Source organism: Carassius gibelio, chromosome B2, assembly GCF_023724105.1.
Source record: "Carassius gibelio isolate Cgi1373 ecotype wild population from Czech Republic chromosome B2, carGib1.2-hapl.c, whole genome shotgun sequence".
Taxonomy (NCBI): domain Eukaryota; kingdom Metazoa; phylum Chordata; class Actinopteri; order Cypriniformes; family Cyprinidae; genus Carassius; species Carassius gibelio.
In genome coordinates, this window is record NC_068397.1 from 3,378,410 (window position 1) to 3,431,602 (window position 53,193).

The 53,193-nt window shown below is 36.6% G+C and overlaps 4 protein-coding genes across 5 annotated transcripts; 3 read left to right on the forward strand and 1 right to left on the reverse strand.

Annotated features, from left to right (window-relative positions):
* The first annotated feature begins 6,727 nt into the window (after positions 1–6,727).
* Positions 6,728–15,415, forward strand: LOC127951072 (aquaporin-1-like). 2 transcript variants are annotated; one of them, XM_052548705.1, is made up of 5 exons: positions 6,728–7,139; positions 7,824–7,988; positions 8,121–8,201; positions 9,320–9,525; positions 15,236–15,415. In XM_052548705.1, exons 1-4 carry the CDS (start codon positions 6,774–6,776, stop codon positions 9,515–9,517), a joined length of 810 nt encoding a protein of 269 aa, XP_052404665.1. In that variant the 5' UTR covers positions 6,728–6,773; the 3' UTR covers positions 9,518–9,525; positions 15,236–15,415. The 2 variants fall into 2 exon arrangements, with proteins under 2 accessions (XP_052404665.1, XP_052404666.1); XM_052548706.1 differs by having other exon boundaries at positions 6,729–7,139; positions 9,320–9,497.
* Positions 15,416–18,836: 3,421 nt separating this feature from the next.
* Positions 18,837–24,911, forward strand: LOC127951070 (gastrula zinc finger protein XlCGF57.1). Its single transcript, XM_052548703.1, has 3 exons — positions 18,837–18,963; positions 19,968–20,187; positions 22,161–24,911. Exons 2-3 carry the CDS (start codon positions 20,130–20,132, stop codon positions 23,486–23,488), a joined length of 1,386 nt encoding a protein of 461 aa, XP_052404663.1. The 5' UTR covers positions 18,837–18,963; positions 19,968–20,129; the 3' UTR covers positions 23,489–24,911.
* Positions 24,912–31,093: 6,182 nt separating this feature from the next.
* On the forward strand, positions 31,094–41,156 carry LOC127951067 (THO complex subunit 1). Its single transcript, XM_052548700.1, has 21 exons — positions 31,094–31,236; positions 31,627–31,700; positions 31,791–31,851; positions 31,951–32,020; positions 32,110–32,228; positions 32,398–32,446; positions 32,585–32,680; positions 32,781–32,863; positions 32,974–33,047; positions 33,152–33,260; positions 34,562–34,696; positions 34,798–34,898; positions 35,020–35,086; positions 35,182–35,232; positions 35,364–35,434; positions 37,640–37,735; positions 37,834–37,899; positions 37,972–38,055; positions 38,147–38,294; positions 39,482–39,566; positions 40,776–41,156. The coding sequence occupies exons 1-21, from the start codon at positions 31,186–31,188 to the stop codon at positions 41,051–41,053; spliced, it is 1,968 nt and encodes a 655-aa protein (XP_052404660.1). The 5' UTR covers positions 31,094–31,185; the 3' UTR covers positions 41,054–41,156.
* Positions 41,157–41,189: 33 nt separating this feature from the next.
* LOC127951069 (ubiquitin carboxyl-terminal hydrolase 14-like) lies at positions 41,190–49,328 on the reverse strand. The gene is made up of 16 exons (XM_052548702.1): positions 48,784–49,328; positions 47,412–47,557; positions 47,299–47,331; positions 45,824–45,928; positions 45,624–45,727; positions 45,485–45,543; positions 45,170–45,300; positions 44,981–45,061; positions 44,122–44,204; positions 43,863–43,977; positions 43,709–43,774; positions 43,512–43,604; positions 43,288–43,419; positions 43,134–43,194; positions 42,944–43,051; positions 41,190–41,945 (listed from the first exon to the last, which is right to left on the reverse strand). The coding sequence occupies exons 1-16, from the start codon at positions 48,797–48,799 to the stop codon at positions 41,809–41,811; spliced, it is 1,470 nt and encodes a 489-aa protein (XP_052404662.1). The 5' UTR covers positions 48,800–49,328; the 3' UTR covers positions 41,190–41,808.
* Between the last annotated feature and the right edge of the window lie 3,865 nt (positions 49,329–53,193).

Sequence of the window (53,193 nt, forward strand, 5' to 3'; positions counted from 1 at the left end):
CCTTAAGAAATAAACGATGTGCAAATCCGTCGTCAAACTGGGCCTTGTTTGTAAAACAATCATCTTCGAAATGCAGGGAACAAACATAAACACTTGCACAACTCCGTTGATGCTCTGTAAAAATAAACTCTGTCCACTGGTCCCTTAATGCTGTTTCTCTTTTGGTAATCTGTGCAGGGTTGTCTTGCCCTGGCAACCAAAAACACACTTCTTTTGTGACATTTGGCGACGCTCTCGCTCTGATCAGTGAAGTCTGTTGTGCTCTCAGTGCTCTGCTATACTGGAGCGCGCGCTCTTCCGGCAGAAGTGCCTCAGGACCCATATAAGGAAATTCCGCTCCATCTAACGTCACACAGAGCCATACTCGAAAAAAACTTTCCGAAACTTGTGACAAACCGGAAGGAGTATTTTTGGAACAGAAATACTCCTTCAAACGTACAACTTAATTTTTGAAACTTTGTCCATGTTTAGCATGGGAATCCAACTCTTTAACAGTGTAAAAAACTCAGTATGCATGAAATAGCATTTCACCCCCCCTTTAATGTTTCGTCATGTGACAACACTTTAGCACACTTCTCTGAAACATTTGTTGTTTATTGTATACTGTTTCACACGCTACTATTAAAAAAAAATGTAGGCAGTATAAACTGTGTACTGGGCAGTAAACGGTAACCAAGTATACCATTTTGAACACAGCATACGTCTTCATTGAAAAGTGTCGGCTAAATGAATCCATGTATTGAACCTTCTCTAATGGGGAGAGTAAAAGGAGGAAAATTAGAAACATGCATAATTTAAATATCATTTTTGGGAGCAATTTGGAGTGAAATGTGACCTGGATATTTTTGAATGTCTGTGTAAGTGAACTTGATGCAGTTATGAAGTATATCAGAGAACAATCTTGGTTTAACATAAGCCATAGAGAAGTATGAAACAGTGTGTGACACACACTTATCAAAGAACTGTTTGTACAGCAAACACCAAAAAATGTTAATTTCTTCATTTTTACGCATGTACTAACACTGACATGTATTTCGCAATTTCAAACATTTATATACAAGAATATCAATATTACCCAAATGATGTAACTGTTTAAACAATTTATGTAACTGATGTTGATTTTTAAGACCATGTCCTAGTTTCATTGGCTGCATATTTGGAAATGATTGACCATAATTTTCTTTCATATCGGCTTCTCTGAAGAGGGAGGCAAAGTGCTGTTTTTAAACAAGAGAATGGTGTGAAGAATCTCAAAGTCAATAAACAAAAAAGTCAGTCCACACATGTACAGAAATGCTTAATACATGTGAATAAGCCATCTCGCACTTCTGGAAATGGTGCGTAATGATGTTTAATGGATTGTAGCCACCCATGGATAAAGCCTGGAAGCCCACCTCCCTCCTTTGTGCATCTTATTCTGTCTCGTATCCTGTTCCACACCAAGGAATGTTACATGTCTTTTTTCCCTATTGTTCCCAAGGCTGTGTAGTAAACCAGTGCTCATGGATGAGTAGCCTGATAATAATGAAATTAATACATTTTCTGCATAATAAAAATTTTGTTTTCCAAAGTTTTATCAAAAATAACATGCCTTTTTGAGACCACTTGCTAAAATATTTTGTACTGAATTTAGAAAAACTGATGTTTGTTATTATAACTTATGTCATTATAACTTATAAAAGTTTAATTTAATTGACCATTTTTGTCAGTTAATAAACAATAAAAATGTTGACAGCAGCCCTGTCCCAAGCAGAACTCTAATGGGTGACACACGTCATGTCTCATACACGCTCAAGTTGGTTATTTCACATATAGATGAGCATCAGTAGTAATGTTCATATGATGCAAAGCGTTCGTTTTTCACCACAGTGAGATGAAAACATCTCAACTTTTCAGAAAGCTGCAAGTGCACCGCAGGTCATGTGACAGGAGCTGACCAATCAGATTCATCCTTCTGGTAAAAACATTGAAAGCTCAGCAAAGGTGGAATAACAGCTGATCATAGCTGCACATGGATACTCTTATTTAAATAAATTTAATAGCAGAGCTACTGTCCACCAAAGTATATTGTTTTCCCATTTTTAAATTGTTTTCAATGGGAGCACAGTTTTTTTAAATGCTAGAATCATGAGATGCTGATAGATGCTATTTCAGTCTGAGCATTGAGAGATTTGACGTTTTTTTCTTGGTGGTGAGAGCTGAAGAACGTTCAACTTAGGGTTAAACCAAGCGGCAACCTCCCTTCTCTCTTGTGAAGCCCATACAGAAGTGACTTGAACTGTAATTCATTGACTGTCTGCTAGAGGCTTGCTGCAAAAGAGAGTCACTCCCCTAGACTCACCATGTCAAAATGCCTGGTTCAAAAAAAAAATGTTGGTCTATATAGCAAATTTTGCCCTTCGTGACAACTGTGAGGAGGTGATTTTCTTTTTATTACTTATACATTTAAATTATATTAAGCCTTAAATTTCTGCCTAAATAAGGGTGTGGCCACTAGAGTGACAGGTGGATTGGTGCTGCTGTCAATGCATTTTCAATTTTCGATTATCCAGTGTGAGTGACGTGCTGCCAAGATGGCAATGGCCAACCTCCGCCCACTTTTTGTTTTAAAAACGTCTTGGGAAACCTATGGTTGACGTCAAAGACTCTACATCCATGTTTTTGTACAGTCTATGAGCAAAACATAGCGCTCATCCCTGTCACTTTTTAGTCTGCCGTCCAATCACAGTGGAGGAGGGGCGGGGCAAAAACAACACTGACCAATCACCACATTCTGGTTGTTCAACAGCAAGACGATGACAAAATGCTTAACAATGGAATAAAATAATTTAAAACTAGGGCCAAAGCATGTACTTTACTTTCTGTCATCATTTTTATATCCAGAAATAAATAATCAGCAAAATCAGATTATCCGAGGATATTCTGGATCATATCAGCCAAAGCGTCTTCGAGCACTCTCAAGCGCTCACAGCTAGGTTGCTAAGCTGGCTAAAAATGCATTGGTGAACACACGGCCTAAAACTTTGCTGTATTCCACACTTTCGTGACATAATGCCTCTTCAGGAGCTCTGTGGTGGAGCTCGCCTCATGAAGTGTTATGATCCTGTCATAATGGAACCTGCTGTTTAAGGACTGCATTTTTAGGACAGCGCCACCTAGCTTATTGTACTCCATCAGAAGAGACCTGCTTCCAGTTATTTTTAGCTGTACAAAACATCCAGTAATGCTGGTACTTGTTATCATATTAGTTTAATTTATTAACGTAATCATAAACACACTAGTTTGTAGCAACTTTTTAACGTTTACTACTTTAAGTCAGTTGCACAGCAGACAAGACAAGCCAATCCACACTGCGTAATACAAATCAAGTCTCATGCAAGCATATATTTGCATTAAAAAAATAAGGTCTTTCATTAGGGCTCATATTGGGGGACAAAAATGTATTTAAATGTTTCAAAAGGCTTACCAACAGTTCTGTTTAGTGTTTAGGGATTGGTTAGGAGAATATATCGATTAAGTTTAAACATTTAAAACTTAATTCATACATGAAATTGAATAATACAAATATAAAAAAGGTCATGCATCTGTTTGCTCATTCAAAAGATCTAACAACGAACATTTTGCTCTTACATCTGGAAGTGCATACCATTATTTGGGTAGCATTTTATTTTACAGTCCTCTTCCACATGTGCAAACCATGTAGTTATTATAGCATTTACAATAACTAGGTAATAACTAGATATTAACTCTGAACCTACACCTAAACCTAACTTTAACCCATGTAGTTAACTTGTATTACTCAGTACTTTCAAGTACATTGTCAGGGAACGTGAGTGCACGTAATGGAAAATAAAGTGCAACCATTATTTTGCATTAGTTTTAAAGTTTTAAATAACAAATGACAATACACTGATTTGGGGACAGTTTAAAATTTCTTTTAAATTATGATTTTGCCATAATTGGCAGAACATGTGATATTCTTGTTGAATCATGGTGCCATCTGGTGGTATGACTGACAGGAATGCCCAGAGGACTCCTGTAGCTCAACCAGCAAAGCCAAGCTCATGGGTTCAGTTCCCAGGGAATAGATGGACTGATAGAATGTAGATCTTGAATGTAATGTAAGTCTCTTTGGATAAAAGTGTCTGTCAAATGCATAAATCTAAATATAAACTCACCTAATTTTGATCAAAGGTTAAAGAGGAGGTTACAGAGTACAGGACAGTATCAGTGAAGAGCCTGCTTGAGATATGTGACATACAAAGAAAACAAAGACACTTCAAGGTAAATAACTTGTGGAGAGTGTTTCTGGATGAAAACTCACTATAAATCAATGCAAATTATCCTGAATTTATTTCATATCATATTAATCCAATCATAGTGTTTGCTTGATGCCTTTGTTCCCAAGATATAGATGTTAACGCACGTCCTGATTTTGCCAAGTTCGATGTGTTCCTAGGTCAACATATTTTGTTGACCCTGGAACAACATTTTACTCTAAAAATATATTCTTAACCATATCCCTACACCTAAACCTAACCTTAACCATGAGTAATCCCTAAAATCAGAGGAAATGATAGATGAATGACACTGATGTACAAGCACCAAACACTGATTTTAAGCGTAAACTTCACAAAATCTATAAACTGGTTCTAAAAATCTGATTGGTTAATCACAATGTTGTTCCAGGGTCAACAACGATGTTGTCCCAGGAACATGTCTCACTTGGTAAAATCAGGTTCTGCAGATGTTAACTTTGTTGTTTTCCCCTTATGTTGACAACATCTTAAATAACAAAGGGTCTTAGTTCTTTCTGGATGTCTTAAAGGAGAATAATTGACAGAAAATCAGAACAGTTTGTCCAGGAAAGCATGAATCTACAAAAGACAAGTTTCTTTTGTCAACTACTGCTGCTGAGTCTCTTATCAGTGTCTAGATTTGTGTGTGTGTGTGTGTGTGTGTTCCCTCTCCTGGGTCTACAGAGTTAGTCCTTTGATGTGGTGTATTCAAATGTCTCCAAAGTGTAACCATTCTTCTGAAAGTTTTATTCTGTGAGATCAGACACTGAGACAAAACCTCACTTTAAAATGCACATTGTGTGTAAATAAATCTAATGAAAATATAGCTGAGGAAATGTGATGCAATGCTGCATGTGCATCTAAGTAGCCAGAGTGCAGTGGGAACAGAGAAGATGCAGACCAGCTTCTGTAACCAGTGTACACTGTAAAACTGTCAAATGTACTAAATGCAAAAAGTTCATTTACTGTACCTCATCACTACTGAACGTTTATCACGCTTAAGAGCGTGAGAGACAAGTTACGACAATGAGTTACAGCAGGTTTAATTTTCCCAGTGTACTTTGCTGTAGACTTTTAAATTAGAGTTAATGTTGAAATTAAGTGTTATTTTATGCACACGATTAATATGTGTGTGTGTGGGGGGGGGGGGTCTGTTAGTGTTTAATGTCCTCTTATATTAGGATTTCAATTTGTTTAAGTTGGCTGCAATGGTATTTTCCTATATTAGCATACATGCACAAATACACACCTAGACAGACAGATTAGACTTCTTTATGGGGTTTTATTAGGCACATTGGATTTCAATGCAGTGCAAGTGTTTTCTATGGGAATCTATGACTAGTTCTACACTGGACACATCAAAGTGAAAGTTACAAAGAACAGAGCATCAGATGACTTTTGGCAACTTGGTTCACAACTACTTATATGGATATTTTTGTGTTCTCAATAGCAGAAAAAAGTCTTAGATGTTACCATATATCTACTGATGTGCATAGGTGAAAGTTCATTTTAGAGGATCTGGGTCAGGTGATTTTAGTCTGATCTATTGGTTTTCGATTCATGAACCAAGCATCTAATATGGGTTAGAGATCTGAGCTAAATTGCTCAAATTTAATTTAGGAGCATAACATCTCTCAAACATGCAGAATAGGGTTCTTCAGAAGGTGGAGAACCTTCAACATCCGAAGAACCTTTCTGTTTCACAAAAGGTTCTTTGTGGTGAAAGAAGGTTCTTCAGATTATAAAAAGGTAAGAATGAAATGGTTCTTTAAAGAACCTTTGTTTGAATGGTTCCTTGTGGAACAAAAGATGGTTCTTTTATAGCATTGCTATATTTATATTTAAAAAGTAAAAAAAGACCTGTTCCGACACAAATGTTCAGCAAAATCAGTCAGATTTTTGCATGCAATTTTGTCTGTTCAGACTAATGTATAAAAATGCCACATGGCCTGAATGAAAATGCAAATTCACTCTCATTACGTGGCACTTTCAGAAATTTGACAATGCACAAACACCAAGCTGTATTTTACTTAACAGCAGTGGCTCTGGGAATGTGGCCAAAAGTGCAAATCTTATTGGTTGGCCACTTTTTTAGCAAATTAAAATGTTCATCACATCAAATATTTGTCTTGGTGTGACCAGGTTTTAAACCTGAAAAGCTTGAACAGTGTTCCTTATGAATAATATTGGGCAGCACAGGATCCAGGGAACATATGACTAACAAAAAAGCAAAAGACAAAGATCTTGATTTGAACATGGATCTACTGGATCTTAATTTTTCTTGTTATGTGATATTATCTCTTAGGCAGTTAGCAATTAACTACCTCCTTCCTCCTGACTTTTTCTGGTCTAAAACTGTGGTTGCTTTGTTAAAACCAGTTTCCTGTCAGACATCTTTCACCAAGTGTTTATAAGTGTAGCTTAGCTGGCATTTTCATTTACCAGCTAAAAGGCAAAGAAGGAACAATACTCATAATGGCACGAGAGCTGAAAAGTTGGTCGTTTTGGCGGGCAGTATTGGCAGAGTTTGTTGGGATGACGGTTTTTATTTTTATTGGCATAGCTTCCGCCATCGGAAACAAGCACAACAGATTTCCAGACCAAGAGGTTAAAGTAGCTTTAGCTTTTGGCCTGGCCATTGCAACATTGGCTCAGAGTTTGGGGCATATCAGTGGAGCCCACCTGAACCCAGCTATTACTTTAGGACTTTTGGTCAGCTGTCAGATCAGTTTCTTCAGAGCAATCATGTATATCGTTGCCCAGATGTTGGGAGCTGTGGTGGCAAGTGGCATTATGTTCAAAGTTAGTCCTGACCCTGAAACAACACTGGGACTCAATAGGGTAAGTTATGTAATATTAAAGTAATTTTTTATTATTATTTTTATGTTTGTTTAACAATGAAATCACACTGGCATATATTCAACAAAGGAGAGGTTTCGATGGCGTCTGGGGCAGAAAAAGGGTGTCAAATTAGTTTTTACAAAATGTGTTTTCAGGGCTGTCAAAGTTGACATGCATTAAAAATATGAAATATTTTAAATAATTTTCAATACATAGTATTATTTCGACAGTAAACAATGTAAACACTTTCCATATGATATCTTATGCAGTAGTGCAAAGACTATAAAATAACAACCATTTTGACCTGAGAGCAAAGTTTATACTCTTTTCTTCTTTTCATTTAATATTTTAAATACAGTTTCTGTTGGCCAAAACAATTATTGTGTGTATTATCTTTTAAATTTTCACTTTTTCATGAATTTTATTTTGTAATTAAGTTGTACAATAAATACTATGTTACTTTAGGTCCCCGTTCTGACAACATACCCCATGTAGTGTGACTAATAAGTGGTTGTTTTTTTTTGTACTTTTTGTTCTGATAATAATACTGCAGTGGTTCAAAATTCATCCAAATATTAAAAGGTCTTGAAATTGCGATTATTATCCCATGCTGTTGTTATGTGACTGTAGTAGTATACTACAGAAGTACTTTACAATGTAATCCAATTTCTTTTTTTCTTATAGCTGAGTAACGGAGTGAAAGCTGGTCAGGGATTTGCCATTGAGCTTTTTGCAACCTTCCAGCTGGTCCTCTGTGTCCTGGCCATAACAGACAAAAATCGCACTGATGTCACAGGCTCTGCACCTCTAGCCATCGGACTCTCAGTTGGTTTAGGGCACCTAGTTGCAGTAAGCAATTGACTTTTATTAACCAAAAGTAAATTATATGTATAGTTCTTGCAAATTAGATCAGTAGGTCTCCAACCAAGTTAAGTCAAGTCTCCATCATAAACTTTACAAGCTCTTCATTCCTGTCCCCAGATCAGTTACACCGGGTGCGGCATCAACCCCGCTCGATCTTTTGGACCAGCTGTTATTCTTGAATCATTTAAAAACCACTGGGTACGTCCTTCCCCATTTTTTTTATGTTGGATTGTTGTAAGAACAAATTGAAACACTTTATTTTCATAGTCCACCATAAAAATTCTACTAACTGTTAATAACTTTGTAACTACATGTCAACTAGCAGTCCTTAGAGTATTAGTAGTCTGTCTGCTTAATATCTGCTAACACTTTATTTTAAAGCTCGCTCAACAGACCCTCAACTGAATATAAGTGACTATGAAAGTCTAAAAATTCTACTATCCCTAACCATAACCAGTTTATTAACCCCTTAAGTGTCACCCCCCTTTTTGGGGGTAGAGCTGAAAAGACTCTAATAAGAGTTAGTTAACTTGTAGTTGCAAAGTTATTATAGTTACTAGAATATCTGAAGTAGATTATTAAATTATAGTTTAATCAGTGCTTGGTCAAATGTAATCTAGATTGCATAATCATGTTCTACAAATTAAGTACTTGTAAATAGACTATATTACATTTTTAAATACTTCAAGTAATTAGAACAAAGTTAGTTTTTTACTGATTACATATTATTCACATGGTCACATGACCTGCAGAATAACAGGACTGGTATAATAATGTTAAATGCATTTCATGTTGATAATAACAATGAATGGAATATATTTTCTTTCTCTTTGTACTTTTATATCAGTATGCTACAAGATTATCTTATTTAAAATAACATGATAAACAAGTTAGGTCAAAAGTAATCTAAAAGTAATAAAAAAGTAATCTGATTACGTTACCTAATGTGTAATGTAACTGATTACATTCCTAACCACAATTTTTGTCATGTAACTTGGATTCAGTAATAGAGTACAATTTTAAAGTAATGTACCAAATCGCCATTGCCTTTTGAATAAAAATACAAATTAATTTATTGCTTAATTGCAATTTTATTGCTGTATGATTTGGTTGTAGCCTAGGTTAAAATGCACTGACAAATTGGCACAACTTTTTTTGCATACTTTGTGACACATTGTACTTCCTCTAAGTTTCTTAGGGCTGAAAGAAAAATTATTGTTTTTTTTTGTTGCTGTTTTTGGTTATCGGTTCTTTTGCTTTAAAAAAAATCAATAAATCAATCAAAGACCAAGTGTAATAATTATTTCCTCACATAGATCTACTGGATTGCGCCGATGACTGGAGGGGTGGCTGCTGCTCTTGTGTACGACTTCTTGCTCTGCCCGAAAAAGGAAGCGTTTCGCAAGCGTATGGATGTCCTGAAAGGCACGGCTGATCCAGACCCGTCTGCGACAGAAGCGCTAATCGAACCCCGAACCGCCAGATCTGGTTCTGGTCAGTGGCCCAGGCCATGAAATGTCTTGTAAATACACCTGTTTGTTATGTCCTTGGTTTTGGTATGTAGATACCTGAAAACTTTAGCTACGTACAACACCAAAGCATTCAATACCATTTCTCTTGTCATTATCCTAACGACAGTTTTGTCAGCTTCTTTTCCGGCTGAGCTGACTACATGCACAGCTATTTCTGTGTCCTACTCATAATATCTAAATTTAGTGTAATTCAGTGCACTTACAGATTTATTCATTGGAAGGGAATCATTTCTGTTTTAAGGGCTGGCAGATCACTGAATAAATTAATCTTGTTTTTAGCATTACCGTGACTTATGTTGACTTTTGAATATAAATATTTTTCATACAATTTATATGTAATCAGTCTCAAATGTTAATGTGCTGGCAGCCCTATGCTGGATTCATACAGTTGGGGTCTTGTGTTCACATGCATCTTGCAGAATACAAGTGGCTTGTATTTGTAATATTTATTATTATTATTTTGTAGTACCCTCAATAAGTTATTTCAAATGATCTCATCTTGTGGATTCTTCAAGGTGCATGGAAACACATGACGAGAACTATATATAATCAGTGAAAGGTTTGGAATAATTCGTTTGGAAAAATTTGGATTTTTTTCTGCATTTTTAAGTCTGCATTTATCTGATCAGAAAATAATGTGATTTTGTGAATAATTATTTTTATTTGTAAATAACTGCTCTCTATTTGTATATATTGTAAAATCTAATGTATTCCTGTTATGCAATGCATCATTACTCCAGTCTTCAGTGTCACATGATCCTTCAGAAACCATTCTGATTTGCTGCTCAAGAAACGTTTCTGATTATCAGTGTTGAAGATTTTTTGCTGCATAATATTTTTGTGGAAACCATGATATACAAAAAATTGGGGCAAGTAATTAAAAAAAAGATGATACATATAATGCATAGTAGATAATACATTTATTCTGCAAGGATGCATTAAATTGATTTTACAGTAAAGATATTTATAATATGTTACAAAGAAGTTTTAAAGTGAATTCTGTTCTTTTGAACTTTAAAAGTCATCAAAGAATCCTGGAAAAAAATATTAAATTAAAATATTAAGCAGCAGAAAACGTATCCAAAAACGTTCAAAACTTGAAAAAGTTCTTAATTATTCCAAACCTTTGACTGGCAGTGTATATTTAAAGGGATAAGTTTCGATCTTCTGTTCTTGTATCGCTAAATAGTGAACCACATTAAGTCAAATTTGAAGTACATCGGTTTCTGAGACACTAGTATACTAAATATTCAAAAACAGGTTTCCCTGTTGATGGTCTTTTGGGAAGACAATGTTACTGTATCTCTGGAGTGGGATATAGAGGAAAGAGTTTCGATAGAATTAACATTCATATTAACATTTGAACATTGATAGAATTACACGTCATTTTTAATAGTTTGCAAATCTGTAGCAAAATGTTCTCAACACTGTACTGTGTGTTTTATGAGAGCACTTCTGCAAAGCAGTTCACACGTACAAACCGACCCGATGTCAACTTCTGTATCGCCTCCAGACTAACGGATACTAAAGCTGTCACACGAGTCAGCAACTTGTTCACTCTCACAAATTACAAATCATTTGAGCAAGCTGACCATTAGACAATGTCACAACCTGAATGTCTCGGTAACTGTTAACATAATTTATAAATATAATATCCAATAGTACATTGTAAAGGAAGGATTCCTTCATGGCACAGTCAGAGGTACTGAATGCATGGATCTACTCAGATATAGCGTTTTTAATTAGCACTACACCTAACCCTATTAAGGAACTGCAATTAAACCTCTTTAGGGACAGCTTTTTGTTCATCAGAAACAATCATCTACCATTTGTTTTTAAAAACAATGGCACGTTCCTGTCAGTCTGTCCAACATCACACTTTTCACTCCTATATACAGGTCCTTCTCAAAAAATTTGCATATTGTGATAAAAGTTAATTATTTTCCATAATGTAATGATAAAAAATTAAGCTTTAATATATTTTAGATTCATTGCACACCAACTGAAATATTTCAGGTCTTTTATTGTTTTAATACTGATGATTTTGGCATACAGCTCATGAAAACCCCAAATTCCTATCTCAAAAAAATAGCATATTTCATCCGAACAATAAAAGAAAAGTGTTTTTAATACAAAAAAAGTCAACCTTCAAATAATTATGTTCAGTTATGCACTCAATACTTGGTCGGGAATCCTTTTGCAGAAATGACTGCTTCAATGCGGCGTGGCATGGAGGCAATCAGCCTGTGGCACTGCTGAGGTGTTATGGAGGCCCAGGATGCTTCGATGGCGGCCTTATGCTCATCCAGAGTGTTGGGTCTTGCGTCTCTCAACTTTCTCTTCACAATATCCCACAGATTCTCTATGGGGTTCAGGTCAAGAGAGTTGGCAGGCCAATTGAGCATAGTAATACCATGGTCAGTAAACCATTTACCAGTGGTTTTGGCACTGTGAGCAGGTGCCAGGTCATTCTGAAAAATGAAATCTTCATCTCCATAAAGCTTTTCAGCAGATGGAAGCATGAAGTGCTCCAAAATCTCCTGATAGCTAGCTGCATTGACCCTGCCCTTGATAAAACACAGTGGACCAACACCAGCAGCTGACATGGCACCCCAGACCATCACTGACTGTGGGTACTTGACACTGGACTTCAGGCATTTCCTTCTCCCCAGTCTTCCTCCAGACTCTGGCACCTTGATTTCCGAATGACATGCAAAATTAGCTTTCATCCGAAAAAAGTACTTTGGACCACTGAGCAACAGTCCAGTGCTGCTTCTCTGTAGCCCATTTCCTGCACATGCCTGTGCACGATGGGCTCTGGATGTTTCTACTCCAGACTCAGTCCACTGCTTCCGCAGGTCCCCCAAGGTCTGGAATCGGTCCTTCTCCACAATCTTCCTTAGGGTCCGGTCACCTCTTCTCGTTGTGCAGCGTTTTTTGCCACACTTTTTCCTTCCCACAGAGGTGCCTTGATACAGCACTCTGGGAACAGCCTATTCGTTCAGAAATTTCTTTCTGTGTCTTACCCTCTTGCTTGAGGGTGTCAATGATGGCCTTCTGGACAGCAGTCAGGTCGGCAGTCTTACCCATGATTGCGCTTTTGAGTAATGAACCAGGCTTGGAGTTTTTAAAAGCCTCAGGAATCTTTGCAGGTGTTTAGAGTTAAGATGATTAGGTTAATAGCTCGTTTAGAGAACCTTTTCATGATATGCTAATTTTTTAAGATAGGAATTTTGGGTTTTCATGAGCTGTATGCCAAAATCATCAGTGTTAAAACAATAAAAGACCTGAAATATTTCAGGTGTTGTGCAATGAATCTAAAATACATGAAAGATTAATTTTTATCATTACATTATGGAAAATAATGAACTTTTATCACAATATGCTAATTTTTTTAGAAGGACCTGTACAGGTGCATCTCAATAAATTAGGATGTTGTGGAAAAGTTCATTTATTTGAGTCTATTAAGTCAATTCAAAGCACAAAGACTGAAGTAGTTTAAGTCTTTGGTTCTTTAAACTGTGAGGATTTTGGTTCACATTTAGCAAAAACCCACCAATCTCAACTATCTCAACAAATTAGAATTCCTCATAAGACCAATAAAATAAAATAAAAAATGTTTTAGTGAACTGTTGGCCTTCTGGGAAGTATGTTAATTTACTGTACATGTACTCAAGGGGCCTCCTTTTGCTTTAATTACTGCCTCAGTTCAGCGTGGCATGGAGGTGATCAGTTTGTGGCTCTGCTGAGGTGGTCTGGAAGCCCAGGTTTCTTTGACAGTGGTCTTTAGCTCATCTGCATTGTTTGGTGTCTTGTTTCTCATTTTCCTCTAGCTCCACAATAGAAAATCTAGTTTCCACAATAGCCCATAGATTCTCTCTGAGGTTCAGGTCTGGTGAGTTTGCTGGACAGTCAAGCACACCAACACCATGGTTATTTCACCAACTTTTGGTGCTTTTGGCAGTGTGGGCAGGTGCCAAATCCTGCTGGAAAATGAAATCAGCATCTTCAAAAAGCTGGACAGCAGAAGGAAACATGAAGTGTCAAAATTTCTTGGTAAACAGGTGCAGTGACTTTGGTTTTCAAAAAATACAATGGCAGATGACATTGCAGCCCAAATCAAACTTGGAAACACTGGACTTCAAGCAGCTTGGGCTATGAGCTTCTCCACCCTTCCTCCAGACTCTAGGACCCTGGTTTACAAATGAAATACAAAACTTGCTCTCATCTGAAAAGAGGACTGTGGACCACTGGTCAACAGTCCAGTTCTTCTTCTCCTTATCCCAGGTAAGATGCCTCTGATGTTGTCTGTGGTACAGGAGTGGCTTAACGAGAGGAATACGACGAGTGTGGCCAAATTCCTTGACACTTCTGTGTGTGGTGGCTCTTGATGCCTTGACCCCTGCTTCAGTCCACTCCTTGAATCTAATTTCCTTTACAATCCTCATAAGCCTGCGGTTATCTTGGTTGGTTGTGCATCTGTTTCTTCCACACTTTTTGCTTCCGCTCAACTTTCTGTTAACATACTCGGATACAGCACTCTGTGAACAGCCAGCTTTTTTGGTAGTGAATGTTTGTGTCTTACCCTCCTTGTGAAGGGTGTCAATGATTGTCTTTTGGACAACTGTCAGATCAGCAGTCTTCCCCATGATTGTGTGGCCTAGTGAACCAAACTGAGAGAACATGTTGAAGGCTCAGGAAACCTTTGCAGTGTTTTGAGTTGATTAGCTGATTGGCATGTCACCATATTCTAATTTGTTGATATAATGAATTGGTCGTTTTTTGTTAAATGTGAGCCAAAATCATCACAATTAAAAGAACAAAAGACTTTAACTGCTTCCGTCTGTGTGCATTAAATTCATTTAATACACGAGTTACACAATTTGAGTTGAATTACTGAAATAACTTTTCCAAGACATTCTAATTTCTAGAGATGCACCTGTATATGAAAGAAAAAATACAATAATTCAGCAAACGAAGAAAAGTTTTTCAACAAATGTGTCATTAAAACTTGCTGGCGTAAACGCTTTTAACTTCCCCTGTAGCAATGAAAACACAGAGAAGAAGTATATATCGGGTGTCTTTTCTGAGGGTGGGGTGACACTTCTGAACGGCATTTATTGAGTGACAGAACTGCAACACCCAGACGTTCAGTCATCAGTTTCCTCACATTGTGGTGCTGAGGCATAAACAAACGCATGCGGTAGATCTCTTCAAACCCAGCTGTACTGCAAGACAAAAGCTGAGTCCAAAACAAATTAAACAAGATTGCTATGGTGTAAAAAGGAAAGACATCATCAACTTTGTGAACAATAGGACCAAATCTATTAGATTAGTCCTTGAGCCTCTCAGTCCAATGGAATAGTTTGTATTATTGCGTGATTTTTGTAAATGTCTGTTAACTGTTGTGAATGATAAGATCAAGAAGTGTCTCAATTGAAAATATTCCAAGGACACCTTGAACATTCAGTTTCAATTATAGCCCGGCTATTAAATACCTGTTAGACACTTTACTTTAGAATAGATTCGATATGGAATCAGATATAGATGGATTCATTTATACAGATGATTACATCGATACACCTAACCAACATACACCATCTTTATTTAGCACCACTATTCCTGTAACAGACAGAATTTTTGAGAGTTCTGACTTGTGTTTGTCTTTTTCCTTTCTTCCTTTTCTTTTCCGCTTTGCAGGAGCTGAGTAAAGATGGATTCCATGCAGAACCACCAGGAAAACTCCTTTCTTGACAGAAGTAAATTGACTGGGTTTTAGATCTGCACACATGTGTAATGCTGCATTGATGGATTATGTCAGATTAAATATATAATGTATTATTCTTAAAATTTTGATGATTAAAGCTCTTTCTCTATTACCATTATTGTATGATGGACATCAGAATATACTCTTACTACAAATAAATAAACTAAGTGAAGAAGAAAGAAATGAATTCGTCACAGTTGCTTGTAACTTCACTTGGCCCTGAGCTCAGAAGTGGCATTAAAGTACAGAGAAATGACACCTTTTTATGTCACTTGGGACCGATTCCCACTGTAAACTAACATGCACAACTATCACATTGGCGTGTACTTACAAAGCACATATTAATGCACAACCATGTTCTAGATCCCTTCACCAATCACCAGATTAGAAATGAAAGAAATATAAACATATTAAAATAAAATGAGTATGTAAATTGATTTGTTTTACATCAAAGCATGTTTGTAATGTCAGCATGTTACAAATGGTAACCATAATTTCATGCTTTAAGCTTAAAAGACTGACATCTGCTGGACATTGTGTCGAAATCCAGAGAATTTGAGAACATGCATTGGGAATATTTTGTAAAGTTCACACATGCCTTACTCAGTTTATTAATGGTGTACTACAACAACAGATAGAAAATGGGAAAATACTGTACCAGTTTTGAGTAGGTTATTGGTGATGTTTTCATAAAAAATGGGTTTAAATTATTATGTTTACACATTATATCACTGTGAATTGATAAATTTTGAGAGGCCAGTTGTTTAATGTTACACAAAATGAAGGTAAGAGTGACATTTGATCGTGGTTTGGACGATACCTTCAAAATGTTGCCTGGGTGACGTCGCACATAATAAACATACGTGACTGACAAAGACCAAAAAAAGGGCAGTCAAAAGTGAAGCACAAGAAATATATAAAAAATAGAAAGACAAAAATTCAGAAGTGCATAGTTTATGTGAATTACCACATATGTGAGAGCAGGGTTACTGAATGAGCTTTTTTAATTGATTGTGCTCTTTGTGTCAATGCTGTTACTTTTAAAAAGAAGCAGTACTGATAGAGGCGATTTGATATGGTCTCTTCAGACACAGAATCTGGATAAATGCTTCAATGTGTAAACTAGCTGGAATATTCCCATCAGTTTACAAGTGAAGACGAGTTTCAGGATGAGCTGAAATTGGGAAAGAGTTTATTAAAGAAATTCTTATTCTTCATTCTTCATTAAAGACGCTGAAAGTTATAAAGCGTAAAGCAGTTTAAGATTTTGTTGGAAACTGTAAAGAGCACTAATAATAAATAGAACAATGTTCTGGATCTTTCTGCTTAAGTTTAATGTTTGTAGTGATTATAATTCTGATACCTAGTCATCTAGCTTCATTTAAAATATAGTTACCATAGAAGTCTAACAGCAGACATTCATCTTTTGATCATCTGTAGAAAGCATTGTATGTAAGTTTTTATGATTCATTTGTGTTTAATCAGCTGATTGTATTGTTTATAAAGCTATGAAAGAATATGAAAAATAACAGTAAACTGAGACATTGTTGTATTCTTAGAGATAACTATAGCTACACTGTACTTCTCCTTTCTGTAGTTTAACTCTGTTTAGGTCATGTTTGTAGGTGTTCAGGAGCACAAACTAAGTAATAAGCTCTATGGCACTGCTTCACAGGCTCTGAGTCTCTGTGTGTGCACCGAACAGTGCGCAAGAACTTGAGTTGAGTTCTTTTGTGTCTTCTTGAGCTTGAATGTTTTACAGTCTCTTGAATGTTTTATTTGGCAAAGCTTAAAAACACATGCAAATAATAAGCTTTCATGACAACGCAGAGCAGTGGTCGGTCAACAGAGATGGGCATAAATACAGGAAAAAGATGCCGTAACCACCAAAGACATTAAGGGGGACAAGTCATTTTAATGTTGAAAGAGAGTGAGGTAAGATGGAATCTGCAAATCATTTAACATTTGTCAACTTTTAGAAATACAATAGAAATATTAAATGACCGACAGTTATATCTAGTGTTGCAAACTCTCTCTCTCTCTCTCTCTCTCTCTCTCTCTCTTGATATCTATGAAAACAATTCATTAATTCACACTTTATATCAACACCACGATGTTTATTGTCATATCACTCAGCCCTAACATTCAATAGAGCTTTAAATACATTTGACAAGATTAACTACCCTTATGAATCAACAATATATTGCAGTATATTGTAAAATATCATGTAATATATTAGGCATATATTCTTATATATATTTATTTTTTTCCAATATATTGCAATATATTGAAAGCGGCAATCATTTGTATATTTTGCAATATGTTATATAATATATGTATCATCAATATATTATTATATGTATTCAAATATATAAAATATTAGAAAATAAAAAGGGAAAATAATATATTACAATATATCACAATATATTTTAAGAAATATATTGGTAAATATATTTTCCTTTCGTAAGGGTATCAATGCCTAAATCTGATGCATAAATCATCAACCTGATAAAGAGGTCGACTGGCTCAAAGTGTTTTATGAAAATACCAAAATACTGATATTGAATATATTTAAATAGCATCAAGCACACACATTTCAGCTTCAATTATAACTTTAACCAGGTAAATTTCTGACATCAAAAGTTTGTTTTGAAATCTGAGGAAGCATTTTGAGGTAGAAATGTTGTTGGTTATTAAAAAAAAAAAAAATATATATATATATATATATATATATATATATATATATATATATATATATATATATATATATTTTTTTTTTTTTTTTTTTTTTTTAATAACCAACAACATTTCTACCTCAAAATGCTTCCTCAGATTTCAAAACAAACTTTTGATGCCAGAAATTTATATATATATATATATATATATCCTATACATTTTTTGTCCATTTGATATATTTGTTAGCTGTAGTATGGGCTGAATGCACAAAATGGCTGAGTGCAAATACTATCAGTAATGAGAATTTAAATAAAATAAGTGTTTTGGTATAAGGATGACAGCTTTTGAAAATTAATTGTTACAATTTTCCAAAACATAAATAAGCCTTGTATGATAAATTAATTATAAATCTTGTTTAGTGATGTTCTTACAGGGACTGGACTTTTTACACCCCAGTCTATTTGCAATAGGCTAGTTCCTATTTTTGGTGAATTGTATTAACAAAAAAAAAAACAAAAAAAAACCTATGGTAAATTTGATCCTCAAGCACCACTGAATCAATTATGATATTAATGTATGGAACCCAAAACAATTAAATAAAAAACAAAAAACCATACCGTCCCCATTTTGAACTAGGAAATGTCCCTGGTTTTCATTTCAGAAATCTGGTCACCTTACTGTATGTACATAAGTACAAAGTAATTTTAAATCTGAAATACATTAATTTTTAATGTTCCTTTTTGGGCTTACTGTTTTAAACTTCTCAAATAAGCTTTTAATTGCCTAATAAACTATATTTTACTCCACACATGACTGAGACAGATTGAGACGGATGTTCGTCCACATTAGAAGGCTATACCTGATTGTTGTGTGATTTTTGATGTTTTGTTGTTTTAAATAGAATTTGGCGCGTTGGTGATCTGCTGTTGATGACGTCATCTCAAGCGCGCGCGTGCTCGGTCAGCGTCGAGTGTCCTGAGGCGAGGTGAGCATTTCGTGTATATAAACAATGGTCAAATACACTTTCTACATTTTTGTTTCAGCAACAGTATGCGATGTCGTTTCTGCATTGTTTTTATCGAGTACGGCGCTGTTTGTGTGTTTGCGGACTTAAAATCTTAGAACAAACCTGAGGAAAACATGTTAAATTCCCAAAGACCTGAACGATTTGTGTTTGTATGTTCGTGCGAATGATCGTCTCGAAATCTGAAGTGATAATGTTGCTGTAACAGAATGTTTCGTGATATTTGTGATTTAAATGGATGTTAACTAATTATATTGCTGCTGTGATTTAGTTATTGTTCTGACCTTTACCATCGTTATTGTTACTTTACTTGTTTGGTTAAAATTAATAACGGATAACGTTACTGCTGAACCTATATAATGAGCCAAGTGGAACTTTTTTTTTTAAATCTATTCATAAATATTAATAGATACTGAATATTTAGCTCTGTGTTACTATTTCTGTTTTTAGACGTTTTTAATCACTGTTCTATTTTACACGTTAAGACTATAGTACGTTAATCGTTTCACTTATTTATTTCATATGCCTAACTTAGTTATTAGAGAACCAAGTTATATTGTAGTTGTTAATTAAGATGGATGTCATCTAATATGTTTATACTTTGCTCTTTCTATTTTTACTGTTACTTAGATTTAACATTATATTATTTTTTATACTTCTAGACCGATGTCTTATGTGTTAATATGAAAAAATGAAAAAAATATGAATATGTGAGTGTTGTTTTACTGAATGAGCTTTTTAAATTGATGTGCTATTGTCAACGCTGTTACATTTAATATGGTAATATAATGATTTACTAACTTATAACACTTTGTATGTGCTTGGCTATGGTCTCTTGAGATATATTAATTAGATCGCATCTGCTAAACCTACATACTTAAATGTGTAAAATAGTCCAGATAATAAAAAAAAACCTCATAAAATTATTTCTTGTTTATTTTAGCAGATCTTCTTTTTCCATACAGAAATTCATGTTAATTGAAGCTCCAGAACAACAATCACACAGTCAGTGATTTCAACGATTAATACTGGAATATTCACATCAGCCTGCAAGTGAAGACTAGCATCAAAGCATCATAAAGAACTGAAATCTACAAAGACTGAGTTTACTAAAGAGAACAGAGAACATGAGAGATCTAGAACCCTGCAGAATGAAACACACTGAAGATACTGAAGAACAAACAGGTTGGTGTTTATTCATTAATATTGCTGATGTTTATGAAGCTTCAATGTGATTTATATTTGTTGTAATAGAAAGTACTGGTTACACTTTATTTTAAGGTGTCCTCGTTATAGAGTATTTATACAGTTCATCCGTAAAGTATTCACAACGCTTCATGGTTTCCACATTTTGTTATGTTACAACCTTATTACAAAATTAAATTAATTGTTTTCCTCAAAGTTCTACAAACAATATGAAAGTTTGTTTGCAAATAACTTAAATTACTTACTTAATTACTTAACTTTTAAATCACATCTGCATAAATATTCACAGTCTTTGCTGCTGTGCTCTAGGGCTTTCAAAATGACTGAAAAACTAAATTTTAATTTTATTCTTAAATATGATCAAAATTAGAATCATACTCAAATTTAAAATGCATAATTTTAGTTAGGGTGAATAAAAGCTTTTGGATTCTCTCCTGAGGCTGCAACGGCACAAAATATAACTAATGCATGTTTATTCAAAACCTAACATGACTATCTGTGAAAAAAAGAGCATAATGTTTAAATTAATGTTTATAAACCAATTAGAATTAAGTTGCTTTAACAACTATAAACAAAACAGCATCATGTATGTATGCGCAGAGTACATTTTTCATTTAAAAACACAAGTTGCAGTGGTATGGGGGAAAAAAAACCCCACCAGAAAGTCTCAAGATGTTTTTACAAAATTAAACTTAGAAAGTTAAACATGCGGCTCTTTTGTGCGAGACGCAAGTGCAACAGTGATATAAGTCCCTCTAGAAAATGCACGAAATATGTGTTCTGTGTGAAATCTTAAAGGACCCTCAGAATCTAAAAAAACAAGATTCTCTGGTCTGATGATCCTTAATTTCAAACATTATGTTTGAAGTAAATCAGCTCTGCTCCTCACCTGCAGAGTAGCATCCCAAAAGTAAAGTGTGATTGTAGCAGCCTCGTGCTGCGGGATGTTTTCAGAAGCAGGAACTGAGGGGCTCGTCAAGAGTAGAAGAAAAGCTCAATTCACCAAAATATTGAGATAGCCTTAATAAAAACACAGTGCAGAGCATTCAGAAGCTCAGACTGGGCCAAAGGTTCACCTTCTAACGGGACAGTGACCCTAAGCACATAGCAAGAGTGACTTCTAGACAATTCTGTGAATGTCCTTGATTGGCCCAGCCAGAGCCTGGGATTGAACCCAATCAAATATTTCTGGAGAAACCTGAAAATGTGCATCTGTCCGCATCCAACCTGACAGAGCTTGAGAGGTGACGATGCAGGGAGAACAATGGCAGATAATTGCCAAATAATGATGATCAAAGCTTGTCGCATCATACCCAAAATACTTGAGGCTGTAATTGGTGCCAAAGGTTCTTCAACAATTAATTGAGCAAAGGCTGTGAATATTTCATTTATAATGTGAGTCTTTAAAAAAAAAAAAAAAAAAATGTATACATTTGCAAAGATTTCAGACTAACTTCTCTCTTGATGTCATTATGGGTTATTGTTTTTTTGTTTTTACAATTGAGGAAAATAATGAATTTAATCCATTTTGGAATAATGCTGTATATGGTTAAGATTAGGATATGGTTTAGGGTTACTTGTATGTAATTATGCATAATCTATTCTATTGTTATTATAATAGTAAGCAAGGACTCCTTAAAATAAAGTGTAATCGAAAAATCTTAAGAGCTGTGCAATAATATAGCTAGAACATCAAATAGTAAGGGACTACTTGTTAAGTTGCTCAGATATTTAATAGTTCTCCCTATAAAAACATGGGATTTGGGCCTATTTGTTTGGAAAATAATAATTTGAAGATCAATGTACCTCATTCATGAAATGTTTCAGGGACATGCACATTATAAATATATGCATCAAAATGATCAACATTTTGTGTAGCAGTTATCTTCTTTCTGCTGTTACATCAAAGCTCATTTTTATGTTCAATCACATTTCTCTGTTTTTTTTTTTAGGAGTTATTAAAATTGAACCGTTTTTAGAGTTGACTGGAGAACATGAGGAGATTGAAGAACTGAGTGAAGTTGAGGAGCTAAATCATGTCAAAACTGGAGAAAAACCTCAGAGTTCCTCTCAGGAAGTTTTAAAGGAAATAAGTGCTGTGAAATCTTTCACCTGCACTCTCTGTGGAAAGAGTTACGCATACAAAAATAGTCTTAATGTTCACATGAGAGTACATACCGGAGAGAAACGGTACAAGTGTTCACATTGCGACAGGGGATTCAACTGGTCAGGACACCTGAAAGCACATGAGAGGATTCACACTGGGGAAAAACCTTACAAATGTTCAATCTGCGACAAAAGATTTGGTCGCTCGGGAATCCTGAAGGCACATGAGAGGACTCACACAGGAGAGAAACCGCACACATGTGATCAGTGTGGAAAGTGTTTTGCGCAAAAAGGACACCTTGCGGCACATATGAAAGTTCATACGGGAGAGAAACCGTATACTTGTGATCAATGTGGGAAGAGATTTGCACACCTAACACACCTTAAGATGCATATGAAGATCCACACTAGAGAGAACATGTGCATGTGTGATCAATGCGGCAAAATGTGTTTGCGAGCTTCAGACCTGAAGATGCACCAGAAAGTTCATACAAAGGAGAAGCCACATCCTTGTTATTTATGTGGGAAAAGTTTTTCCTGTCTACAAAATTTAAAACTACATCAGAAAACACATTTGAGTGTGAGAGAGTACATGTGCTTTGAGTGTGAAAAGACTTTTATTTCAGCAAACAGTTTAAAACTGCATCAGAGGATCCACACTGGAGAGAAACCTTTCCAGTGTTCACACTGTGACAAGAGATTTGGTTGCTCGGGAATCCTAAAAAGACATGAGCGGATCCACACTGGAGAGAAACCTTACAAGTGTTCACACTGTGACAAGAGATTTGGTTGCTCGGGAATCCTAAAAAGACATGAGAGGAGCCACAGTGGAGAGAAACCTTACAAGTGTTCACACTGTGACAAGAGATTCAATGTTTCAGAAAACCTAAAAAGGCACGAGATGATCCACACTGGAGAGAAACCTTATAAGTGTTCATACTGTGACAAGAGATTCAGTCAGTCAGCAAATCGGATTATACACGAGAGGATTCACACTGGAGAGAAACCTTTCAAGTGTTCACACTGTGACAAAGGATTCAGTGATTCAAGAGACCTAAAAAGACATGAGCGGATCCACACTGGAGAGAAACCGTTTCAATGCACTGTATGTGGGAAGTCTTTCAAACAATCATACGCTCTTAAAAGTCATACAAAAAACGTTCACTGTAAGTAGATCATCTTCAGATCAGGACTTTCAGGTCTGAGGCCACGTCCTCAACAAATACTACACAATAATGCATCAAGCAATAAAATGTCATCTGGATAAATCTGTGCTAACCAGTCATTACAAGTGATATGGCAAAGAAACATTATCTAAACTTTAAAGAGGGATTAAAGTTAATCATCATCTTTAAAACCAGCAGTTTCTACTGAGATTCAGATAAACTCAAAGATGGAGTTCCTCCCCAAAGAACAATGTCAGAAAGTGTTTCTCTTGTGTATCATTTTGCTTTATGACATAAGTCAGTGGTTCCCAACTCTGGTCCTTGAGGCACCTCAACACTGCACATTTTTCATATCTCCTTTCACTGTCACACCAATTTCAGATCTGGGGCCTTGTCCACACTAATACGTTTTCATTTGAAAACGCATCCTTTTCTCTCCGTTTTGACCTTCCATCCACAGTCCTGCAAAGATTAAAGCAAATTTACTTACGGTCACTATTTGCAGCAAAACATGAGGCAGTTGCGTTTTAGATCAGATATACAATCGTGAGTATTGAGTATGCATGTGCAGAAAGCAAATTCAACATTTTCAGATGTTTCAATGGAAAATGCTTAAAAACGCTGGTGTGGACGGAGAGCGTTCTAAAAAGAAAACTCAATTTTCAAATGTATCCGGATTAATGTAGACCTAGCCTAGGAGTCTTTACTAATGAGCTGATGTCCTGAATCAGGTGTGTTTGATTAAGGATACATGCAAAACTTGCAGTGTTGGGGTGCCTCCAGGAACATTGGGAACCACTGACAAAAGTGATACGATTGGGCTTTCTTATAAGTTTCATATTAAGTTCAGTTGTCTTATAATGCACATGTATCACTTCTGGTTTGCTTACTCTTTCATTAAAGGGGTCATGAACTGCCTTTTTAGAATTATGTTGTACTGTTCTTTGAGGTCCCCCTATATGTTATCAAGATGTTTACATCAAAAAACATTATCATTTAGAAGTAGTTGTAATATTTTCTATCATGTTTTGACCCTCTCATCAGAATACTCTGGTGGGTGTGAAACATATGGCAGATTGTAGACTCTGAAGTAAAAGCCCACTGCTGTGATTGACTAGATTTAGTACAGTCATGTAGCTTTGCAACTGATCCTTCTTTGCTTCTCTTGTCAGTACTAATGGGTACCAGATCCCAGTATTAAACAGGGGCTAAATTACAAAATTGACTTGATTGCAAATAAATGCACAGACACTATTTAAACTGAACAGAAATGACATCACAGAATTCAATGATGAACTACCTTTAACTATCATTTGGCATTACTGACACTGTTTTCCTAATGAATGTTGTTCAGTTGCGTTGATGCAATTTATTTTGTTTAAAGCGCTATATAAATAAAGGTGACTTGACAAGAGACCTACATATCAGTAAGCTCTGATGTTATCAGTTTGGAGAAATTTTTTTTGCTGCATAAATGTTATCAAGCTAATTGTGTCTTGCCAATCATTTTCAGTATTAAGATATTCATCCAAGATGCTTTTTATTTGCAATCCAGAAGCGAGATCAGGCGCTACATGCACTTGAACTGAAATGTGTGTTGGCAGAGTGTGTACACAACCACCCAATAATTCTTGATTCAAGTTTATTTGTATAGCGTTTTTTACGATACAAATCGTTGCAAAGCAGCTTTACAGAAAATTAAGTTTCTGCAATATTTAGTAGTAGCTTATCGGTGGTGACTGTCAGTTTATGTACATATGGCAGAAAAGTATGGAAAAATCTATCAAACTTTTAACAAAATTTGGTAGTTCTGTATGTTGTTTCAGGGTTGGCATCATCTCTTCTCATGTGTTCTGGATCCAGACTGAAGCTTGTGAAAAGCTCTACCTCCTTTAGTGGACTTTGTTATCCTTGGAACTACCAAAAGTCCAGATTTTTGTGACCTTAGGGAGCGTGATGGATTGTTGCGTGGTGGAAAACTAGTTAGGTACGCAGGAGCTAAACCATTAATGGCCTTATACAGTCATGCCCAAAAATATGGACACTTTTTGTAAATATTATCAAAGAAGGCTTTGAAAATGAATCTGCATCGGTGATCATTTTGATCTTTTATTTAAAATATTCACACAAATCTAACCTTTTATTGGATAATACGAATTGAAAATGGGGGGAAATATCATTATGAAATAAATGTTTTTCTCTAATACACATTGGCCACAATTAAGGACACCCCTAGAAATTCTTGAGTAAAATAACTCTGAAGTATATTCCCAGTCATATTCACAATTTTGAGTACTCCAGACTGATTATGAACATGAAATTATCCAGCCATTGCTTCCTGTTTCACAGAAATATAAATAGGGGTGAAAACAAAGCCCAAATGCCCTTAATCATCATCCGTCACAATGATACATTTCTTTTACGAAACTACCTGGAAGAGGACGTGTGTCTATATCGTCCTAATGTGCGGTGAGAAGGAGAGTTTGAGTAGCTAAAGACTCTCCAAGGACCACAGCTGGAGAACTTCAGAAAAGTTGAATCTTGAGTTCAGAAAACCTTTAAAAAAATTGTCAAACAGCACCTACATCACCACATGTTGTTTGGGAGGGTTTCAAGAAAAATTATCCTAGCTCATCCAAAAACAAACTGCAGCATATTCATTTATTAGACTTGAGTTGAACTTCAAATTAGACGCTTCTATGGTCAAATAAAACTAAAAAATTAGCTTTTTAGCAGCAAAAAAAAACTACCCCATGTGTACAATGAAATATACTGCTGTATTTTTGATGTTGTGGCCCTATATTTCTGCTGGAGGTCCTGGGGCCCGTTTCACTAAGGAGGTTCAACCAACTCTGAGTTTAAACTTTTAACTCGGAGTTGACTTACCCTGAGATGGGAAACTCTGAGTTTTCGGTTACAGAACAGCTGAAATGAGTTGGTTTAATCAACTCTAAATTGACTGACTTTGAGTTAAGCGCATGCACCACAACTATAAAAAGCCATTATGAATGGAGCGCTGATATTACGATTCACCATGGCTACAGCTCCCGCCAAAAATCCATCTGCATACTTCAGACTCGATACAAATGTAATTCTTCTCAGTGTCATAATATCACAGGTGAAAACTGGCAGATTAATTTACTATAAGCTAATAATTTTGTGGTATCTTATGGGCAAAAAATAATAATATTAATAATAATATTTTAAGTGCATTTTTCTTATTTTACTAATGATCTGCCAGTAGAGTAAGAAAAATACTGCAGTGGTTATTTACACTATAGATGGATATAACTTACTTTCTTAGCAATAGATCCTATTTACTTCCACTTTTAGAAAATTTTGTTCATTTTTATTGAAAATAAATTCTAATGTGACGTCATGGGAAAAGTGAGAAGAACGAGGTTGGCAATAGCCGGACTCTAACCCAGTCAAACGCGTTACAAGCTATATAGTTTCCGTGCCCAAAACATTACTGCCTACACCACTGAATCCCTTATTCACATGTGTCGTATTAGTCACTTAGTAATGGACACTCAGAAAAATCTTGTTTTCCATTTGCATTAAGATTATTTTTATTACCACACTGGCATATCATTTTACTTAAGTAAAATGCACTTAATTTAACCCCCCCCCCCCCCCCCCAAGAAACAAGACTAAGTATTTTATATCACTTTCTTATATAGAAAATCAATCTTTATTTTTTTTATTATTATTATTTATATTTGGGGGGAAAAAAAGAAAAAAACAATTAGTAAGAAGACCATTTTTCCAGCGTGCATCAATGAAGTGTTTAAAAAGGGGGAGGAGACTGAAAGAAACTGGGTTTATCGAAGAAAACCTGCTCCTAACCAGGTAGGTTCATAGAGTAAGTTACTATGGTAACTGACTCTGAGTATATGATACCTCTCTTTCAGAAACAGGCTTGACTTACCCTGCTTTCTCTACCCTGCTTAAACCTTCCATTCTGAAACAGAAAACCTAGAGTTTCAGGGTTAACATACTCAGAGTTTTCACTTAACCTCCTCTGTGAAATGGGCGCCTGGACATCTTGTTCAGACCCATGGCATCATGGATTCCGTCAAATACCAACAGATAACAAATCAGTAAGTGACTGACTCAGTTAAAAATCTTATAATGGGCCTCAAAACTGGACCTCACTGGGCACAAAACCAAGCTTCTGCTATAGCCATTCCAGTTCCCTGACCTGAACCCTACAGTAAATGGGTGAACTAAAGAGCAGCATCACCAACAGCTGGGAATCTAAAGGGTCTGGAGTGATTCTGGATGAAGGAATGGTCTCTGATCCCTTGTCAGGTGTCCTCTAACCTCATCAGGCATTATAGGAGAACATTTAGACCTGATAAACTGGCAAATGGAGGGTTAAAAAAGAATTCAATAAAAGGGTGCTCTTAATTGTGGCCAATGTGTTTTAGAGAAAAACATTTATTTCATAATGATACCCCCCCCCCCCCCATTTTCAATTCTTATCCAATGAAAGGTTAGATTCTTGTGATTTTTTTTTAAATAAAAGATCAACAGGATTAACAAAGCAGATTTATTTTCACAGCCGCCTTTGATCATATTTACCAAGGGTGTCTATATTTTTGGGCACGACTGTAGGTAATTAATAATAATTTGTAACCGATACAGAAAAGGGATACTCCACCCAAATGAAAATAATCACTTACCCCCATGTCGTTCCAAACCCGTAAAAGCTTAGTTCATCTTTGGAACACAATTTAAGATATTTTGGATGAAAATCGGGAGGCTTCTGACTGTCCCATTGACTGCCAAGTAAATTACACGGTCATGGTCCAGAAAAGTATAAAAAGCATCGGCAGAGGTTCAACTGTGAAGCAATGAGAATACTTTTTGAATGCGAAGAAAAAAAATAACGACTTTATTCAACAATTTGTCTCTTCTGTGTCTCTCCACATGACCGTAGATCAATTTTGGAGAATATCCACTGAATGCAAACTATGTACGCTCTTCTGTCTCAGCCGCGCAACAAGGATACATGGCCAAATAGCACTACGGTGATGTGGAGAGACATAGAGGAGACAAAATTGTAGTCGTTATTTTTGCTTTTATGGTTTGGGACAAATTGCAGGTTTTTCTTTTTGGGGTCGAGTATCCCTTAAATTGGTAGCCAGTGAAGAGACTGTAAAATTGGGGTAATATGATCATATTTTCTTGACCTCGTAAGGACTCTAGCTGCTGCATTTTGGATTACCTGTAGCTTGTTTACTGAAGAAGCAGGACAACCACCTAGAAGTGCATTACAATAGTCCAGTCTTGAGGTCATTAATGCATGAACTAGCTTTTCTGCATCAGAAACAGATAACATGTTTCGTAGCTTGGCAACGTTTCTAAGATGGAAGAATGCAGTATTGGTAACATGGGAAATATGGTTTTCAAAAGACAAATTGATGTCTAATATAACACCCAGATTTTTGACTATAGAGGGAGTAACAGTACATTCGTCTAGTTGCAAGCTGTACTGTTTTTTTGGTCCAATAAGTAATATCTCTGTCTTATGCGAATTTAATAGTATAAATTATTGATCATCCAATCCTTTATATTTTTAACACACTCGTTGAGATATATAGTTGAGTATCATCAGCATAACAGTGGAAACTAATCCCGAATTTTCTAATAATATTACCAAGGGGCAACATGTATACTGAAAAAAGCAGAGGACCTAGGACAGATCCTTGTGGCACTCCAAATTTTGCTGGTGATAAATGAGATGACTCCCCATTTAAATAAACAAAATGGTAGCGATCGGACAGGTAGGATCTAAACCATCTTAAATCCCGTCCTTTGAATACCTGTAAAGTTTTGTAATCGATCTACGAGTATGTCATGATCTATGGTGTCGAACGCAGCACTAAGATTAAGTAAAACTAGCAATGAGATACAGCCTTGGACTGATGCAATTTTCTGTGCTTTGCTGGGGCCTCTGATAGGCTATGATATAATGATAAAAATATTTTTTACATTTTTTTTAATCTATTAAACTCTTCACACCTTTCTCTAATTGAGCCAATCTCATATGCCTGTCTATGTGATGTCACAAACACTTAATTAACTTTAATTAACTTTAATTAACTTTATTTTCCTCATTAATCAAACCCATTTAACAGATGGATTTTTTTTAAAGAACGATTAAGGATATAGAATAAGGATAAAACATTAATATGTGTTTTTCTAAGTAATAATAAACAGCCAATATCCCAGTAAAAGCCAAATAGTTAATAGTGAGAATTGGACACTAAGGTGTTACTAATAATATTATTATTTACCCAGCGAGAAAGTAATTATAATCTCAGAGGACTATGTATATTTAATCAACCACAAGTACATTCTACATTAAGAGAACACTGTTTATCAAATAAAGGAGTTAAATTATGGAATAGTTGCTGTAATGAGTTAAAACAAGCCATGTCTATTTTTCAGTTTAAAAATATTTACAAGAGAATAACAATGGAAAAATATTCAACAGAATGAAAATTAATTAAAGCGGCTTGCTTTTGGTGTGGTGGACACTGGTCCACTAATGTGTTAATGTTAATGTTATGAACAGATGTTGTCATTAATGTGTTGCATTTATTGATTTTAAATTTAAGGGCAGGCACAATAAGCTTTAGCTTCTGCCTGCACCAGGTCATTGTGTTTATGTTTTGAATGATTGGATTGAATGATCTGTAAATTACCAAACCGAAAAAAATAAATAATAATAATATCCTTATTAACTCACCAGAGTATTTAAAGTAACAAAGGTAGATTGAAAACCATTAACGGACAAATACCTCTTTTCAAAATATTTATTATTATATTTTATTATATATGTGTGTCAGACTGTGCATTGACTGCTTTTCAGGAGTTTAGGTCACCGAATAGCAGGACACTTAACTGTTTTATTACCAATTCTTTATTATTTTTTTTTAAGATTTCAGTGTTTCCTGTTGTAACTATGCAAAGATTTGATTTCATAAACAGGATCATAGCTATTAAACTATGATTTGTATATCTACCTCAGAATTATTTTAATGTTAAAAGAGGTGCTAAAGTGATTTTGTGGTGTCTGTGCAATAAATGATTAACAGTTGAAAACCTTTATTAGACATTTGGAAAAGTAATTCCATGTAATAATTAGTTACATTCCTTTAAAAAAAGTAACTGAAATAGTTGCACTGCTCATTACATTTTGCATAGGGTAAGTTGACATGATGTCCCATGTAAAGTTTAATGTCATTTTCAGCACATCAGATTAATTCAGAGAGAAATATGAAGTGCAAGGACATAAGTGACTGACATTTCATTTATTTTACTAAAACGTTTTTTTTTTTTTAAGTAATAAAAGTAGACTGCCTCTGTTTGGTGAAAATCATTACTACACAGAACATCTTTTTAGCAGTTGATGGCTTTTTTTATCTTAATATATATCTGAAACGTAGTTGTGACTGATAAAACAAAAACCTGTCAAACTGCATATTAAATTGTTTAAAGAATCATGATGGCATGAAAGTTACATGGCATCGAATTGAGGGGGGAAACTCATCATCATCATCTTCATCATCATGATTACACAGTAGTCCAGTAGGTGGCGATATGCATGTGTGTGTAACCAATACATTTAAACCCAATGAAGAAGACTGAGAACCGGAAGTAGAAGGGCTCGGACTGACAAGTGCCGCTAAAGATGTCTCCTCCGACTCACTTCGACTTCACTGAAGCCAGAGATACATTCACGGTAAATGATCATCACAGACCGCTCACCGATGCACGTGCTCCGGTGCTATCTCTTGACTACCATGTCTCTCCTCCAAAGTAGCAGTAGATATTATCATAATATATATTATTTATCATGCATTATGGCAAAGTGTAAAAGCATTTGCTAGTGAATTCTTTAGAATAGATGATGGAGTTTGTGGAGAGAAATGAAATGAAAAACATTGCTACATGAACCAAAATAATATATTTTAACTGTATTTTGGTGTTTATATGTCTGGAAACCACATAATATCATGCTACATTGAGTTTTTTTGTTATTAAAAACTATAACCACTATAATAAATTTATTAAAAAATCAATATATATTATTATTTTTTTTATTATTATTTTTTTTTTTTTCTTCTGGCAGGCTGCCACTAAAAGTGCTGTGGATATCAGGAACTGTAAACCCCTGACCAATGCTTTCAGCCATCTGCCGGGAAAGTAATAACTGCTCTTTATCAAGATTTTCAGCTTTATATAGTCAATTATTTGTTTGTATGCTTCTGATGTATTTCAATGATTCTTCTGCAGTGAAACGGAGAAGAAAGCCACTCTCGATCAAGCCCTGCGTGGAGTTCTTGAAGAGCAGATTGTGAGTCCAAGGCTGAGCTTTGTGCATACTTGACTTTATTTTGCATTCAAGTTATCATGTATATATATATGGTGATGATTTTATTTTGTTATTTTGCAGGTGAAGCAGAAAGTGAACGTTGAAGATTTCCTTTCTCTGATCTACATCAGTATAGACGGTGTGACTGAAGGTGCGTGTGAACTTAAAGTATAGATTATAGTATAAAAAAAGATTTTCAGATCATCAATCTGTTTGCATGGATTTATTGTTTCCGTAAAGGCATCTGTTCTGCCAGCACTCCTTTTCTTCTTCTGGGAGATGTTCTCGACTGCCTTCCTCTGGACCAGTGCGACAAAATCTTCTCCTTTGTTGAAGAAAATGTGTCTACATGGAAATCTGTACGTTTGGACCCTTTAGTTGATCGTGCTGCTTTGACTGTAGAAATATATTAGAACAGAATGTAGAGAACAAGCACAGGCCTGTCCTTACTATTCTTCTTCCATCAATGATGTCTATTATTACTTGCAGCAGTATTATTTATGCTAGCTATTTCTTTAATTTTTACAGAATACCTTTTACTCCGCTGGAAAAAATTACTTGTTGAGAATGTGCAACGGTGAGTTGCAAGTTCAAGTCTCAGACAGATATGTGCTGTGCATTATAAAAAAAAAAATTTAATTGCACATAAGTCCATTTTTAGAATATATCATAATGATATATTTAGCTAGTAAAAAAATACTGTGTTTGTCTGCAGACCTGCTCAGGAGACTCTCCAAGTCTCAGAATACAGTGTTTTGTGGACTAATCCAGCTGTTTTTAGCACGTCTCTTCCCTTTGTCAGAAAAATCAGGTATAATTTTTTTTTTTTTTTTTTTTACCATTTCTTGTATTTTCTTGGTTCTATGTTCTGTGGTTATTTTATGACCTGGTGTTTTCCCCTTGAATTACAGGCCTGAACTTACAGAGTCAGTTCAACCTTGATAACATCACCGTGTTCAACAAAAATGAGCAGGATAGCACACTTGGACTGCAGGTAAAGTCAGGCTGACGTCATGCATTTTTGAAAGTTCGTGGAAGCAGAACGAGTGAATAAAACTGTTGATTCTAATGTCCAATGTTTTAATATTTTAATTTCCCCCCAAGCACACCGAGGTTAAGGAGGAAGGGATGGAGGTGGAGGAGGGAGAGATGGGCGATGAAGATGCACCTGCTCCCTGGTAAAATATCCTGTTACGAGTCATTGTCTTGCTTTTGCTTTATTTTTTCTGTTATTAAACACTTATTTATAAGCAAAGTCATTTAGAGGACTTTTGTTTTGTAGCTCCATTCCTATTGACTACAACTTGTACAGAAAATTCTGGACCCTGCAGGACTATTTCAGAAACCCTGTGCAGTGCTATGACAAGTTCTCATGGATGACTTTCCTGAAGGTAGGTATTTGATCATTCGGGTATCTGATGGGATGCATGCACAAACAAAATAATAAAAAAAAAACTATGCTATGTGAATAAGTTCAGATCGCTCATTTGCATACAGGAACGGTTGACAACTGTTAATGCACAATCATTGTTGTAGTTGACTAACTGTTATACTGTAAGATTTCCATTTGAACTGAAAGCACAAAACTAGGCTTCATGCTGCTGGTTTGTTTCAGAGCAAAACAGTAACTGTGGAACTTCATTTACTGACACGCTTCACTTACCAGCAACCCGCCAAAATAAAAGCTTGCTGATTTTAGGTTAGAAGGATGAAAATTCATTTAAAAAACAAAAACAAAAATACAAAAGTGCAGTACAGTGCAAAACCAAGTCGATGCACATGTGTGACCTGCGCATGCAAAGTACGCACAATTACAAAAATCAGATGGAGTGCATACAGTATGCACATAATATTCTGGTGACAAAATTTGCATCACACACTCTCTGCCAAATCAATGATCAAATGTAGTTCATAATTTGTTTAAAAATGGAGAAAAGGACCATTTCATTAATAAGCATCGTGGCCACATTACCACTTTGGTAGTGCATTATTTTTCTAATAATGTTAACAGCCTGGAGTCACAACCAAACCTCAAGACACTGTTTAGATATTTGATTTCAAGACATTTGTCATGTTTCTTTTCTGAAAATGTGTGTGTTGCAATAATTTGCACACGTCACGCCAAACCTTCAAATGCTAATTCCAAAACTTAATTTTAGAGCTAATAACAGAGGTTTGAGCCATTGATATGCAGTCTAATTTCAGATTAATCGCTTGTCAATACCTGCATCTGTCAATTTCTTGGCAGTGTTCACGAGCATCGTCTCTACTAATAGTGAATCTTTCAGTTGAACTGCTTCAAGAACATCGCTACTGAAAAATGTCATGTAGCTTTGCAGCTGGGAAAATATTTTATTTATGAAATCTTGAGGCAGCACTGACAGTAAGTTTCTGTGCATGAGTGCCAGAGAACAGAAAGAAAGTGTGATTTCCATACTTAAAAAAAAGGTGGAAAACATGCAAAGAGTCGTCATTTTGTATCCTTATCTGCTCAATGTCTTGTGTTTTTGGTAATTTTACTGTTGGACAAAACCCCTAATATAACAAAAATATTATCTTCGTTGTATGTTGGGCCCCCTGGACGTGTGAGCATAGGCGTCTGTCTAGAATGCCTGTGTGTTAATCCAGCCCTGTGCACTGTACACTGGGATTCTTAGTCCACGTGTGTCTTGTTTTAATGTGATCTCTGCAGTATTCAGATGAGACACTAGCTGTGTTCAAGAGCTTCAAGCTGGATGACATGCAAGCGTCGAAGAGAAAGCTGGAGGAGATGAGGACTGCTGCTGGAGACCACGTCTACTTTGCGAAGTTCCTCACCAGTGAGAAGGTTGGTTCTTCCAGTATTTATTAATCAACTTAAATAAAACGTATTAGTTCACCCCAGTCACTGACCTGGTAACACAAGGCAAATTCTCCATCTTTCTTCAGTTGATGGACCTTCAGTTGAGTGACAGCAACTTCAGACGACACATTCTGCTTCAGTATCTCATCCTCTTCCAGTATCTCAAGGGCCAGGTCAAGTTCAAGAGGTCAGGAGAAACATCGTTTTGATCATAATGCAGACTTTTCAAGCTGTAATGATAACCGTTTAAATTGCCCTGCTTTTTGTCAGTAAATAGCTTTGACTCAATTTCTCTCCAACCTTCGCAGTTCCAGCTGTGTTTTGAATGACGATCAGTCTTTGTGGATTGAGGACACAACCAAACTAGTCTATCAGGTAAGTCTTAACCTTAGGAATCACTGATTAGAGGTGTGTGGCATGTGTTAATAATACTGTTATGTTATGTTTTATTACTTTTCCCACCCTTTAAGTTATTGAGAGAAACCCCTCCAGATGGTGACAAGTTTGCGTCGATGGTTGAGGTAAGTAGTATCTTTATATACATGCTATAGGCGAATGGGTTTAGTTTCTCTCTCATCTTCTAAAGAATACATAATGAGATTGCAGCCTAGTGCTCTTAAAACTCTTAATTTATTGATTATATCTCCAACAGCACATCCTGAACACCGAAGAAAACTGGAACTCTTGGAAAAATGAAGGCTGTCCAAGCTTTGTGAAAGAAAGGTATTGAATAAAAACGGCACAAGCAGCTTTATCCATATTTACACAAATTGGCATTAAAGGGTTTTGTAATGTAATTGATTACTTTTAGAGTCAAAATCTAGTAAAGTCGACAAGAGTTTCAAAGTAGATTCTAATAGAGCTGCTGCGGAAATTACTGTAATTTTGACATTGTTTTCAAGTGCTAATAATTTATATCAGATTGCTCACTTAAACACTGTATTTTTTTCTTCTTGGATTCTTGCCTTATTTGAAGATTTGAGGAGTCACCTTCTACCACTGTTGGAAGTGCTGGAAACATGCTTGAATTTCCCCTTTAAACATTTGAATGAGCCTGCAAATAACATAATTTTTTATATATATATATTTTTTTTTAAACTAATTCAAATTTTCGTTTTGGGCTGCATGAATGAAAAAAGAAAAAAATAGCTGGATCAGAACCAAACCAGTTTAGAATTTTGCATCCCAAAGTCAGTAATAATCAAAGGTTATTTGGTACACCAAAACTGAGAACTTTACTTACAGGGTTAGTTCACCCAAAAATGAAAATTAGCCAATGGATTACTCACCCTCAAGTCATCCTAGATGTATATGACTTTCTTCTTTCAGACAAATCCAACCAGAGTTATATTAGAAATGGTCTTTGATCGTCCAAGTTGTTTATTGCCAATCAGCTGGTGTTGCAGTGCTTTGGTTAAAAAAAATAATAAATTAAGGCCCTGTGTCCACTAAAGCATTTTTATGCAGTTGAAAACGCCAGGCGCTCTGCTGAAAACACCCACCTGTGAGCGCTTGAGAGCGCTTTTTGTGGCGCAGCATTTTTTACAGTTGAGACACTTTGGTAGCTATGATACCGAATATCCACTAAACTGTTACTTGTATCTGATTTGGTAGATAATTTGTTTCTGACTAAAATGCTCTGGATGCTCAGAAACCAGCAAATATTAATTTCTCCATTTTTGACACGTCGTTGTAAAAAAATGACAGTTGTGACAGTTGATCGGTGTTGAATTTGCCCCGCCCCTCCTGCACTCTGATTGGTTAGCTGACTAGAAAGTGACAGTGATGAGCGTAGCGTTTTTTCCAAAGTTAAACATTCTTCGACTCTCGGCTTGAGAAAAAATCTCCGGAAAAGTTCTGCACGAAAAAGACGCTCAGTGCTCGGCATGCTCCTGGCGTTTTAAAAAACACTTTGGTGGACACAGGGTCTAAGTGCATCCATTCATAATAAAAAGTGCCTCAGACGGCTCCAGGGGATGAACAAAGGCCTCCTATAGCGAATTCATGCGCTGTTTTTGTAAAAACATAATAATCACTTTAATCTAGCTCGTCAACAGTTGTACAAGTATTAGGTCAGTGCTGCTCATGAGCCGGTGAGTCTCGTGAAAACCAATATTTGTTTACAGGAGCAAAGGAAGCAAAGTTTCCTTTAGCAAAGGAAAACAGGCTCCTCTCGGCTTATATTGAAATCCTCCGATATTCTTTACAAATCCTTGTTTTGTACTTCTAATTAGTGACCTTTGTTTTGTTTTGATCTCTCTGCTGTGTTTCCGCGTGCATCACTTCTGAGCGGCTCATGCGCAAAGCCGACCTCACATCAGTAGGGAACTGCTAGATTAAAGTGATTTATGTTTTACTTTTGTTTTTGTTTTTTCATTAAAAAAAATGCATTGATTCGTTACGTAAGTCCTTTGTTCACCCCTTGTGAGACACTTTTTATTATGAACGGATGCAGTTTATTCAACTTTTTTTGGACTGATGCACTGCAACACTAGCTGACTGCCATTAAACAGCTTAAAAAGATCAAAGACAGTTTTTTATATTACTCATACTGGATTTGTCTGAAAGAAGAGAGTCATATACACCTAATATGCCTTGAGGGTGAGTAATTCACGGGCTAATTTTCATTTTTGGGTGAACTAACTCTTTAAATAAATCTTAACTTTATAAACAACAACAACAAAAAAGATTTAATTCTGAAAGATCTGCAAATAAGGTTTTATTTTTTCAGCTATTGCAAGTCGTGATATTTTTTTTTTTTAACTGCATTGATCAAAAATGTGCACCAGTATGCTTAGTGGGTCTATGAACAACTGCTAACGTTTTCACTTCCTGTGCCTCTGTTGACTTCTCTTTAGTTAGCAGGTGTGGTCACTGCTCTTTATTCAGTTGTGAATGGATATGTAAATAGTCTTGTGTTTCTCTTAGACCAGCAGAGACCAAACCCATCCGTCCCAGCAGAAAGAGACAAGCACCAGAGGACTTTTTGGGGAAGGGCCCTGATCGCAAAATCCTCATGGGAAAGTAAGATGATATTTGGTTATAGGTATCTTGTGTAATTTAAGGTCAGATCTTCTTTTCAAATCTTATTTTGTATTTCCTCTGTTCTTGACCATCATCAGTGATGAACTCACAAGGCTCTGGAATCTAAACCCTGACAATATGGAGGCCTGCAAGTCAGATAGCAGGTGTGTTTATTAATACTTGATTAAAGATGCTTAATGCTAGAAATCCTGCGTTAATACATATCTCTATTAAAGGGAGTTCATGCCATCCCTGGAGGACTTTTTTGAGGAAGCTATTGAACAGGCAGATCCATCAAACATGGTGGAGGAAGAATACAAGTACAGAGATTTACTCATTCTTTCTCATACATGATTAAACAATGCATCACAATGGATCAGAAATAACAAGTTCTTTGTCGTCGTCCCTCAGAGTTGTGCGTAACTCAAACTACGGCTGGCGAGCCTTGCGATTGCTCTCCAGAAGGAGTCCGCACTTCTTCCAGCCCACCAACCAGCAGTTCAAGAGTCTAGCAGACTATCTGGAGAACATGGTCATCAAACTGGCCAAAGAGCTTCCTGTGAGTGGACAATGTAGATAACACTCAAACTAGTGCTTGACCAATATAGGCTTTCCATTGGCTAATGTATACCATGCCAACAACAAATATTGGGACCCTTGGTAAATATGGGCAAATCAGGAAAAATTAGTTTGGTCTATTCACAAAAAAATCAAATTATTGAAATAACCATATTTGTTTTTCTCAAATGAATGCATTGCACCATTATTGCCACCACACTCTTTAAAATAAAGCTTACAAAAGGGGGCCTGTGCAGTGATGCAATAAAACCATTTTGGGTTCCTCAAGAAATCTTTCAGTTCTTAAAAGAGTGATTTATATTTTAATAATCTAAAGATGCCTTACCCACTGTAAATAATTTTTTGTGTAGTGAAAAGGTTCCATGGATGTTAAAGGTTCTTCATGGAACCATAGATGCCATAAAGAACCGTTATTCTTAAGAGTGCACAAGCACAGGTACTTAAGTTTGTATCATAGACAAAAACTACAACTAACGCTCATTCACATGGAAACACAGACTGTTTTTTTTATCAACACGCACCTGATCGTCTAAATCAGTGGTTCCAACACTGATCCTTGAGGCACCCCACACTGCACGTTTTTCTCCTTAATCAAACACATCTGATTCAGGTCATCAGCTCATTAGTAGAGACTCCAAGACCTGAAACTGGTGCATCAGAGAAAGGAGACATGCAGAACATGCAGTGATGGGGTGCCTCCAGGATCAGTGTTGGGAACCACAAATGTTTGTGGAATAACAAAAAGTTTACCAATATTGTGGATTTTTTTTTTTTTTTTTTTTATAGATTTATCACCTAGTCCTAGTTTAAATAGGGATATTCTTGAAAGGCACTTCATAATGCTTGTAAGTGAAAAAGTCAGAGGCGACTGTGACCATGAACTAAAAACACCTTTTTTTACCCGTTGGAATTTGTAGCTGCTTTTTTGTGTGTGTAATTTTATTCTAAAGGTTACATTTATTAACTTTGTAAATATGAGAAACCACAAAAAAATGTTCATGATCCATTTCGTTCATATTTAACAAGGATACCAATATTAACAGAGGGTAGTGTACAATATGATTTAAATTATAAAATTCACTCAAAAATTCTGCTCACTATTTTACTGTAAAATTATTTTAAGCAACAGTTTAAAATCTTAAAACTTCTTTGTTTTTCTTTAAACAGAAAGACCTTCCTTCTGAGGAGATAAAAACGGGCGAGGAGGATGATGAGGAGAATGGAGATAACCTGTTAAAAGAGAGCAATGACAGTAAGATTTTTATTTGTATTTTGAAAAGTCTAAAGCCTTTTTAATGACTGTTGCCCTTCCTGTGTGATCCCGTCCACACTGTATTTCTTGAATCAAAAAGGGCACATTTGCGTCAAAGTGGCAATAGTTGCTATGAAATGACTCCATTGGAGTTGTGTTTCCCGCCTCACTTTGTATTTTTGGTTTGGTTTCCAAAGCATCATCACACAACATCACCTTAATTTTTAAGTAAATTTTTGCTTGAGGCAAGCAGAGAAAATGGGGAAATGTACAGCTGCCACAGGGAGATAGTCGGCCATGGATTGTAATTATTTTGGGACGAGCTAGACAAAACAAGGGTTTTAAATCAGTGTTTCCCAACCCTGCTCCTGTAGTGCCCCCACACTGCACAGTTTGTATGTCTCCCCAATCAAAGACACTTGATTCAGCTCATGTAATATGAAGACCTGCATCTAATGTTTATAAGTCACATGACAACATGGCGAGTGAACTACATCCGAATAAAATTAATAAAACATACTTTTTAAACAGTCGCAAAATAATTGCGTACTCAAGGTAGGTACTTCTTTTAAGATCCAAAACGCGGATTCAATTTGGCCGTACTCTAGGAATGGGGAACACTGGTTAGTCTGGTTTAAACTTAAAGCAGCAATTACAGGTTCAAGCTCCGCATTGGCAGCCAAATAAGCATAATGACATGTTTTGGGTTTCATGTCAAGGGCTTGCAACCATAAACGTCTGCGTTCAGCACCAAGGGATGTCTTCGAACGATATTCCAAGATGATTTGACAATGCATTTATAAAACACTGCATGTTATGACAAAATTAAAAATGATTTGATTTGACACTTGAAACCGAATGGTTTGATTTGTTCTGCTGCAAATTAATCTAAAGAAACCAGTCTAGTGTTTTTTTGTTTTGTTTTGTTGGCCAAATAAACAAATATCTTCTCAACATGCCAATGTATGTCATTAAATTTGTATACACGTTATAGGAAAATGGATTGGTGTATTGTGAATTTCTTTGCTTTTTGCCGGGGTTACCTTACAGTAATCTGTTCCTCAAAACTGGCCAAGATGAGTTTTGATTTTCCACTTTTTTCTTTTTTTTTTATGACAATTTGAATTATATTTGAACTATATTAGGCAGTCAAGTCAGTTCATCAAGTCATAAGAGTGTCAAAGCTAAAAGTCATCTGTCCTTTTCCAGGTCCCAGCATTCAGAGCAAGGCCGTGACCAACAGTCAGATGGACGAGATCGCAGCCAAGCTTGGGTCGCAGTGGAAGATGCTGGCAGACCACCTGGAGATGAGCGAGAAGGAGATCCGCGTGATCGAGTCTGACAGCGAGGATGTTGAACTACAGGCCAAGATGCTGCTGGTGGCCTGGCAGGACCGAGAAGGCCCTCAAGCTACGATGGAGAGCCTGGTCTCGGCTCTGAACGCGGCTGGGTTCAGTAACATCACAGAAGGTCTCAGCGAAACGTAACTTAACAGCTACATTTTCTTGCTTGGTTTTAAACTTTGACTGTACTTCAATGAAATGCATTCTTTAGCTACATTTTTTTAAATAAACGTTCATTTGAAATCGATCAATGGTTTTGTTTGTAAAATACACACAAGGGTGTCAAAGGCGTGTTTATTTCACCGTTTATGAAAAGCCAGTAGTCAATAACTTATTACAGAGCTCAAGTTCTCTTTCTCTGATTGTATTGGAGTATTTAAGGGCAGATGAGTTTACAGATGCATGATAGCTAAAGACAGAAGCAGTAATTGAGCATAAAGACATTCATTCATTCAATCCACACACAACATATCCTTGTAAATAAATTGCATTTCTTTTAGTGAGATCCCAGTATCACACAACCTCTTCTTGATGTATTTAAGTCTGAAACCTGTGGCTAAGAACATCTTTATATACCAAGTCACTACTTCTCCTGCGATGGGATACTGTTTGAGCATGAACACCTTTTCACAAGGCGTCAAAAGAAAATATATTCAATGCATATAGAAAACATTTATAAAACCATTGCTCCAAATCCAAACAAGGATCGCGTCCAGCAATAGAGCACCCAAAAAAGGGACGAAAGAAACCCACCGTTAAACATGCCGCTTGTGTGTTGATGCATGAAGAGTTCAGGAAATATTAAGGTCATGTTTTTAAGACACAAATTTATTTGCACATCTATACAGACAGTGCTCTGAAATGGCAATTATGGTTTAAGTTTCCTCTGTGAACCATTGTTACTCCAGTATCTCCAGACGCCGAGGGCCATACAGAAGGACGTATGCTATATGCCAATCACCACCACCAGACAGCTTCAAGATGTCCTCAGGGGTCACAATACTGACCTTGTCATCGTCAAACTTCACCCATTCATCTGTCCACAGAGAGAGAGAGGGGGTCAATATCAGCTAGAATAGGAAAAACACCCTACAGCAGCTAATCACGGTCTTCAGGGTTAGCACAAACTTGAGGAAAAGTTTTTAAAAATGCTATGCATTTCCAGATAATTTCATAATTTTCCTCACATGTTTTTTTTTTTTAAGTGAAAATTTTAACTGAAAATGTTGAAACAAATCCCAAATAAAATAAATCTCTTCATATTAACAAAGGCTTTGCATGTGCTCCTTCCTTTTAAAATTCGAAACAACTGATGCATTTTAATCAATCCAAACATGCTGCTTGAGCAGTTAACCTAAATCAGACTGATTTTGAAGATTGAAGCCAAAACAGAAATGTCTGACTAGCTTTGTGAAACTACACTACATAAAACACATCTGAATGCAACAAAAACAGCAGATGGACTGCACGAGAATGCAAATTCACTCTCTGACACCAGGTGGCGCTTATAAACACTACTTTATTATGCATTATATGGAGTTCGACCACTATATGCTAAAATTAGTTTTTGGCTACTTCTGTGAGTGCTCAAAAGCAGACAAGCTCAAAACATTTCAGACCCTGTATACACCTGTATTTAGCATTGTCCTGTTGTTATCGGATCTATAAATAAATGCATCTCAATACCAGGTGTAAACAGCCTAAAAGAGTGAGAGCCACAGCGAGCGGATTGCAAAATCCAAAAGTAACTAATTATTACCAATGCATTACATTTAAAAGTAACGTTACCCTGTTTTACTAGTAAAGTAAGCATGCAATCAATATCCATTTACAGTAACAAAGGCAAAAAAGCCTATGCATTTTACAAATGATTCAAAATTTGGCAGGGATGCCCGGACCAATACAGTTAGTGTGCCTCCTCTATTTTAAAACCCACGAGCCGCCACTGTTTATGCAATAACTTGATCTGCTCTTATTGAATGCATGAGGTCCATGAACACTGCTTTGACTCTTGAAAGACAGACAATACTTGACCTTCTTTCCTTTTAACCCAGCCGACGTAGTGTCCAGATGAACTGGATCGGCCCTGATGCGTCAGAACCGCTTGCAGGTCGTAGTAACCACTGTTGTTGGAGCCCAAGTCTGCAGAGAAGAAAAAGCTCCCAGCTTATAAACTTTTCAGAACCGTGTTGAAATGGAAAAGAGCTTTGTGGTGAGCACTTACCGTCAGAAAAACAGAAAGGTTCATATTTGGTTTCCTTTGGCGCTCCAACCTTCTGATTCTCCTGTTAGATGAGAAATAAAACCAGTGTGGGTTATTTTACAGGCGGCTTCTCTAAATGCGTGAAGCGTTCAGGATGACATCACGGGGCACTTGCTTTCAGCTGCTGCTGCATCTCTAGTTTCTTGTCTTCAACCTCCTTGAACTTTGACCTCACAGAAACCATCTTCTCCTGCAGTCCAGAAGTGCACAGCTCATACACGTCCAGCATAAGAGGAAATTTGACATCCTAAACGCAACAACATTGAAAAATAAATCAGTTTATAGATATTTTGGTTGACGTGCTTTATATGCGGTCTCACTCCAGAGCAACTGACCTACCTTGAGGACTTTGGCATTCACAGACTCTTTCTCTTTGTAAAAGAACCGGACCATCTGAACCGTGAGGTATGCTGGGAGACGGCTGATTTTGGACTTGAATGCAGAAACATAACAAATGACTCTTCATTTCAGCGTTGCACAGAGGAGGAAACACTTAAACAAACGAGCATTTCTCAGAACATATAGATAAAGCATACCGATTTGATATAGAGGGCATTTCTTTGTAAGGATGGGGAGAACTTTGTAATATCCTCCTGTAGCCTCTAGATGTAATAAGGAAAGGGTAAAGATTAAGAGGGACTGTGAGCACTGATGGTACTTCCAGCTGTTTGTATGGGACGTCCCACTCACCAATCGGAGTCCAGTGGCGAGATATTTGACTTCCTGATTGATGAAGCAGCTCAGCTGCAGCTGGCTCTCTGTGCCTTTAGTCGGATCCTCTCCCTCGGACTCAGTGCACTTCATACTGGACACATGCAGGTCAAGGAACTTCAAATATTACACGTTCACATGCATGGACCTGGAGAAATCTCGGGTTTAACCGTACACCCGTTTGCATTTGTACTGACATAGAAAGTATAAGAACACACTGCTGCACAACAAAGGATACGTTGTTTCAAATTCAACACCAAAATACTGATCGATGAAATTCTTCTTTTTTGAGGCGGCAGCAGCTCCACTATCACTGCCAGTCTGTTGATCGAAAGGAAACATGCAGATGGAAGAAAATTACTACAGTTATTTTCCAGAAAAATAGGATTAAGAATTTAATGTCATCAAGAGCAATTCTTTGTGTTTCTGTACTGAAATAGTTATATAAAATATGACTCGGTCTGGCAAAATGAGTGTGAACGCACACAAGAGGCAAACGAATTTGAGTTTTGAGCATATGCATAAGACAAGCCTTAACGAGAGCGCACAATCTTATAAGTTAAATTGTTGCGAAATATGTTTGTGTGAATCTCACCAAGACATAATCGATTATGTCTTGTATGATAGTTTAGTTCATGGTTGTGGAAACATCGGATGTGCGACATTATATTTGATCGATGCATTACAGTAGGTCTCAATCTTAATCAAATACTTTAAAAGACAAGACGGAATCTCTCGCTGCTCTTGATTAAACTACTTTTATTTGCATCTTTGTTCTTATTTTTAATAACAAAGATTAAATTTAAATAGCTATAGAGTAATTAATAATGTAGAAGTTATTATTAAGAAAGTATGAGAGGAAATACACAACGTTGCTTGGTGATTTTGCTCTTTAATCTTCCGAAAATGTAACTATTTTTCTCAAATCAAATGAATATCGCTAGAGTTCAAACGAAGGTAGCTTACACATTTTTTTTTGTCCAATTCCAACAAGACATGTATTATTTGGATGGTATTTTAATGGAGAATGTGAAAATATAAAAACACATTTTTGCTCATTTTGCCAGCACATTTAATATATAACAAAATAAGCTCACATCCATTGGGGTTTCTGGTTCTTCAGGTTCTAATTTCTGCTGAAGGACCCTCATAATCTGAAGCAAACACTCATTGGCATCCTGGGTAAATAAAACGATAAAAAAATTAAACTTTCCATTTTAACAGATAGTATTCTGATTAAATGTATTCCAGTGAAAATATGTGATCAAATAATATTCTGTCCTGACCTGCTGGAGGTACTGGCCCTGGTCTCCTTTTTCTGCAAACTGTGGGAAGGCCAAGTGCAGGAACTGCAGCAGGATGATGGGAGGAATACTTGACGAGGTCTTATCCATGGACTCGTACAAATCACGCATAGCTACGTGAAGAATTCACCTGATCAGACAAGTGCTACATGATGTCCACCAAAACTTCGATTAAACATGACTACCAAGCTTAACTCTTCCAAATTAATTCAGGACCAACCGATCTTCAAACCTTGATAAGAAGTCTGTATATAAATTTTGTAACCTCAAAACTAAGATACGATGAAGGTTCTTCACCTGCTGTGATGTATTGCGAAGGTGCATTAGCTCCAGAAGACCGCAAGGCACCAGAGTACCTACAGACGGAAGAGCATCATCACAAAAACAAAATCACGCATTACCCAAAATGTATATGAAAGACATGACTGAACTGTACCTCCTGAGAGCGTCTTTGAGCTCAGGCACAGAGCGGAGACACTGCACGGTTGCGTTCATGTAGCATGTGTTGCCCAGGTTTGTCAATCCGCATGGCAACTCCATCTGAACGTGACAGAGATCGATCACAGCGATTAAAACTCATTACTGTGACTTCTGCAAAAAATATTAAAGTTGCAGATCATTCTGATCCAAACTCACCGCAGATGCAAGCTGCTCCTCCGTCATGTCCTCCACAAACATGGGTCGCACCACAGGCTCTTCGGGCAGGGCTTCAGCAGAGCCCATCATCAGAAGAGTCATCCCCTACATCAATCAAAACACCCCATTAGCTAAAGAAAACTCACATTTAGCGTCAACATGTAAAAACATTTGCAACACACAGTTAATTGATAGTGTGATGCGTTACTAAAGTGTGAAAATGAGCAGAAATCCCAAGTACTGTCATGAAACTCTAGATGGCGCAGCCCAATGGGTCAAACTCAATCTAACTTAATGACATCATTATTCACATGTCACAGCTGATTGGGCCTTTTTGTATCAGCAGCCAATGAGCTCGCTGCTCAACATTCAAATAGTCAACTAGTGCTTGCTGTAGCAGTTCAGAAACCTCCACCTTCCCCAGCTCCACCTGTATAGATCACTTACTAGGTGATTTCATGGATGTTATATATGGGGGGGGGTTTTCATATATGTGACCATAGAGCACAAAAGCAGCCATACGTAGCATGGGTATTTTTGTAGCAATAGCCATAAATGCATTGTATGGTTCATAATTATGATGTGCAATGCTGTTGACGTATTTAAAGGAGTTTTTTTTTAATCAGGACAGGTCAAGTTCACAGTTCAGTGTGCGAGCCTTTCAAAGCACTGGTAGTGAACGCAGATGGACATGTTCATCGCATGCACACTACCTAGTGAACACGGAGCGCTCAAATCAATGAATGGGATGGAAATGGTTAGTGTTTTAATGGATGCTGACATTTTAACTGTAATTAAAGTGTTTTAAAAAAATTTATTGCTGAGACCATTTGTTGACCATGTTATTTGGGGTTATCGTGTTCTTTATTTTCCATTTGTTTGGGTATATTGTATCATCCAGAATCTCTCAATGGGGGAGGCATCCACTACTGGTAGCAATATTTTTGCTGTTTTTGGAAGCTATTCCTCGTAACTATAAAATAATATCTGCAACACTGTAATAACATGTCTACACACCGGACGCATCAAATGCATCACAGCAAATATACCAAATCCATTCTTTCAAGCATGTGGACTATGTCTGAAATAGAGTAGGTCATCAGTTTACAGTTGACGAATTAATTATAAAGGGATCCATTTACTTTTAATGTGATGTGGTGCATCGCATTGATTGCATCTGGTGTAGAAGGGGTGTAAAACCTGCCAGTTTTCATCAATGAGGCCAGATGAGATGGTGAATCGTTCCCAAAGCAACAATGGTTTTAAATTAATTTTGTATATGGTACAAATACAACAAGGTTGGGTGAGTATAGTCAATGTGCATTATAAGAACAGGGACATGTATTAAGAACTAAAAAGGTAAACCCTTTTGGAGCCTATCATGCAATTTTTAACCAATAACTGCGGAGTTCTGAATACAGGACAAAACTTAATTTTCAGGTTCTTTCAGTAAGTAGATTTAGCCATATACTTACATTTTTCAACTTGATGTTGCCCCACTCGTCATCCTGGTGAACACAAAAGTAAAATACATCAGAAACCTGCAATAACAGAGGACGGCGAATTCTGATGCTCCCACATCCAGTACCTTCAGCGTTCCTCCTTTCACCATGACCTTCTGTCTCTCCGGCTGAACCCCGGTGAGAGCGAAGAGCTGGGCTTTGAACAACATGGGCGGCTCCTCAGTGTTCAGCTCCACCGCATCAAACTTCTCCTTTCCCCATTTCACATTCACTATCATATTCCAAAAACAAGAAGGCACATCAGTGACACAGCAAAATCACTCAGTAACACATATCAGCACATATCCCTGTCTCCACAGGACGGATCAGTTTAGCGGTCCACATCGAATTAACTCATCAGTTCAGTGCTGCATAAACTGAGCTGGGTGTGTCGCGTGGACCCTGTTCACCAACAGTCAATCAACACAGTTATTAACCATTAACTTGTGATGGCTTTTAACTAACTAGTTAACACTTCGGAGGAGGAGAGTGTTTCCAATACAAGGTCTGAAGGAGAACTGAAAATGTGCTTTATTTTATTTATTTTTTTACCCATTTCCGATGAATTTTGCTTCTGAAAACGCTGAAATGTGAAAAGTGTCCATACATATGGAAAAATCCAAATCCAAAAATTCCACCGTTTGAAAGCACCTGCTTTAAAAGTGACAGCTCGCCCAAAAAATAACCATTCAGAAATCTTCCACTCACCTTCATATCAGATTGTTAGGCTTATTTCCGCTTGGTTGGGAAACAATTATTCCTATTTTCTACATTTCTGCCCATTCTTTAAAAATAAGTAATTTTATCATTCTGCAAATCATCTTAGAACATGAAAGGAGGTAATGGAATAAAATTAGGGTGAGTAAATAATGACAAAATTGGCATTTTTGGGTGAACTATTAACACAACTGGCCAATGTAGTCTTTACAAAAGACAAACTAACCACATAAGAGCCTTAGACTTTGGTCTACAAAAACGGGGGACAGAAATAAATATAGTTTTAACAGATCTAACACTGAAAATACATTAAAATTAACTAATAAATGTAGGACGCTAGACACTACAAGACACGATGCATCAAATTTAAAACCTTCGAGCTGTTCTATACTCAATTCTGAATAAATATAGAATATACGGTCTGTTCATTAATACTTTGATTGAAAAGTGCCATTAGTTTTTTAATAGTCAGAGCCGCCTAGCCGGGTATGATAACATGCTGCATCATGTCTGACCATTATATTTCACAGCAGAAACATCCAGATTAAATAATCTGATCTGACGGCACAAAGCTTGCTATGGGATTTCTGCTTCTTGTTTAGCTTTCCCCTGATTTAAAACAGAAACTATCACTTGAGGCCTGAAGCTAATGTCTAATGCTAACGACGCTGCCTCCTCTCAAGCATCTCTTTTCGTTTAAAGACTAATTGTGATTTATGTAAAATCATACTGTTAACAGACCTGTAAATACGGGCATCTTTTGGTTTACTTGTCCTCTATTCAGCTCCACTCCAAAGGCTGGGTTAAAGTTGGGGTGAGGAAGATTTGAGCGTCTACTAACTTCATTCAAACAGCAGCCCACAATGACGCTGCAACTGCATGATGACGCGATCGATGAGCTCGGCGAGCGACTACTACGACTAGAGCAACTCAGTGCGAAACCACTATGACGAAGGCTTGGGTTATAAATATTAATAAAGCTATCAATACGTTGGTCGATGAAGGCATTGTTTAATTACATAATGTTGACTTTGCTTGGTTAACATCTAATGGCAAAGGTTTGGCAACTTAACAACCAATCAATGCCATTTAATATGCTGCTTAGCCACTGGAGGGAGATAGTCAATAACCATTATGCGCCTAATTCAGAGCCAATCAATGTCGAGCTATTAATTAATCACATCGTAAACTTCTGCTGTAAATCTACAGTATTACTGTGGTCGCTGCCTTCAATAATACAAACCCTGGACAGGAGGCTAGTCCATCACATGGAATGAAATCAGTGTGTCAACATGTGAACATCATCTCATTTACCTCAGCAAAGTCATTATCTCCTTCGTTAGCTAGAATGAACTCTACAGAGAAACCAATGAGCTGGTCCTTTTGCTGGTTTGAGCTCATCATTTGCTGGTTTGAGCTGGTCCTTTGCTGGTTTGAGCTGGTCCTTTGCTGGTTTGAGCTGGTCCTTTGCTGGTTTGAGCTGGTCCTTTGCTGGTTTGAGCTGGTCCTTTGTTGGATTAAGCTGGTCCTATGCTGGTTTGAGCAGGTCCTTTGCTGGTTTATGCTGGTCATTTGCCTGTCATGTGCTGTTCTTAAATTGGTCGGACCAGTTCAAACCAGCACATGACCAGCCAAGGAACAGGGGAGTTTCATGCCCAGGGGAGTTTCAATTGAACAGGGAGTTTCTTGACATTGACCCTAATCATCCTGGGAGGAACCAATCTCAACATATTAAAGAGACATTTTTAGATGCACTTCATGACTGTGCTCGTTATTGCACCTGGGTTCTCCACCTTTGCCTGTGTTCGGCCCCCATGGCCTAGCTCAAACCCAAGACTTGACAATTGCTCCATTACTTTAAACTGCGATTTAAATCTAAGTTACTTAGGACTTAACATTAAACTCACTGGTCAGGACATTTAATTATAATTAAAAAACTACAATTAAAAATGTGTCAGACTAAACCAAGACAGAAAATGTGGGTGTGGTATCAGGTCTCAGAGAAGTATTTATTACAAATAAAAATGCATCAAACAATCTCCACTTCTGTCTGTGGTAGAGTTACAAGGCACCATGCTGTCTTTAGGACCAAAACGATGAAGGTCGTAAACACATCTGTGTTTGGAAAAGAGGCTTCATGACATTGAAGAAGGACAAACAACACAGCACACCAATGTTTTCCATCTCTACTGTGCTTGTCAAGGGCATGTGGGCGGAGATTAGGTGGAGGCAGAAAGATTCCTCAGACCACGCTAGCTATGAAGTTTGTTAGCTTGTTTTTTAACAATGACTGGAGAAAATATGATTGTACCTGCAAATGTAAGGTAACCCACTGTCTGGTTATTTGAAAAGTTTAACTTCAAAGGTTTCATCTGATGCCCACATTGATATGATTCTTCAGGGTCTCAATTAAAAGTATGCAACATAGTTTGGTTAAAATTTCTCAATGGTAGTGTAAAACAACACCATTTTTAGCCTGTCAAAAATAGCTCTGTCTACAGCAATCTGTTTTATTGCATGTCGCTTTAAATGTTAATGAGCTCTGCTGACCCCGCCCCTCTCTTCAGAGCCGCTCTCTCAGAGATGGTAAACTTTAGCCGCATTCATTGTGAAACATGCTAACTAGCACATTATTAGAAAAGGCAATTTGCCAAGATTAATTGAAAAACCTTATACTCACTTATTCTATAGGTGAAGCTGGATCACAAAGGATTTGTGCGAACATAGACGCATTTAGGTGTGCATTCCTTTCAGAAACAATTGTAATCCCCTGCGTCTTCTGTGGCCTAGATGTAATGAAGTAAATGATGACTGCTGTGGTCATTATAATATCCAACAACAGAACACCTCAATCGCTTAGGGGTAATTTTTGTCTACATCTGCGCTGGTGGTGAAACAATGGCAGACTGATCTGACAGGATTACTTCTGGCTGAGTGACTCACATCTATAGAGAAACCTAACATGTAAAGTAAAGACAAACTAACCGTGTCTATCTTGTCATTAAGATTTATATATATTTAAATTTCAACAGGCAATTATTTTTTACAGCTACATAAAAAAAAAGTTAAACATTCATTGTGATGATATATTATTGGAAGATGAATGTATCATGTAATGGCCAAATAGTTATTTTAAAATATATACTTCACACATGCATACAGATATTATTTCATACAGGGAATAGAGATGCATAAGAAATCTTCAGATGCGTGACAACAAAAACAATAAAAGACTATACATTGTTTATGCTTTTCTGATAAATGTGCGTTGCAAACACAAGCATTTTTGATGATCGGTTCTGTTCAGCCCGCTCGTTTTATCACGTTTAATTAACCACAGCTGTAGTCGGTTATTGTCTGATGGTGGCAGCAGGTATGCATTAAAATTAAAATAAAAATTGGAGCATGTATTACGTTGATTCTGGCACACAACATCACAATAAACTAGCCAAATCTGTGCTGGCCATCTCAAGTTTTCGCTTTGTCTTGCCTCCAGCTAGCACTGTGATGTAACTGTGACATACAGTAGGCCCTAAAAACTCTATAAGGGCGTCCTGGCACTTAGAATATTTGATGCTTACATTCGCCTGGTCCAGTGCCCCAGCCATCTTCCAGGTGCTTGTGTGCTTACAGATATAATCAGTTTGTATTTGAACCAGCTATTCGTGAAGGCAGACAACTGTTACTTTCATGCCCAGCTGGTTCTGTTCTTGTTTCTGTACATTTTACAATTTTTAGCCTGTCAAAAAAAGCTCTGTCTACAGCAATCTGTTTTATTGCATGTTGCTTTAAATGTTAATGAGCTCTGCTGACCCCGCCCCTCTCTGAGAGACGGTAAACTTTAGCCTCATTCATTGTGAAACTTGCTAACTAGCACATTATTAGAAAAGGCGATTTGCAAAGATTCATTATCCACGCCCATTATCCATGTCTTCAAGTTCAACACAAACATGAAGGATTATTATCAGTTTCACATAAATGCACTAGGCTAATGACAGTACACACTGTTTATGGTACAAACCCGATTCCAAAAAAGTTGGGACACTGTACAAATTGTGAATAAAAACAGAATGATGTGGAAGTTTCAAATGTCAATATTTTATTCAGAATACAACATAGATGACTTATCAAATGTTTAAACTGAGAAAATGTATAATTTTCATGGAAAAATAAGCTGATTTAAAATTTCATGGCATCAACACATCTCAAAAAAGTTGGGACAAGGCCATGTTTAGCACTGTGTGGCATCCCCTCTTCTTTTTATAACAGTCTGCAAACGTCTGGGGACTGAGGAGACAAGTTGCTCAAGTTTAGGAATAGGAATGTTGTCACATTCTTGACTAAGACAAGCTTCTAGTTGCTCAACTGTCTCAGGTCTTCTTTGTCGCATCTTTCTCTTTATGATGCACCAAATGTTTTCTATGGGTGAAAGATCTGGACTGCAGGCCATTTCAGTACCTGGATCCTTCTTCTACACAGTCATGATGTTGTAATTGATGCAGAATGTGATCTGGCATTGTCATGTTGGAAAATGCAAGGTCTTCCCTGAAAGAGACGATGTCTGGATGGGAGCATGTGTTGTTCTAGAACTTGGATATACCTCTCAGCATTGATGGTGCTCACCTTTCCAGATGTGTAAGCTGCCCATGCCACACACACTCATGCAATCCCATACCATCAGAGATGCAGGCTTCTGAACTGAGCGCTGATAACAACTTGGATTAAATTGGTCCTCCAGCTGTACCTTATGTGTATATTTAACTTTTCCGGCCTCTTATTGCTACCTGTCTCATGTTTTTTGAATGTGTAGCTCTCATGAAATCCAAAATTAGCCAGTATTTGGCATGAAATTACAAAATGTCTCACTTTCAACATTTGATATGTTATCTACATTGTATTGTGAATACAATATAAGTTTATGAGATTTGTAAACTATTACATTCCTTTTTTACTCACAATTTGTACAAGTGTCCCAACTTTTTTGGAAATGGGTTTGTATTTGTTAATCTTGGTAAATATAATTTAAATATGTATTATTATACTTTGTTATTAAACAGTTCAATTATTTTCATTAGTCTAAGGAATATGAACATGAAACATGATTACATATTGCAGTCAAAAAATTTTGAACAGTAAGATTTTTAATGTTTC

Excerpts from the sequence above, each read along its gene's own strand:
- LOC127951072 (XM_052548705.1), top strand. The coding sequence starts at position 6,774 with ATGGCACGAGAGCTGAAAAGTTGGTCGTTTTGGCGGGCAGTATTGGCA. Across the intron at positions 7,989-8,120 it reads GTTTAGGGCACCTAGTTGCA|ATCAGTTACACCGGGTGCGG; the intron begins GTAAGCAATTGA and ends TCCTGTCCCCAG. Across the intron at positions 8,202-9,319 it reads AATCATTTAAAAACCACTGG|ATCTACTGGATTGCGCCGAT; the intron begins GTACGTCCTTCC and ends TTCCTCACATAG.
- LOC127951070 (XM_052548703.1), top strand. The coding sequence starts at position 20,130 with ATGAGAGATCTAGAACCCTGCAGAATGAAACACACTGAAGATACTGAA. Across the intron at positions 20,188-22,160 it reads AGATACTGAAGAACAAACAG|GAGTTATTAAAATTGAACCG; the intron begins GTTGGTGTTTAT and ends TTTTTTTTTTAG.
- LOC127951069 (XM_052548702.1), bottom strand. Across the intron at positions 45,544-45,623 it reads CTCAAAGACGCTCTCAGGAG|GTACTCTGGTGCCTTGCGGT; the intron begins GTACAGTTCAGT and ends TTCCGTCTGTAG. Across the intron at positions 43,052-43,133 it reads ACCTTTCTGTTTTTCTGACG|ACTTGGGCTCCAACAACAGT; the intron begins GTAAGTGCTCAC and ends TCTTCTCTGCAG.
- LOC127951067 (XM_052548700.1), top strand. The coding sequence starts at position 31,186 with ATGTCTCCTCCGACTCACTTCGACTTCACTGAAGCCAGAGATACATTC. Across the intron at positions 31,701-31,790 it reads TTCAGCCATCTGCCGGGAAA|TGAAACGGAGAAGAAAGCCA; the intron begins GTAATAACTGCT and ends ATTCTTCTGCAG. Across the intron at positions 32,681-32,780 it reads CCCTTTGTCAGAAAAATCAG|GCCTGAACTTACAGAGTCAG; the intron begins GTATAATTTTTT and ends CTTGAATTACAG.